We start from the raw sequence: 72,089 nt of genomic DNA, 5'->3' as shown, positions 1-72,089 counted from the left end.
CGTCCGTGTGGGAGCATCTTCATGGACTTCGTTGTGAGTCTAACCAGAGTTGCCGGCTACAGCTCTATCTTTGTTGTAGTGGACAGGTTTTCTAAGTATGCCGCCACGTTCATCTCAACTACGAAGGAGAGCCCAGTGGAGAAAATAACGGAGATGTTTGTGAAGAACATTGTGAAGTACTGGGGCGTGCCGAAGAGTATTGTGAGTGATCACGATGCTCGCTTCACGGGTAAGTTTTGGCGTAAAGTGTTTCGGTTGCATGGCTTAGATTTGTTGTTTTCCACAAGCTTCCACAGGCAGAATGATGGCCAGACCGAATGTATCAATACCTTATTGGAACAGTACCTGCATCACTTTGTCAGCGCCAACCAGAAAAACTGGGTAAAGATGCTCGATGTGTCCCAATTCTGTTACAACCTGCAAAAGAGCAAGCCTTCAAGCCACAACCCCTTCGAAGTAGCCACAGGACAGCAACTATTGATGCCTCACACTGTTGCTGCCCAAGAGAAGGGAAGACCCAGCTTCGCCTACCAGTTTGTTATGGACTAGCAGGAACAAATAGAGATAGCTAAGGCTTTCTTGCACAAGGCCACCAAGAAGATGAAGAAATGGGCTGACAAGAATCGGAGACGTGTCGAGTTTCGAGTGGGAGACCAAGTTCTTATCAAACTTTATCTAGACTACTCGGGTATCTTCTGTGGGTGACACCGAGCGCTGATCCGAAAAATATGAAGGGCCATTTACTATGGTAAAGAGGATTGGGATGCTGGCATGCAACTTAGACCTGCCGTCAGACTTCAAGGTGCATTCAGTGTTTCACGTCTGCAACCTCAAGCCCTTCTACATCGATGCTGAAGACCCGGAGAGAAGCCAGCCGTGGTGAGAACCAATCTTGCAACGAGCTCCTTCGACCCGGTGGGCCACTGACCAACAGTTAGACCAAATCCTTCGACACAAAGTCAACTACCTTGGTGAACTGAAGCGATACTTGGTCAAGTGGGTAGACGAAGACCAGCCAATATGGGAGTATGTCTTCCGTTTGAAGCGAAGTCATCTAGAAAAAGTCAGGATCTACCATGAAGCTGCTAGCACCGAGGACGGTGCTTGATTTCAAGGGGGGAGCCTGTTCCCTTGTGTCATGTTTGTACAGTCATCCTTTGCTTTTGTTGTATTTGCTTTGTTTATGTTGAGTCTTGGTGTAAGCTCGAATGTTCACTTGTATCGGAGCACCCTCCCAAAACGGCCTCAAGTGTAAGATTGAGATTCCTTGTTTTGGATGGTCGGCATGAGAATTCTTTAAGCGGCTTTGGTCATCCTTTGTAAGTAAACTGTAAAAGCTTACTTGTTTTCCCTCGTGATGTACTCAATTGATTAAGTAAATATATTGAAAGTTTTCTTTTCACACTCTTTGTGCATTTTGTGTTTTGTGTTTTCAACAAGGCGTTCAAGTGATCTGCGTCCACTTGTGCGAGACAAAGGCTTGCAGTTTACTGGCGAGAGTTTGCCGCGCTGCACAGTCCAAAGGAGTCGGCCCGTGACAGCACTAAACCACTAAAAATAAAGAATCACTCGGCCACTAGCACAAGGTTGAGTTCCCAGCACCAATATTGTAGTAATATATCAAAAATATATGCTGGATAATGTAGAAAACAAGAGACACCAATATACGTGAAAAACCCCCAATAATAGGGTAAAAAACCACGGGCAAGAGATATATATATATATTTCAAAGAGGCAATACGACAACATCAATATGTGTTGTTCTTCTTGCAAAGAATAGCATAAATTATTCTAAAGAATGAATGCATAAGAAAACTACAAGAAAAGAAATCACCATAATTTTTTTTTTCCTTGTTTTCTTCACTTTCTATCTCTACACTTGCACCCACATGGCTGCACAAACCCACAACCATGTTCTTCTTCATCTTTCTTTCTCCCTTCCTTCACCGTTGGCACACATTCACCATGCCCTTCTTGCTGGTCTTGGAAAGCATTCAATAAGTGTTCGTTTCTCACTTTCCCTTTTTCAAAAACGGTGGAGGATAGGGCACCGTCGGGTCGGGTCGGGTTGGGTTGGGTCGGGTCCTCCCTTGAGGCTGGACCTGACCTAACAAACTCCTCATCCAGCCTCAAGAGAGTGACCATACCTACAAAATAAACAAACTTAACACTACCTTAAAGGCAGTCATCCCAACTAGGTCTTTACACTTGTCATGTTTCTCTTTAGGTAAAGACTTCGTCATCATATTTGCAGGATTCTTCTTCGTATGTATCTTCTCTAACTGCATTAGTTTTTGTTCAAGCACATTGCGAATCCAATGATATCTAACATCAATGTGTTTGGTCCTTGAATGAAAAGCTGAATTTTTCACCAAGTGTTGGATTATGAATGTAATCCAACATCGCATGGCAAAATTATGGATGAATTAGCTGGAGCATTGTCTTGTTTTCCTTCTCATTTAAAGTTATTTTTATTCATGTCTTTCAATTTAATTGATCAAGGGTGGTAGAGGAGATTAGAAACAAGTTTTCAATCTTCCTACATAAAAGAACCCAGCCATGAATCATCATGATTCATGAGTCATGCGGTCCCTTGATAAAATTTCATTTCAACGAGTAAGATGCGTATATATATTTTATTATATATATACACGTGTAATGTCTTGTTAAAAGTCATTTTCCTCTTTTAAAATCAGGTTGGAATACATTTCCAAACTGATTTTTAAGAAAAGTGATCATTTTATTGATTTTCATAATGCAAAGCTATGAAATAACTTTTCTTTCATTTTAAACTTTGTTTAATTTCAGCAACTCGTACGTAAAGTGCATGCAAGTTACTGAAATTAGGTCATATTTTACAATAATTGGTTTAAGAATGTCGAAGTTTACACATTTGAGATGCCAATTGGCAAGACTTTGAGGAACAATAAAAAAATCTAAACCCATCCAATCGGCATCTTAAAATACTTTTTATGGATTGTAGTTCTCATTCATAATTTTTCATATTTGCATGAGACTAATCCATCTCCTCAAATGATAAAAATTTTCATTTTCATTTCTCAAAAAAGAAGACCAACTATCCTAAAATTATCTAAAGAAGTTGACAATTTCATTGGTATGAAATCTGAAATTTGAATAGGTTTGAAAGGCTTATCATTTCTATCTAAGAAACAATCTCTCTATTGGAATCAATGTCCACAATTTTCAGCTATTTAAATCAACCCAAAATCTGATTTTTTTTTTTAATTTAAGACATAAGTGAACATCATCCACGTCTCCCATCTATTTCAAAAATTGATTTTGGCATCATTTGTATATTTTTCATCATTTTAATAATTTTATGTTAAGTCTCAAGCTTATGAACTGCATCTCTAATTCATATGCTTAACAATATAATAAGCACATTTAGAGAAAGTCCTACATTTTAATCAAAATCAATCTTTATGTGTAGATTGTATGACATGTAATTACAATGAATGGACTTTAAGAGATTATGAGAGAGTGAAGAATGAGTCTTTTATATGAATGAATTTTGAGAGATTATGAGAGAGAGAAGGATGAATGTCTCATATAGTTTCTCTTTCTATTCCATACATTCACTTTTACTTAAAATCAATAGCACCACTTGCAAATTCTCAAGAAGTTAAGTGATTCAAATTTGAGTTGCAAAAAGTGACCAAGTAATCTTGCAATAAAAATTTGTAAACTTCACTTAATTTCCAAAGAAAACATAAGCAATGCAATCATAATCTTGGTCAAATATGTTTAGAAAGCAACACGTTTTTCTAACAATTTGGAACCTATGTTTCATCAAAAGAATGAACTCTACCTAACCAAATTACACGATTTGATAAAAGAAGAATTCAAAATCAATTTTGTTTGCTAAGAAAACTTAACTATTTTTCAAAAAGTTGATCATAAGACAATCACAATTTCAACTCATGAATCATCTTGAGTTTACAATTAAAGTACTCAATTTTAATCTTCAAAATCCCCAAGAATTGTGGATTTCAAATCAAATGGCACCAAAACAAAGGTTTTTAAATCAACTTGAAAACCTTCTAATCTTCAAATTCATTTTCAAAATAAGTTCAAATCACTTATTCAAAATGAATTTTGGTTCTTGAATCCAAAACCTCAATGCACAAGCATATAAGATTTGCATCAATAGCTCGATCCAAATGATTTTTAGTCCTTGGTCCAATTACCCCTATTAAAGGCAACAGAAACGGTTGGATCTCGTACCGATTGGCGGATCTCTTTCTCTTAAAAAAATATTTTCTCAAAACCTCAATTTTGGAAGAATTTTATTGATTCGCATTTCAATGCCCTTTGAAAAAGGGGTAGGGTACGAACAGATGGCATGCCCGGTGGGACCCGTCATTGTTTGTCTAAAGACCTCTTTGGTTCATATACAAGTTATTTTCACAATGCCGAATATCAATTGCATAAAATTTTTCATAAACATGCATACTCGCATAATGTAGTGTACATTGAGGAGATTTCATGAACCCCTTTTATTTCAATTTATCCTATCCCTCCTCAATTTAGGGATTGTATGCGGCCCATGTATGCTCTCAAGTTTTCAAATCTATCTCTTAGGAATGTATGCAATGCATCTATTTCACATCTTCTCAAGAGTTTTGAAAAACAAATCCTTACCTACATCATATCCTGGTCATCATGTTGTCGGGCTATTTTTAGGACATTAGTTCAAGATATAGCCTTACAACTGGACCAACCAATTGGACTAAGAAGTCCCCCCATTAGTACCAAAATGAACAATAGTCCAGGTATATCAATGGGTAGACAAGGAGAATTGGAGAACCCAAATCTAGAAAACCCTTTGAGGAGTTTATGCCAGTACCATAGATTTGGTATATAGGCATACCTTAAATTTTGGATAAATCAAGAACAATTTACCTATTTATTTTCCATAGGTTCCAAGACCAATTTTTCAAAACAATGCATATAGGTAAGAGTCCTAAGAAATGCATTATCAATTTTTCATTAATTGCTTGTTTAGATGCATGAGATGTGATGTTTTACCTTGTCTCCAAACCATGTCCAAACCCAATGTTAAAGCTCTTCTCGAGTCTCTATTGGGTCAATTTATGTCAATATCTAATACTTTCTCTTATCCAGATGAACTCAAAAAGCATTTTCCCATATGACCACATCCTATTCAGGTCGTGTCAAGGTCGATCGGACTTCGCATCATCCCAAGTGGAGTCTACCTACCTCTGTGGCATCTTTCATGGCACCCAACTTTTTGGTGTATGTTCCCGAACCACTTAGAGGATTGCAGTCTCGAAGAAGCAGTTAGTCTTGCTATACAACCTATCAACGGTAGTCTAATCCATGCAATTGCTGAAAGATGGAACCCAATGACCAATACGTTCTGGTTCCCATGGGGTAAAATGACAATCACGCTAGATGAGTTTTCAAGCATTATGGGTTTGCCAGAACCAAAAGGTGACCCAAGAGGACCAACTAAAGACCAGTTCCTTGTAAACCAAGGTTAAGTCAAAACTCCAGAAGTGATTCGTAAACTCACAGGAAAACGAAGTTGGTCCTTTCTAGAGAAAGATTGACATCAATATCTTCAACTACAAAAACTTGGTGAAACATATTCCCAATATGTCAACCCTGCTTCACTATGTAGAAGTGCCACAGACAAGTACAAAAACTCCATGGTGACTTATACCGCAGGTCTTATCTTCTTCAACAATGAAGAACACGTAATGGATTTTCACACAGCTCGCCTCTTCAGAAAATGGGGGCATGTCAAAGTCTGTCACATATCCATAGCAATGGCAGCCATAGCATTCCTTTACAAAGGGTTGACCAAATTCTCAATTGGGGACGCAGACTCGATAGAAGGATGTGTCTTCGCACTACAAGCATGGTTCTACAAACATGTGGGCCACAATCATGTCATTTTCAGAACACCAACGGCCAGTTATCTAGTGTGGAGTACTACCGTAGGAAGATGGAGGAAGTGCATGACTCAGCCATCATTTGGGACTTCTTTGATCGAGAAGTCATTAAGTCAAGATACACCTACAACTCAGTCAGATGAAGTCTTCTATTGGGACCATTTTTCATATCTGAATACCATCCAGAGCGTTGCCTCAGACAATTCTCACTGCGTCAAAGAAAAACATGTCCAATTGAGTCAGAAGGAGCCATCGTAGAGTGTGAATTGGATACCGAAGAATGGTCCGGGATATACACCTATACCCAACAATGTTGGGAATCATTTGCTCACTTGTATCTTGTCCTTAGTCCGGGAATGGATCCTAAATATGTAAAATGGTGGAATGAAGTCCGCCCATCTATCCTTTTGTCCTAGGACCGATGAAGTAAGAGGAAGTCTTGAATTGAACATGTAACCACCCATATTTGGTATCAGAGCTTGTAAGAAAGTTTGTACTAAGTATTTCTAGATAGTGTCTTATGGAGTCTGTTCCAAAAACAACTCTTGAATTAAGTAGTTCAGCTTCGGACGAAGTGGACAAAGTACTTGTAAGTATTCCTTCTATTATGTTTATGAAATAAAAGCTTTTTTCCTATCAGACTAGTGTTTATATTTTGATTGTGTAGCATGAGTAATTGTAGTCTTATCTTTAATGCTTTCTTAGTTCTTATTTCCAAAACTATGTTATAAGAACCTTGGTAAAAGAGGATTCTCGAAGTGTAACCCAAGAGGCAGAGACCCCAGATGAGTACCCACAAAGGCAGAGCCAATTGGGGAAAGTGAGATGGTCATATAATGAAGGAAACACTGAAAGAAGAGTCTCGAGCTGAGAAATTCTTATAAGGTAGTAGAGGATATTTAAATTATGAAAAGTGTTAGTCATAGGACAAAAGAGCACATACTATATGATGAAAATCTCAGCACAAATATGAAGAGAAACGTCTTTTACAATCATGAACAAAAGAAGAATTTGAAAAAATTAATAAAGAATTACAATTAGTTTTAGAAAATCATAAACGGATAAGCAACATGTTAACAGATATCTTGAGAAAATTAGATAATAAGAAACCTGAATTACAGAAAGTAGAAATAGAACAAGGACTAAACTATATATCAGATAATGTAGTAAAAAGAGATATTAAGTATCAAACGGCTATATATAACCCAGAATTAATAATAGGAAGAGTCATAACAGAATTCTTCATATAGAATGAACAAAAACGAATACGAAGAAACATCTAAGAAAGTATTTATTTTTGGACAAAAATGCAAGATAATACAAACTAACTTAGACAGAAAATTTTTAGAAATGAATAGAGATGATTTATACTTAATATTAGATGAAGAAGAAATGAAAACCGAAACGGTTTTAGAAAGAATAACAAGATTAAATAAGGAAAACAAGTCTAATAAAGAAAAGATATGGCAAAATGATGGTTGCCCTGCCGACACATCACAATCGGTGTATGGTTGCCCAGCATATCTTGAAGATAAAATAGACAAAGTACTAGAATTATTAGAACAACTTATAAATAAAATAGATATAGGTTTTGAAACAGTCACTAACGAATTGACAGAAATTAAAATACAAAATAACCAAACGATAGAAAAACTAGACTATTTGATAGAACAAAAAACAGAAGAGGAAGAAATAAATATGGTTAATACAAATGAAAATATGTCAGACCAAGAAATTGAAACAGAAAATTATGAACCCAGTACAATATATACGGACTTAATAAACCAACAAGAAGAAATGGAAATAAATATGAATACAACCCTTAAAGAAGGAAAAAAAATAAAAGAAGAATATCATACGGATCCTAGAACCTATAAAGGTAATCCTACCAGAAATAGACATCATGATGATTATAGTAAATCAAAAAGATGGGATAAGATATGGCAATCTAGACTAAAAACAAAATTTACCGAAAAAATAATTAAACAAGGCATATTAAATCTTAATAATACTAAAGAAATATTACAAATACTACAAATATGGAAAGCTGAAATAAGTAAACAAATTACAGAAAATAAAATTGATATTAAAACCGTTGCAACATATATAGAAATCTCATTTGTAGGAAATGTATATTTATGGTTTGAACAATTAGCTAGTTCATCAAAAGAATCACTAAGAGAAGAAACAAATAATAAAGGTACTACTACTACTAATCCACTAGATATATTAGAAAAATATATATGATCTATTAAAGCAGAATTTGCACATTCAAACATAGATAAAATATATGAAGAACAAGGTAAAGTAGAAGCAAAACAACACTTACTAAACTTAACAATATGTGATATGTGTCTTGTAGAACAATACATAGAGCTATTTAGCAAATACTACTATCAAGCAAGATTAACAAATGAAGAAAAAATTAGATATCTGGGTCTATTCTTCACAAAACTACCATCAGTAATATATGAACAATTAAATAAATATTTCCAACAAAACAGACCAAAAGAAGATACGTTAGGAGCTAGAATAGAATTTATAAGAACATGGTATAAAGTCACATGTGAACATTATATGAAAACAAAGAAACTAAAACTAATAATACAATCACCATATAAATGTTGTTCCGAACACATAACACCTCAATTAAGATGTAAGACATACTATGAAAAAAGTAAATGGAAAAAGTACAGAAAAATGAAACACTATTATAACAAATATAAAAGATATAGAAAGAAATATCCAAGAAAGAAAATTTATGTTAGAAACAAAAATAAGTATCCTAAAAATCCAAAATTATGTAAATGCTATAATTGCGGAAAAATAGGACACATAGCGAAGGAATGTAGACAACCTATAAAAACAAAACTAATAAACATTATAGAAGATGATTATATTGATATAGATAACATAAGCAAAACAGATATCTCAGACCAAGAAACTATATATGAAACAGATACAAGGAGAGAAATAGAAACACCACAGAAAGTTAAGTATCAAGAAGAATTAACAGAAAATTACACTATACAAAGGATGATATTTGATGACAAGATATTCAAACAAATTGAAAAACAAGAAATAGATATTGACACAAAGAAAATATTCGAATTCCCACTCATACGAAAAATACCAGTAATAAAAAACATGTTGAAGAAAAATAAAGAAGAATATTATATTATAAACCAAAGAGAGCATGTTATAGACATAGACCAAGCAACAGGAACAACTAGAGTGCCATTAATTAGTAGACAAGGTATACAAGAGAAACTAAAACAATTAAAGCTAAAAACACCAATGAAATATGTATATTTTGGAGGAATAGAAATACTAGGAAAAGCATGTTTTAAAGAAGGTATAGATACACCATTAAAATTATACTTATCAGATGATAGAATAATTTATCCAGTTGAGAAAGCAATAATAGCCAAAATTAAAGGAAACTTAATATACCAAAAACTAATATTCACAATAAACCCAATTACACAATAAGTTTAACTGACCAAAATATAGACCGGAGTCTAGTCTTATACTAAAAATTGTAAGGGATAAAATTAGAAAAAGGATGTAAAGTAATGACAATTAAAGGGAAAAATATGTACATAGTAACAAATAAACATAAGTTATCAGCTAAACGAAGGACAAACGACACAATCAAAACAGATAATCCATTTAAACAACTAATAACCATTATACGGGATAATGAACAATATTATCTAGAAAATGAGAAAAATGAACTACAAATAATTAAACAAAGACTTAGTGTCAGCAATAATGCAGAATCAAGTCAAAAACTAAACCAGTTCTATATCAAATGAAATATAGATGAAAAATTAAGAAAGATACTAATAGATACAGGATCAGAAGAAAACTATATAACACCAGATATAATAAATAATGTCATCGTTTTACCTAGCAAACACAAATATAAAGATATACAAGGAAATATATTAACAAGTCAAGGAAAAGTTAGTAAAGAAATAATTATTTCTAATTACACCTTTCAAATTGACTTTGAAATACAGAAACAAAGGAATGATGAGAATACCGAAATCATACTAGGAAATAATTGGCTTAATAAATACAAAAATTAAAAAATAGAAAAAGATATAATTGAATTCCAAAGCAGGGGAAAACGAATTATAATACAAAGAGATCTAGATGATTAATAGAATAGATCACAAAGAATCCCAGAAAGAATGCATAGTACAATATAAGATATGGACAAAAGAAAAACTAGCACATCTGTTTAAATTATACATACTTATTCATAGATTTATAAACAACATAAGAGAACGTATAGAAGAACGCCAAGCCATGTATGCTTCTACACCAACAGATGACTATCAAACTACAGATTCAGATATGGACTATGATGACAAAATATTATGGAGAAATATTGAAAATAGAATGTATGGATAAATGATAACAAAACTAGAACCAGGAATATCATATATAGTACCAATAAGAGTGATCGAACAAGATAAGATAATTTTAACGAAAAATAAATGGATAAGATGGTTAAAGAAAATTATCATAGTAAGACAATTCATAGATAGACTCAGACAAAAAGTACATGATAGATGGATAAGAGATATTAGAAATTTAGAATCAAACAAAAGAATGTCAGAGATATCATATGATGAAATAGAATGTTTCCAAAAACTAGTGTAAAAGACTTTTAAGAAAATGTGTAAAAACAATATAAGTACCAAGTAGCAAAGAGATTCCTAACCTATTATTTAGTCAATAAATTCATAGGAAAACTAGAAAGAACATTATTAGACAAGAAACTTGGAAATTTCAAGAGTGCATATAGATTAGCCCTCATAGAATACCATATATTAGAACAAAGTGGATACAATATCAGCCAAAGTCATAGTTTTTACATTTTTGAACAACCCTCATTTGACTCTAAAGATGAACATTAACAAAGTTTATTTACATACCAATTAAGATTCTATCAAAAGGATATAATAATAGATATTACACACCTTTAAAAGATATTCCAGATGACCTTAAGGAATTTGATACAAGAATTATTACAGGAAAACTATATACAGAAATCAAACTCATAGCAGTCCAACATTCAAAGTAAACAAACACAGTGAACAAAAAAAGAGGAAAAACCAGAATGGTAATAGACTATAAAAACTTAAATGCTAAGACAAAAACCTATAATTATCATATTCCAAATAAAATCCTAAAATTAAAATATCAGCATATCAGTATTTTAGTAAATTTGATTGCAAAAGTGAGTTTTATCACTTGAAATTAGAAAACGAAAGTTAAAAATTGACAGCATTTATTGTACCTAACAGATTCTATGAATGGAATGTACTACCATTTGGAAATAAAAATGCACCAAGAAGATTTCAAAATTTTATGGATCAACAGTTTCAAGGACTAAGGAATTGTGTAATCTACATTGATGATATATGACTATTTAGCCATACAAAAGAAGATCATTATAATCTACTGAATGAATTTATAAATTATGCAACCAGAGCATGGTAGCATTAAGCAGAAATAAAGTAGTCATATGTAAAAAGCAGATTGAATTTTTAGGAATAGAAATAGATAAAACAAGAATTAAAATGCAAACACATATTATACACAAAATAGCCCAAACATTAGAATTAGACACAAAAAGGAAATTACAGTCATTCTTAGGACTAGTAAATCAAGTTAAAGACTACGTACCTCATTTAGCTAAACATTGCAGGCCTTTACAAGAAAAACTAAAAAAGGACAAAGAATATTACTGGAGTGAAGATGACAAACAACAAGCAGAAATAATAAAATCAATATGTAAAAATTTACCAAAACTAGAACTCCCTAGTGAAAACAAACCATTTGAATGGATTATAGAATCAGCAGAACACAATTACGGATCAGTGCTGGAATATAAATATTTAGAAAATAAAACAAAACACTTATGTAGATATATTTGAGGAAGTTTTAAAAATAATGAAATCAAATGGGAAATAAATAGAAAAGAATTATTAGCTTTATATTATTCAATACAACACTTTGAGATCTATGTAGTTTATACAAAATTCAAAGTTAGAACTGATAATACACAAGTCAAGTATTAGTTAAATGCTAAACTATAAAATTCTATCGTAAAAAAGGAAATTAGAAGACTGGTAAATGACATCAACCTATTCGATTTTACTGTTGAAATAATTAAAACTAATGAGAATAATTATGCAGATTATTTGTCTAGACAGATGAAGCTGTGATCAGAGAAGCAGACAAGTATTGATCTAAATAAACACAGCACACACAAAGAGTAATCTATGTTGAGTTGAGGTCATCATGCCAAGTCTCTCAACAATGATGAAATAATATTTGCTAGCAAATCACTGTGCACACACAGTTGAGTTGCGGACGAATGTGCCAAGTTTCTCAACAAAATTGTCTATATTGCAGGTTCTCAGACTTGAAGCATTAGAATTAAGAGCAGAAATAGAAAAACTAAAGACCACAATAGAAGACTTATTAGCCTGAAAAATACAGGTAGACAAACAAATAGGAAAAACCCAGGTAGTCCAGAAACAAACAGAAACTCTTTCAATAAAACCCAAGACCCAAAGGTTCAAATATACCAATCTAAACCAGAAATTTCAACAAACCCAATTGCAAATTAAGCCAACCATATTCATACCTCCTCAAACCCAAACCTATGCACAAAGTCTTCAAGAAAAAAAGAAAGCCAGTCAATGATAGTAAATAACTATATCTGAAACCTGAAGAAAACATCTGACTACCTAAATAGTAATCCTAGAGAAAAAACTACCCAAGGGAAAGGTTATACCACCATACCCTATCCAGGGATAAATAAGTTGATTGCATATCCAAATACTGACCCACAGTTGGTCAAAATGGTACACAGTTATGGACTATTGCATACAGTTTATACCCAAATGGGAAAAGAACTGGAACAAATACCTGAGCTATGTAAGGCTGTAAAACGTTAACTTGAGATAACAAAAGTGCCATTGATCTATATAGGCATATACGCTGCTCAAGAAGATATATTCGACAACCAAATATTACCAACTATTTGTACTATAAAAATCAGAATCACAAAGGAAGTTGTGGAACTAGAACATCAGCAACAACCAGAGATTTTAATCCCGAAAATAGCGGAATTCCTTTCAAGGAAAAGACCAAGGGATATCCAGCTCATCTTTGAAGAATTATTACATCAATACAATGAAGCAAATATTTGGATGTACGAATCAAAGAACTATCAGATCATCTATTCATAGTCACAAGAGACTAAAGAAGGCAGTAAAGAAGAAACATTGAAGTGGTTAGAAACACTAATCACACCAGACCAAGTACCCTAGACCAGAGCATTCAAAGGACCATTTATGAGTAACAAGAATCTGAAGGACTACTGCAAGATGATGCAGAAATATCCAAAACACCAATGTACCGAATGTTCAAAAGCAAAAGAGCCATATGAAGTCATCCTATAGTAAAAATAAATAATTTACTAAAGGTCCAAGTCTGAAACAAGCTTCAAAAGTCATCCATTGTTCAAAAAATTCTGCCTGAATGAGGAAGGATTGGACCTGCTCTTGGGCCATGGCTACCAACCATTCACTGGCCTTGAAAAATATGAAAATGGAAACTTGAAACCCATTACCTTGACAGGACAATGAGGAAATCAAGCCTTGGGATGTCAAAGTTATGAGAAAGTGGATGCCGAGGAAGAATTCAAGCCAGTACCTTTTCTCAAGAGCAACACCATATGCGGATGTTCACCATCAATCTAAATCAACAAATCTGCTATCATTTTGTCATCTAGTCATTGTTTTGTCATTTTGTCGTCATTGTACTCTAATAGACTAAGTGTCTTATTTTAATACCTTCAAATATGCAATGACATATGCAATTTACTTCCATATAAGATGTCTCAAATCTCATCTAACATTTTTATAATCTTTAGGATGGCACCTGAGGATCAAACATCAAAAGCCTTAAAAGAGGTAAATCCAGAACTCACCGAGGCAGAATGTCCACAGTTCATCCAAATAAGAAAGCAAGATCAACCATCACCTTTGATTAATGATCCGATTGAGGAATTTAACATTGGCACGCAAGAGAATCCAAACATTTTGCAAATCAGAACAAGTCTCTCAGCAGAAGAAAGAAAAGAGTTGATAGACTTCCTCAAAGAGCATCAAGAAGCCTTTGCATGGACTTATGAGGACATGCCAAGACTCGATACAAAATTAGTGGAGCAGCGACTAATATTGAAACCAGAATGCAAGCCAATCAAACAAAAATTGAGGAAACTAGACCCTCGTCTTGAAGGGCAAGTTAAGGAAGGCCTAGAAGTCCTACTAAAGTCAAGGTTCATCCGAACAATTGACTATCCTAAATGGTTAGCAAACATCGTGGTAGTTCCAAAGAAAAATGGCAAAATTCGACTCTGCATCGATTTCAGAGATTTGAATAAAGTCACACCAAAGGACTACTTTCCACTTCCAAACATTGAGTTGTTGGTAGATAATACCATAGGTCACGCTATGTTTTCCTTCATGGATGGATATTCTGGCTATAACCAAATTCAGCTGGTAGCTCAAGATCAAGCCAAAACATCATTTACAACCCCTTGGGGCACCTTCTACAATATTGTAATGTCGTTTGGTCTGAATAACACTGGGGTAACATATCAAAGGGCTATGGCACGTATCTTTCATGATCAAATGCATCAAATCATGGATGCGTATGTAGATGATCTACTAATTAAGTCAAAAACAAGGGAAAATCACATCAGCATTCTCTCTCAAGTTTTTGATAGACTCTTACTATATGTGCTTAGATTGAATCCACAAAAATGTGTATTTGGTGTAGAATCTAGTAAGCTTTTGGGATTTATGGTTAGCAAAAAGAGAATCGAGATAGATCCCTCCAAAGCAAATGTGATCATTGAAATGTCTCTGTCAACAAATCTTAAGGAGCTACGCAACTTGCAAGGCAGAATTCAGTCAATCAGAAGGTTTATATCTAATTTTGTCATGAGATATGAACCTTTCAACCATTTACTATGGAAAGGAGTCAAGTTTGAATGGGGACATGAATGTCAAGCCTCATTCGAAAAGATCAAGAAATATCTTCTTTGTCTACCAGTTTTAAAACCCCCAATTCTAGGGAAACCTCTACTTCTTTACATCACTGTTAACAATTCAGCATGTGGTGGATTTTTTGCTCAATATGAAGAAGGGTGTCTAATAGAACATGTCATCTATTACATCAGCAAAACATTTGTGCAGTATGAAAAGAATTACTTCCACATGGAAAAAACTTGTTTAGTTTTGGTATGGATGTGTCAAAAATTGAGGCACTATCTATTGTCTTGCGAGGTTAAAATTTTATCCAAACTCAATCCACTTAAATATATCCTTGAGCAGCCATTTCTAAATGGAAGGATAGCAAAGTGATAGGTTTGTTGATGCAATATGATTTGAAATATGTGTCACAGAAATCAATCAAGGGTCAAGCCATCGCAGATCAATTGACAGATTTTCCTCTATCTGAAGAAATTAGAACAAACGATGATTTTTCAGATGAGCAAATCCTAACGACTGAACCGAAGCCAATTTGGGAGATGCAATTTGATATATCTAAAAGCACAACTGGGGCAGGCATTGGGATACTTTTCATTACACCAGAAAAGGAAATGATTCCTTACTCCCTCAAATTGAATTTCTCCTACACGCATAATATGGCAGAATACGATGTCTTAATCCAAGGAATCAAAATGCTTCTCAAATTTAAAGTGCAAAGAGTTTGAATTTCTGGAGATTCTCTTTTAATTGTCAGTCAAGTCAATGGAGATTGGCAAGTCAAAGATAAGAAATTGATCTCATATCAAGAGTTAGCAACTTCCATCTTAAAACAATTCGAGGAATATCAACTCTTACATCTCAATAGAAAATTTAACCCGATTGCAGACGGTTTAGCCAGTTTAGGCTCTACCATCACCTTCAAACCTAAAGAATCTATCAGGTCTTTTGAAGTCGAAAGACTCGAACAACCATCTTTTGTCATACCAGAATAGGTGTTACAAACAGAAAGCAAAGAAACACCATGGTATCAGAACATAATTTTCTCCGAACAAGAACACTTCCGCCTGAAATGTCTCGAAAAGAGCAAAGAGCTCTGTGGCACATGTCTTCAAAATATTTCATTTTAGCCAACATCCTATGCAGAAGAGGATTCAGCACAGAATATGCTAGATGTCTCGGTACAAATGAAGCATTAGAAGTCATTCATGAAGCCCATGAAGGAATTTGCGGGGGACATGTAGGGTATCAGACCCTCGTCAAGCAGATAGTCAGAGCATGGTACTATTGGCCCACAATGCAAAGAGACTGTCACCAATTTGTCAAAAAGTACATCAAATGTCAATTGCATGCACCATCAATTCATGCTCCAGCAACATACCTTCATTTGGTCAGCTCACCCTGGCTGTTCTCTATGTTGACCTTCGACGTAGTCAGTCCAATCAATCCACCTGCCTCAAATGGACACAAGTATTTTCTTGCAGTTGCAGATTATTTCACCAAATGGAACGAAGAAATTACTTTAAAAATTGTTGAAGGACGACATGTAGTGTCCTTCATTCACAAAAACCTTTTGTGTAGATTCGGCATCCCACACGATATCGTTTCTGATAGTGGTACTCATTTTAAAAATGAAAAAGTGCGCAATCTCTGTCACAAACACAAAATACAACATCACTTTTCTACCCCACATTACCCTCAAAGGTAATGAATAGGCAGAAGCAACCAACAATATTTTGATTCGTGTCTTATAAAGGACTGTTGAAACAGGTCGAGATTGGCACGAGAAAATGCACAATGCACTTTGGGCATATCGAACAACAATTCGAACACCCACCAATGCTACACCAACAAAATTAGTATACGGAACAGAAATTGTCCTTCCATTACATGTCCAAAAACCAGCAATGAAATTTGTTGCACATATTGAACTTCCAATTAGCAAGTTTAAAAAAAAAAGCGACTTGCTCAATTAGACCTCTTAAACGAGAAAAGACTACAATCAGCATAGCATGCTAAAGTCTATCGCAAGAGAGTCGCCCGACATTATGCCAAATCGGTCATTGAAAGAAAATTTCAGGTAAATGATCTTGTACTAAGATCTATATTTCCACTCTGGAGTAGACCCAAATGAAAATGGGTACCGAACTGAGAAGAACCATATGTCGTCAAAGAGGTTCTACCTCACAATTCTTATCGGCTAATTGATGCTGATGGGGTCGTGATCCAATTAATGATTTACATCTCAAGAAATTCTATACTTGAATTTGTAATTCAAAAATTTCAAAACAATTGTGCTTTGATAAGCACATTCTTAGCAATTTTCAAATCAACTAAGGGGCATAGTATCCCTTAGAGAAAGTTTCAATAATGCATCAAAATTTCCAAAATTTTCAAATGCAGCCCATGTCTTGAGGACAACAGCAAGGGAATTGGCTTGAAATATGCGAGAAATTCCAATGAAATTGAGGGATTAATGTATATAAATTAATGTTGGTCCCAACAATTGGCACTTATAAAGGTCTAGCATGAGACGCCATAAAAAAAAGCCATTGTGACCCAAAAGACCTTGGCAAGATGGTAGAAAAGGATATCAAACCAAATGAGTTGAGCGATGAGCTTGGGGTGAGTGTAGTTGTTCCTCTGGTTCAAAGCTCTGCAGGCACGGGTGGGCATATGACCTATGCTTACACCGTGAAGCAAAAAAACAATCCATGAACATTTTGGTTATATTAAGTCTCCTAAAGCCTTATGAATTCGAGTAAGTAAGTCTGAGGAGTGTTTTACACTTGGTACCCTAAGGCCAACTAGTCTGGGAATTACCGACCCAAAGCTCGCTACAAGGGTTCAGAAGAAAGTTCGATAGAGTTGATATTGCACAAAGTAAACTACACAAAACCACCAAAGGGGTGGAACTCTGTAGTAGCTTTTGGGGTGATGAGGAATTTCCCCCAAGAGTGAAGGGTAGTTCAAAAAGAAAATCAAAATTCAAACGATAAAGCCAAAAGGTGAAAGGCTAATAAAAAAAAAGAGAGAAAAAAAGCACTTGCCAAGGGCTAGGTTCTCCAAGCATTGAATGAAAAAACTTTCACAATTGTAAAGTTTTTCAACCAACATTAATTCCTCTACAAAGTCTCCTATGAGATAGAGGAAAATCTTCTTATTTCAGGTTTATGCCTAGTATTTCTTCTCGAGTGAAGATGGTTTAGTATTGTTTGAAAAATGGATTTTCCAAACAATTTACAAAAATTTGGTGTGTGAATCTTTGCTATTAAGCAAATTCTACAACTTGCTTAACAGCAAAGAGGGGCATCCGTTAATACTCCAAAATTTTCCACATCAGAACTGAAGCGATATCAAAATTTTACAAAAGAAACTGTGAAAAATTGCAATTCCAAAGCCAATTTCGAATCTAAAGAATAATTTAGATTCAAATCATGAATTTAACCCATGACATGAATCTCAATGCAGGATTACTAGTCCAAACTATGTTCAAATTAGGATTTGACATCCAAATCCAATTACAAATGTCATTTGACATCCAAATCCAATTACAAATATCATTTGAAATCCATATCAAATTGAAAAATTCAAATTTTGATTCAAATCCAAGAATTTGATCTAATACGGTCTAGAATGTTAGGTGGGACCCATGTGTGGGCCCTACCTAGCCCGGGTGGTCAAGAGCCACCCTAGGGGTCATGCACCCCCTTTTTTAAAAAATATATATGTATATATATTTTTCTCTCAATTAAATGAAAAAAATCATTTTCAAGAGACAATGAATAAGGGTTCATAGGAAAAGAGACATTAATCTCTCTCTCTTCCCCCTTAGTTAAAGAAAAATCAAATTCCAAAGAAGTAATAAATGTTAGAATTAAACTCACCTAACCTACTCAATGCAAGTAGGTTTGACCCGGGTGCACCCAAATATGGTGTCAATTTCAGTTAGGTTCGGTCAACATGGACTCAGCTCAGTCAAAAGGGTAGGTCTGTCCCGCGACCCAATCAGTGGACGAAAATAGACTTTACCTGAATCAAACCTACTTTGACTAAGCTCAGTCAAAGTATAATTTAGCTCAATTAAGAGCTTTCTTAGCTCAAATTTATCAAATTACCTCAAACAAAGTCAAACTGCTCGCAAATGAGCTTTGACTTTGGTCAATTTATCAAAATTGACCAATCTGGATAATTTTGCCTTTCTATAATCAAATTGAGATTACAGAGCATACCTAGCCCAGCCCACTAGCTCGTGTAAATGGGCTAAGAATGGTTAATTAGAGTTCCCAATGTGAGTTAAGAAGGTGGTTGAACTCATCTCCTTCTCTATATAAACCTCCTCTTGGCCACCAAGGGGGGGAGGACAAAATTTTGAAGATTTCATCAAGTTGTTGTAGCCAAGGAGGAGAAAGAAGATTTGTCCAAGCCTTCTCCCCCCACCCCCCCCCCCCCTCTCTCTCATTTTCTTCTTCATTTCCCATATTCTCTCTATCGAGTTCGCTAAGTTAGGGTGCTTAAGTGAATCCTTACTTAGGATTTTCATGGAGAGAAGCTTTCTCTTCCCCCATTGCAAATTCCAGCAAGCTATTCTTCTTCTAGCTTTGCTAAGCTCGAATCCAAGCTTGGATCCTTGCTTAGGATTGCTCGATTTAGAAAACAAGGGAAAAAGAAGATCAAGCATCAAGATCGACTGCAAGGTTGGTGATTTTTAACTCATTTCTTATATACTTTAGCTTCTTGTTGGTTCATTTTAATTTCAGCAATTCGTGGGAGGGATTTATTTTCATTTATTTTATAGCTAGGAATGATGTCCAGCGAGGGGAAACCTACGATTGAATGTACATGTTAATGCATGCATGAGTCGGTTTTTTTAAAAAGACTAACCTATGTATCAAATTTTGAAAAGGACCCCAAGGCCACGTCCCTTTCAAAACAACAAGCTTAAAATCATTTCGAACTTCCTACCATGAGAGAATCCCAAGGTGAGAGAATGATTTGGCTGCAATATATATGATGAAAACACCTATTAGAGATGAATACATTCTTATGAATGTGATCCACCCTCGCATGGCAAAATTATGGATGAATTAGCTTGAGCATTGTCTTGTTTTCCTTCTCATTTAAAGTCATTTCAATTCATGTCTTTCAATTTAATTGATCAAGGATGGTAGAGGGGATTATAAACAAGTTTTCAATCTTCCTACATAAAAAAACCCAGCCATGAACTATCATGATTCATGAGTCATGCGGTCTCTTGATAAAATTTTATTTCAATGAATAAGATGTGTATATATATATATATATATATTATTATATATATACACATGCAATCTCTTGTTAAAAGTCATTTTCCTCTTTTAAAATCAGGTTGGAATACATTTCCAAACTCGTTTTTAAGAAAAGTGATCATTTTATTGATTTTCATAGTGCAAAGCTATGAAATCACTTTTCTTTCATTTTAAACTTTGTTTAATTTCAGCAACTCATACATAAGTGTATGCAAGTTGCTGAAATTAGGTCATATTTTACAATAATTGGTTTGAGAATGTCAAAATTTACACATTTGAAATGCCAATTGGCAAGACTTTGAGGAACAATAAAAAAAAATCTAAACCTATCCAATCGGCATCTTAAAATACTTTTTATGGATTGTAGTTCTCATTCATAAGTTTTCAGATTTGCATGGGACTAATCTATCTCCTCAAATGATAAAAATTTTCATTTTCATTTCTCCAAAAAGGAGACCAACTATCCTAAAATTGTCTAAAGAAGTTGACGATTTCATTGGTATGAAATCTGAAATTTGAATAGGTTTGAAAGACTTATCATTTCTATCTAAGAAACAAGCTCTCTATTGAAATCAATGTCCACAATTTTCAGTTATTTAAATCAGCTCAAAATCTGATTTTTTTTTTTTTAAGACATAAGTGAACATCATCCACGTCTCTCATCTATTTCAAAAATTGATTTTGGCATAATTTATATATTTTTCATCATTTTGATAATTTTATGTTAAGTCTCAAGCTTATGAACTCCATCTCTAATTCATGTGCTTAATAATATAATAAGCACATTTAGAGAAAGTCCTATATTTTAATTAAAATCAATATTTATGTGTAGATTGCATGATATGTAATTACAATGAATGGACTTTGAGAGATTGTGAGAGAGTGAAGAATGAATGTTTCATATAAATGAATTTTGAGAGATTATGAGAGAGAGAATGATGAATGTCTCATATAGTTTCCCTTTTTATTTCATGCATTCACTTTCACTTAAAATCAATAGCTCCACATGCACATTCTCAGGAAATTAAGTGATTCAAATTTGAGTTGAAAAAAGTAACTAAGTAATATCACAATAAGAATTTGTAAACTTCACTTAACTTCCAAAGAAAACATAAGCAATGCATTCATAATCTTAGTAAAAATGTGTTTAGAAAACAACATGTTTTTCTAACAATTTAGAACCTATGTTCCATCAAAACAATGAACTCTATCTAACCAAATCACAGATTTGGCAAAAGAAGAATTCAAAATCAATTTTGTTTGTTAAAAAAACTTAGCTATTTTCTCAAAAGATGATCATAAGACAATTACAATTTCAACTCATGAATCATCTTGAGTTCACAATTAAAGAACTCAATTTTAATCTTCAAAATCCCCAAGAATTGTAGATTTCAAATCAAATGACACCAAAACAAAGGTTTTTAAATCAACTTGAAAACCTTCTAATCTTCAAATTCATTTTCAAAATAAGTTCAAATCACTTATTTAAAATGAATTTTGATTCTTGAATTCAAAACCTCAATGCACAAGCATATAGGATTTGCATCAATAACTCGATCCAAATGATCTTTAGTCCTTGGTCCAACTACCCTTGTTAAAGCCGAAAGGAACGGTTGGACCTCGTACCGACAGACGGATCCTTTTCTCTTAAAAAAATAATTTTCTCAAAAATTTAATTTTGAAAGAATTTCGTTGATTCGCATTTCGATGCCCTTTAAAAAAAGGATGAGGTACGAACAACAACAAATAAAAAAAATAAAAATAAAAAACTGTTTGGCATTAAAAAAATAAAAAAGTGAAAAAAAGTGGGAAAAAACACATTAAAAACGTTAGTTTTAAATGGCAGTTTAATTTATCGCATTTTTTCATATTTTTTTGAAAAAAAATGGCGTTTTTTGTGACTATGGTTAGTAGCATAAGTGGGGAACTCTATAATGTGGTAAAAGGTGAGTTACACATCAACCTAAAGAAGTCCAACTGCAGATACAAAATGCAGATTTATCGATCTTGGATAGCGTCAAGGCTCTCCAAAGCCTTAGGTTCTCTAACATGGGTGACCAGTTGATGTGGAAATCTAGAAAGGTGAACAACCTAAGGCTGGTGAAATCTACATTGCCACAAGGAAATCTGGTAATAGTGAATCTTGGAGGAATAATATATGGCCTCCCTAAAGCGTTATATTTAGCCTGTAGTAACAGATTGCTCACGCTTGACAGGTGCCAGAGAATGGAATCCAAATGGCCAATACTGCATAAGACGATAAGCCTATTTTCCTTGGGTGTAAAATTGTTTGGGATATTTGGAAGAAGATATCCATCATTTTTGGGAGGGTAAGGATTCCATGGATGGAAGCTGATAAGGAATTCCAAGAATGGAGCAACAGGGTTGCTTTCAAGCAAAAGTGGTTTGACTAAGTGTTGGATATTAGACTTAAAAAGGCTAATATCCAAACCCTAAGCAGAGTTTCAGATCGGGTCCAAAGAACAGACGAAACCCGATCCACAGTACAAGCTGTTAAATAATGCATGCTATCAATCTGGGAAGGCGGTCGTCTCTAATGACGTGTAATATCAACCCTCACGGACCCCGCAGATCCTGCGGTCGAGAGTCGGTCTCCCCACTCATAATTGACGGTGGAGATCTCAGCAGAGGTCTTGCGGGACCTTGGGCTCCGATTCTTCTCCCAAATGTTTCCGAGAGCAACGGAAACGGAGGGGAAGGCACGAAAGAGCCAAAGGAAATTTTGAGAGAGAGAGAGAGAGAGAGAGAGAGAGAATCCATAGCGCATGGATCAGATATAGCAGCAACCAGACAGTCGGAAAATTCTCAGGTTATGGCCGTAAATTTCAAGTTCAGGAGCTCCGTCGACTTCGGGTCCGTCGACATCGACGGCCCCTCCATCTCCGTTTCCGACCTGCGGGCGAAGATAGTGGAGAAGAAGAATCTCAAGGTTTGCAGGGATTTCGATCTCGTCATATCCGATGCGCAGACCGGAGAAGGTGATCTCTCTCTACCTTCGTTCATTGCAAACTTTGTTCAAATTAGGATTTCTCTTCTTTCTCGAGTGTTTCAGTTGTGAAAATGAAACCAAAAAAAAAAAAAAGGAAAATAATTGTCTAAACTTTCATTTCATTGTTGTTTTTTCACGTGGATGATTGAGGATTTGGCGGTTTTTTTCAGTGTTAGAAGACGAGAATTACCGCATTCCAGCGGGTGCGAACGTGATCATAAAGAGGGTGCCGGCAGCAAGAGCAAATAAAAATGATGATTTGTAAGTCTTCTTCATGATTTGCTGCCTTTTTTTTTCCAAATTTCTTGATGTTCAGAGTGTGACAAAGAAAATCCAGGGGCCGGCGTTATCCTTTCCCTTCTTTGTTATTTTCTTTCAGTTCTATTAGAAATCCATATGAGAGGAGAAAGGAACATGTTATTGCCTTTACCTTTCCATCTATGAAATGTGCATTAATCTCTGTATTTCACTTTTTTCACTTCAGTTTGGAGGGTTACATTTTCTCATCATTATGGCCTTACGTTTGTTCATGCCTTTGTATGGTTCAGCTGATCAATTTCTTATTAACCTCCATTGGATCATCTTTGAACAGATGATGTCATGATTCTCAATGAATGACTTTTCTGAACACTTGTAATAAGATATGCGGAACATGACATGTTTGAAAACTCATTTAGATATGGCTGTAGGTTATAGATTATGAATGGCGAATATTTTGAAATTTCCAAAGGACCTGTACAAATGGAGTCTCCATGTACATACGTTTAAGCTGTCCCTTGTGACGATGAGCTTGTGGGTTATGAGGTTTCCTTGAGCTAGCTTGCATTACAAAATACAAATGCCTGCAGGCTGCTCAGCGACACTGCCAACAGACGACCAGCTTTAAGATGTGAGACTCTTGCTTCCACACGACGATCTTCACCTTCTTCTGTGAGTTATCTCACCGTTTACATCATGTGCTTTTCGATGGTTTTATTTATATTGGTAATTGGATTATATTTTTAGGTTACATTGAACCTAAAATATGTTGTACCTCTCTATTGGGCTTCTTCTCTGTTCTAGTTCAGATGATTTTCTCTGCTGAGGGTTCAAGTTCATGTTGTTTATTAGATAAAAACTCACTTTGCTTATGGAAGATCTCACCTTTTTGAAAAGAAATTTTGGGAAGCATCTAGATTATAAGAATGTGCGTTCCCTTTTTCTTATCCAATGATTAGAAAAGCCAAAACAAGTCAACGTGTTATTAAATTAAGATCCAGAGTTGTGATGCTTTCCTGCAGTCAAACCGGATTTTAGAGCAAAATAAGTGACCATTCGATATCTTGCCATAGTACACTGCTTTTGGCATTCATTTGCTAGTGGTTTCACATACTTTATAGATCTTCACTTGTATACCATTTATATGAGTTTTAATTATCTTCTGGCTTATTGGATTTGAAGTGGTGTTTCAAGGGTTTTCCTGGATCTTGGACTGTCGAGAAGGATTGAAGAAAAAGCTCTTGAAGAGTGGTCTATTAATTAGCTAATAGAATGAAGTTAAAGTATTCATGTGGAACAAACATAAATGCTAAATATGAAAACACTGGTATCTGAGCATTCTTGGTGTCCCTCAAGGCCAGCACTCACAGTGACTTGAGATTGGAAACTGGTCCCAAGCAGGGGTAGCAGAATTACCCATGGGGCTTGGAAGCACGTTGGAAGGCAAAAAGTAAGGTGCTTTTGAAGTGACTTGACAGCACTATTTAAAGAAAGAAACCAGCTTCTTTTGTGACCAGAACTGTTGTTCCCATTCAGGCAAGTGAAGCAAGCTTCTTGTTTCAGTGAAATCTAGATTCCTAATGTAATCAAAACCGTATTTTATAAAGCCTTGCCCATGCTTAAAACTTAATTTTGCAAAAAGTTTGGAGTTTGAAACTTGAGTGTTTGATCTTTGTTTATAAGTTATATTTTTTCCTGGCTAGTTGTTTCTTAATTTGGTACTTTCTTTGGATCTCGTTTGCTTCATGATCTGCTTTTGGTTCACTTCCAGTTCGTTTCTTGGTTCCTGCTTCTGAAAATTTTGTAGGGGTCTCTGTACTCGCTCCCCATTCCATACTAACCCTGGTCCCAAGAACAGAGGCAAATGTGAATAAGTGATTGGTGTTTTAACTACCTGGAAACAATTCTGCTCTAGATAACTTATTCCTTATTGTCTTGTTATGATGTTATCTGTTTTTGTGAAACAGGGAAGATTGATAGAGCTGGTTGATGACTAATTTTTTGTCTTCTTTTGATAATTGCAGAATGTTGATATGGATAACTTTGATGACTTTGGCACCGATTTGTATACAGCACCTGAGACTTCCTGCTTGGGCACAGACTTCGATGAAGACAAGCTAAAATGCATAGATAATGAAGAGACAGACAATGCAGCTCATAGGTTGATGATTTTAATTGTTAATATATTCATGAATTAGCTTCTCATTTTGCATTCCTCTAGCACATGCTAATTTAGTGCTTCTATTAAAAATATATGCACATGAATGAGCATTTTATGCTTAAGTTGGTCATAAAGAACTGTTTTTTCTTCTAGTGTTATGTTAATTTCTTTTTTTCCCAAACTAATTAATTAGTCACTCTCTAGTCTCTGCTTTTAAATGAAATCATTCTGGGTTTATCTTGCAAGCAGAATGTGTTCAGTAATTCATGTAAATTTGGAAGTTCATTTCCTTCTTGTCTGCATTTCCCATTCTGTTATTGTGTATATCCCGCATGAACTTACCACAGTCTTGTTCTTGCTTGGTTTTCTCTTCTCCAATTTGGCTGCCTAGTAAGTGAAAAATACGTTGTGCATCCAGCGTTCTAGCTATATATTGGTGTTGTCTGTAATGTTAAATTAATCGGTGGTGATCAGATGCCTGTCTGACATGATAATACTGTGACTTGTTAGTGAGCTAAGAACAAGTTGGCTATGTTTGGTTTAAGTGGTTTTTTTATTAATAACTATTGCTACTATTATTATTGTTATCACATTTATGCAGCAATTTGACATGATTTTGTACTGTTCAAGAATGACCCTGGCTGGAATTATACTTTATTTCATGGTATTGAAATCCATGGATCCAAATCAACCCTCTTTGAATCAATATAGGTCAAATTCAGTAAGGGGGATGTCCTTTTTATTTTTAATTATTTTTAATATTCTGATTTTTTTATTTTTTATTTTATTTTTTACCTTTTTAACATAAACAATACAATTTTTAACTTTCTCCGATTTCCAAATGATTCCTATTTGTTTCAGCCAATCCTTTGAATCTTTTTGCTGGCTGATTAGATTTAGGCATAAATTTTAGCATCACTTGTTTTTTTTATTGACAACAATTTTTGTTCCTTGTTGATTGTTTCTTAATTCTTGTCTTTCTTTTGTGCTATTTTATTGAACTCTTTTCTTGTGTCCTGCTTCAGAATTGTTCCAGAGCCTTTCTTAAGATGCCAGGACCTTAAAGCAGGTGAGCTCATTGATATTCCTTCTGAACAAGTGTGATTTTTTCTTGTTTAAATATCTCAAGAGCATTTGTTATATTTTTATTGTTGCTATTCCTTTTTCTCTTTTTATCATCAGAGAAAGATCATGTTCTGAAAGATTGTGCTGTGGAAAAGGAAAGTGTAGTGCAAGCAAATTTAGGTCTTGTGCCAAAAGATGTGAAGCTTGATAAGTATGCTATCAGCTGTATATTTATGTTGCTTCTTGTTTATCTAGTCACCACTAGAAATTCATTGGCAGCTAAAATCTATGTTTTTATCAAATTTTGGGAATCAGATGCATCAGAGCAGCAGATCAATGTTATTCCTTATTACCAAATGTAGATTTGCCATCAGAGTTGAAATGCTCTCTGTGCAAATCTATTTTCATGCAAGCTGTAATGATTCCATGCTGTCAGCATAGCTTCTGTGAGAAGTGTAAGTCCATCTACCAAAATATTTCTGATTGATTTTCTTTTTCTGGCTTAGATATCTCATTTATCCACTTTAAGATGGCTCTGTGTCTCATGGGTTCTTCTCCCCTTGAAGACCTCTGACTTTGTTACTTTATTTCAACAAAAGGGTGCAGCTGCTTGAATTTTCATCATGGCTCCCCTGGAAATGCATGCTCATTTGTGCATCTTCACAGAAAGCCAGATTCCTGTGGCATGCAGATGCACCTTTTCTGTTCATTTTGAGTGTTAATGATTTAAAAAACCCTAACAGAAGGATTCCAAAAATATTTGGCAAGAAAAGAATATGATAGTTTGTTTTTAAAAGATATGATAAGAACTTTTAAAATATCATTTAAAATGATAACACAACTTTCAAAATATCTATGAGTGGAGAACTCTATAATTGCTCATGAATATGAAAGATTTTGAAAAGCGCAAAAAAGTTCAAAAGGTTTTCTATACTTAATTCAAAATGCAGAAACTTTGAGAAAGAAATTTCAAAATCAAAAATTGATTTTAACATGTTTGGTTAAAACCTTAAAAAAATCAAGTTTGATCAACCTTTAAACACGTGTTGACAAATATCTATGAATTTAAAACGTCATAAATACGTAAGAGTGTTAATGATTTAGAAAAACTTAAAATCATTAAAAAGAATCCCAACTTTAGGTTAAAAATCATGAAAATTTGAGATAAACAATTTAAAAACCATGTAAAAAGGATTAAGGATGCTTCCACAAATATTTGGCAAAAGAAGAAGTCAAGCACAAGGCTATACAAGTACCTTTTTCTTAAGTATGATTATTCACTTTTGCTTTTTGGGCCTACAGGCATTCTTCTGGAATTGGTTGAGAAGGCAAGATGTCCCCAATGTCTTTCTTCTCGCTGTAAAATAGATGATTTGCTTCCAAATTTATCTTTGAGGCAAGCTATTGAACATTTTCTCGAGTCACAAATATTAATTGGTGGCCTAGACAATGGTCCTCATAAGTGTCCACCTGGTAAATTTTCTCTTCTTTGTTTTTCTAATTTCCTTGCTTTCTTTTTGCTTTTCCATGATTTTAGATATAAAAGATTACTTTTTGGGGTTCAGATGGAGAATCTGGAATCCATGTGAAAGAGTCTTCTTGTGCTGTTTCCATCCATAAAGTGGACAAGCAGTTGGAGGATTCTCCTTCAGCAACAGGAAGAGGATCAAATCAAGTGTGCACGGAATCTGTTTGTGAATCACTGGTCAGAGCGAAAGGTATCTCCGCAGCACAAGGTTCACATATCATTCATATAGAAGGTGGCAAATGTGTTTCAACAGACTATCAAATGTATAATGGCAAGGAATCCAAAAACTTAAACCATGGTGGTGACTTTCTGCCTAGAAAGTTACGCCAATCTGTCATACAGAAGGAGGAAGGTAGGCTAGTTTGATTATCCCTTTCAACAAAAAATGTCATATTCTTGTTGACGTATTCTTTGTTTTGATGTATGTGTGCAATTGGGAGAGTAGCTAAGGAAAAGATTAAGCATCATTGTTCTCTCTCTCCCCCTCCCTTTATCTATGTGTTTCTCTCTCCAAAAATTCTCCTTTCCTTTTTTAAAGGTAGAAACTTTTCCATTTTCAGTTTACTTTTGATGACTTTTTTTTTTCCCTATCTGGCAGATGGAAGTGTTAACCTTGCTTGCTCCAGTAGAAACAGGAAGGTACACCTTTCGCTGACACTTAGACTTTCTAGTTTGAAACTATTGTGGGAGAATATTTTATGCTTTCTAATTTTCTAAAACTGCCCTTTACCCAAATCGGTTGGATGGTTCGCTGCATCCTGTGCATGTGCCCAAGCAATATCTTGTAACAATTAAAGTTGGGTTGGGATGAGGTTAGACTTGAAGCTGGTCTGATTGTATCCATGGATCACATAAACTCATGTCTGTGCTGACAGTCTGACACGCTTGCAGCACCTTCCATTATATATTTAGTTACATAGCTAACTTCTTTTCTATATATTTGCTGTTTGGACTTATAAAGCTTACATATATTTTATTATTTTTGAGCTTTTGAGCATCCTAAAGTTCCCTTGATCCAATAGTCTACTCTTGTGACCCATTTGCCACACTCCCATCGATAGGTGATTTGAACTTTCTATGTTCAATCAAATGTGCAATGAATGTTCTACCTTCTGTCTTCCAACTATGTCACATGGGTACAGGTGCAGACTAAAATTCAAAATCACGAGTACGCGGGTACGGCTGGCCATAATATTTTAAAATACATTCATTAAGATTTTAAACAAACTAAAAATGTATCATTCACCATTTCAATCATGATTCATCATTTCAAGTCAAGTTTGATCTCAAAATTGGATACAAGTAGGTAGGGGCATCGGCGTTGGGATGGAGGACGATGGTTGGGCGTAGTCGGCTGAATGAAACAGAGCAAAGGGAACTAGCGGAAAGGAGAAGGAGTGTAAGGAGTAGGTATGGGCAAAAGCAGGGAAGAAGTTTGGCAGGTTGCCTGGCGCCCGAAGTGTGTGCGGTGCTGCCGCCGAGTGGGAGCATATCAGGTTGAGGATGCTGGAAAGGGGAGCGCAGCAGGGAAACAGGAAGGCAAAAGCAAGTGAAGGCGACGGCAGGACGCAGCGAAACGCATGGGAAAAAAAAAACCTAGAAAGTCGACGGAAACGGAGTCGGTCAGCACTGGCCTCGTCAAAAAACAGACGGATACGTCCTTGGACTCGGTCAAAGAACCGGACGCAGGAGACCAGCGTGTCCGTGCCCTAACCTGTGTTGGACCGAGTCGGCACGTTACTGAGCCACACCCATGTTTCATAGTCAATTTGCTTGAAAGAGGTTCAGATTCAGCCCTATTAGGTATGGGTACGGGTGCCGGTATGGATACAGACCATTTTTAAAAAACTTGGGTGCGAGGGTACTGCCGTACACTCACATGCACATATACATATATATGTCAAAAAATTTCAAACAGAATAACATATTCGCACACACACATATATATATATATATATATATATATCAAGAGCACCTAGCAAGAGCTGCAAAGACAAACACAAAAACAAAACTCCCAAATAGTCAGGATTTTTACAGAAAATCAGTCACTAAACTTCCCCAAACAGTCACAATTTTCTTCGCAAACGAACGCATCCCACGTGCTAAATAATTGTAGCAACTGAACATAATATTGGGATAAAAAGAACATATGCACAGAACCAATATAGAAAGAGAAAAGCCACAGAATGCAAGATAGAAAAAAAAAAAAAGGAACAGCGTCGGTCGTGAACCAAAGAACCGGTCGCCGGTCGCTCGCCAGCGGAAAGCGACGTCTGTCGGCACCAGACAAATGGAAAGAAGAGCGCATTGACATAAAATAGAAAAAATTGTGAAAACGGAAACAAATACCGTTGTTGTTCGCCGCCTGCCATTGTCGGTCGTCGTTTGCCGTCGCTGGTCGCCGTCTGCCGTCGCCAGTCACCGCCGTTCATCCACCCAAGTCGTCGGTCGCCCCAGACGCTGTTCACCCAAGTCGTGAGTGAAATGCGTCCAAGGAAGTCGTCGCAGGGGTTTAGGGTTTTTGAGCATTTTAACGTTAGATGATGTTTAAAAGGTTAAAAACTTAAAATCGTTAAAATGAAAACTGGACAACTTTAGACTCGATCAAAGTTGACCAAGTCAGAAAATGGATGAAATTGATCCCGGGTACGTTGACCGTACCCGGTGCCGCATTGACCGCACCCGGTGCCGCGTTGACCGCACCACTGCCGTACCTATGGCCGTACTCGTACCCGTACCTGTATCGTACCCGTGTGACAGAGATTCGGTCTTATTCCTAGCAGCCTGAGTCATGCTGCGTGCCAGGTGCCCCTCAAACACCCAGCGCTGGACCACCCTTGTCAACAACCAGCATTTTCTTCAGTTTTTAGGAAGTGATGCTGCATATAGTTCTCAGCTGTTATTTGACCTTTATGAGAGATTAATTTGTTTTGTTATTGAATGGAATCTTAAACTTTGTTTTGTATTATGAAATCAGGGCGACCGACGATGTTACACATGTGGATCTCCAGACCATTTGGTAAAAGATTGTCCTATGGCCTCTGGTCCTATCCCTTTGACTCAGTCAGGTGAGAGAGAGAGTCCTGTTCTTGTTGAACATCTCTATTTTGCTGCATGTGCTTCGTAAAAGGATTTACTTTTCTGACACACATGTACAATGCTTTTCTTGGTTTCAGGAGACCCTGTATTTCCTGGTGGCATGCCTGCTTATGCTCAACCATATTACTGGCGTGGGACATCATTGCCTCATGTTAGGCCCTTTACTAGCATTTATGGTACTCCTGGGGCAATGCTATTTGATGCCAACATGGTTCCAGTTTCTCCATTCGGTGTTCCACCTTATGTGCCACACATGTATGCTGGTCCACCACTGCCATGGTAAATAATGTGTTTTTGTATGTGTTGTCTGTCTCTGTGTGTATATTCCCCAGTACGTCAGTGGATTGTTCACTCCCTTTTTGTTTATCTGTTGAAGGACAGAAATTTGAAGCAAGCCACAACTTTGTTAAGAGTAAACTAATTTTGGATTTGGTTGGCCTCTCATATGAGAGTGCATTAAGCTTGCTTATGGTTGCTAGAAAATGCCTGGAATGAGCAGAACCTCATTCCCTAGCAAGCAGAAAGTAGAAGCGGTCAGGAAGGGTTGTTTCATTGGCAGTTCATGCCTTCTGATTTTGAATTAGTTGAAAATTTGAAATGACTGCTTTATAATCTTAGTTATATACTGCTTGTTGCTTTTGGTTCCCACTAGCTAATGCTTTCACCCTGCGGATTGTTTTGTGGTAGTTGATTATCCACTGAGAAGTTATTGATGTGTATATGTTTATTATGTATAGGATAGATTTACTTGGATCATTCCCCTTCCAGCAATATCGTTAATTATTTTCTGTTCTTTGATGTGTTCTACTAGATGCTTAATTCCTGTTTGCCTTCTGTCTATGTGACCACTAGTTTGGTGTTTGCTTTCCTGAACACTTAACTGTTGTTAATAGCAACTAACTTTGTCCTCCAATAATTCCAGTTTTCATGTTAGGATGGTCTTGTACTGGGCTTATCTCCACTTATGCCGAATTTTATTTTGGTCCCTGCTTAGAGCTATGGTTCTCATAAGCAGCTCAATTCCAAGATTTGGTCTTCCAGTAAGCAAATGTATGTAATGCAATGGTGGATCAGTAGGTTTTTTTCGTGCTTGCGTTGCTATCATCATAAGATCGAAAATAGGTTCAGTGATCCTATGACTAAGTTCTGCCTAAGATCCACCTATATTGAAATAGTTTACCCTTGTCTGTTCCACATCATAGTTGCAACCATATTCTTTATGGGTTGCCTTTCTGCTTAACTAGGCTCTTTGTAAATGAAATTATTTGATGCTCAGAATTTTCTTATGCAGTGGTTTCATGACGATGGGCAGCTTACCATCACCTCTCATGGCTGGAGCTGAGCGTCCCCTGACTCGAAAAGAATTTATGGAACTGCAAGGAGTTGAAAAGAGACATAAGATTAAGAATGAACAGCTTGACAGGTGCACATCTGGTTATTGATGAGCCTTATTTCAGATTTTGATGCCATATGTGGCTTCAGGATACTATATTTTCAAGCACTCTGATTGGCCATTGACTTTGTTTCTCTTTTGGATGGTACACTTAAAAATGTGTATTTCTGTAGTCCCATTTTACAAAAGTACAGAACTTGAAAGCTGGTGAAAAATTCTAAAATGGTGTTAAATTATTGGTTAGATGAAAATTGAATCATAGAACTTAAACAATGTGCAAATATTCCTCACAGAAATTGATTTTATATAGAAAAATTTTCAATCTATTTTTTGTGAAATGCATATCCAAAAGCGATGCTGCCTATGCTCAATGAATTTTACTGCACCATTATCGCTTATTCAGCTTTACATTTCTTTTATACATTTTGGCTCTCCCTTTTTTTTTTCTTTTTTTCCTTACACTTTGAAAGTTTTAAGTATCTCAAGGATTTCCTATGATTTGTCAAACGAACCGTTACTATCTTCTGGTAAATTCTGACTAGGTCAAATCTCCACTTGCTGCATTGCCACCAACCTAGATGGTGATTAGGAAAAGTCCATTTCATTAACTGGAATTTGTTGAAACCACTGGATCATTAATAAATTGGATTGCGCATAAATCCTAATTCATGGATTTTGGCAGCGAAACTCTGCTTTGAATACAGATGATTTTTCATTGTTCTCTAGAAGTTGTTCCCTTCCTTCTCTGGATGATGAATATCGTCATAAATGTCTACATTCATGGGCTTTTATGTCCTTGTCAAAAGAAAATTGGCATTTGAATACTGTCTCATGTGGTTGCAAACATATTCTGAATGTATATGTTGCCTTATAGAATATAAATTGGGTGTGGCTTTCTGGAAAGATTGACAACGATTCGTTGTTCAGGGAGTCATTTGATAATGACCATATGGTGAACGAATCACACCTTAAACGTCAAAGGAGATCTGCAGACTTCAGAAATGTGGATAGGGATTCTGCAAGGAGCTATTCTGGAGGGAGTGAACATAGGCGTAGTAAAAAAAGACAAAAATCTGATAGACATTCTGGCAGCATTGCTTGTGAGACATCAGATTTTCTATCTGACGATGAGGTTATGCACTCACAGCCAAGAAGGAACCATCAACACACAGCTTCTCTGAGGGAGAATCTTTCTGACAAGTCATATTCAGAAATACAAGATAAATCAGAAAGTTCTGGATTTCATAGTAAAGGAAATGGAAGGCTAAGGCATAAGTACAGAAATTCCAAGAAGCACAGTGGAAGAAGTGAACATTCTGAGAGAAATTCACGTAGCCCTCCTGTAAATAGTGGGAAGAGTCAGCACAGAAGCCGAAACGAACCCAAGCAAGAACTTGAAAGGCATTCTCGGAAACATCATAATCATTCAAAAGCAGACAGACACCACAATTTGTCAGTTGATAGAGGCACTCGCCAGCATTGTAGGCATTTGGCATCCACTTCTTCAAGTGAGCGAGGGACGATTCAGCAGTGCAGACAGGATAATCCTGACGAAAGAGATGTTCACAGTAGAAGACATTCCAAGAACAAGTTAAAGACTGTGGATGATGAAACAGAATATGACAGATGGGAGATGGCGAATGGTTCAGATATTGATGATGAAGGTGGCTACCACCACAAAGAGCACAAGAAGGCCCGTAGAAGTGTGGGTAGCATTTAAGGGCAGTTACGACAGTAATTTTTCATCCACTTTACAGGGTTGTAGCAGTTGTACATATTTCCTTGCGGGAGAAGCTGTAAATTCAAAATGTCAGCCAGAAAACTTGGAGGTAGACCATGTCCAATGCCATCAGACATACTCTTTTAGGACACTTGTGGTATATCTTTTCCTTGATTTCATTTACTTATTTGTGTGCTGAAGTTTAATTTGGTTATTTCTTTGTGAAATTGTATTATTCAGCAATAGGTTATATTTATCAGCGGTGGAGCATATCCGGACTCCTACGATCTGAATTGATCTAATATGAGTTGTTATGTTGTTGGTACAGATCATATACAGGTCCAATGGAAGGCAGGTAAATAAGTTTTTGTAACCTATGGTATTTTCTGCCTTCACCGCAACCGCTCGTTGTATGTTCTTAGTGTGGAATAGGCTGATCCACTTATCTGGGGATTGAAGAAAAGTTTAACGCTGAATTTGGACAATTTGGGCAGCATCATCTGCAAAAAAAAACTCTTATCAGAGATAGGAAGGTATGCTCTCTTTTTCATTTGTATAAACGCATTTGCTGTCTTTGTTCTTTCCTTCCGCATGAGATTGCGGGCATGTGATCGTGAAGGCCCAGCTCCTTTTGCTGGTGACTCAGCCTCATGGACATCACCAAGTTGATGAGACGTCATGAAATCTGAGCGCATGCCTCCTGCTGCAGGTCTTGAGAGATTGGTCCGGACGGTATTCCCTGGCGGGTAAGGGCGACCATAGAGTTTCACGAACATAAAACTCTGATAAAGGTGGTTGTTCTTCCGTTATTTTTAAACAAAAAAGGGTGTCTATGCCATAAGAACCATAGGTTCATTTACTCAAAACATGGCCAGGGGTGCCATTTTTGGAACCGAAGACATCGACAATAACACCCTTTAAAGGAATTTGCTGGCACCGTCCTGCCTGGGACACGTTCAGCCCGAGGTTTAGCGGATTTTAGTATATTTTGTTTCAACTGGGTTTCGAAATGAACTATTTTTGCATTTTTCCAAATGTTAGCTTGTTCTCTATCTGGGTTTTCAGGAGACGCTTTTTCCCGGATTGCAAATGGGTCAGATCTGGATCAAGTATGTTTTTCATTTTATGTTGTACCTGATCCGATTCTGGCATGGCCTCTAAAGTATTTTGCTGTTTCAACTGTTTGCGCCGTGCCGGATCAGAACCGTTTGGAATCCTATCGGAGGGTTTGATGCCTAGGCGGCGAGAAAAATTTTCCAACCAAATTGTAGGCGTTTAAGAGGCTTGCTCTAGCTCAGCATCCTTAAACTGGAAATTCTTGAATCCTACAAATAACTTGATTTTCAATTGTCCGATTATGTTGACACAGTACTTCACCCAGAATTTTGAACTGTGGACCTTTTGTTAACTTACAAAGTGATAGTTCAACCTCCTATGATGGACCAAGGGCTGGTCTGTTTCTTGTCTCTTTGGTGTTTTTGTTGCAGACTTTTGCTGCAGCAAAGTCAGCACAATGGAAGTGCAATAGTTGTGCACACACGAGTTGTAGTTATTGTCATTTCCTTTATCAGAAACAAGAGTTGAAAACGAACAAAGGTCTCCTTAAAAAGATGAATTGGAAAAGCTAATCTTTTCGGTCACATTTATCGGCATCTTCAAGTCTTGTTTTGAATTTATTCGAGACTAGGAACACTCGAGATAAAAGGCAAAAGCCAATTGCAATGTTGCAATGACGCATTCGTGAGTTTAACATTAAATTTAAACGAGAAAAACGAGTCCTTTCCTATGTTTCATGTAATAATGGTTTTGTAATCATACTCCGAATCAAGTCATTTTGAATAGAGAATTAATTACTCAAAGTAGACCTGTAAATGGAGAATTTAGAAAAACAGAACAAAATAAAATGGTCAAATCAAAACTAGTTGGGAAAATGCCAAATGTTTTGAGAGTTTATCAATCTAATAACGTATGGTCAGTTTTGTTATAATAGCAAAACCAAAATATGTAAAGAAAATAAATTAGTTATGATATAAATAGCATCTGAAACCAATATAAGTGTTGTCCTTCCATCGTTTTGATTAGATGTTATCGCTCATTGGATTGATTTCAACAACTCTGCCACGATCGTTCAAAACCGTCAGACACTTCGATAACTGGATGCTCTTCTGTTTGAGTGGTGGGGCAGTACGATCATAGTGCAAGTTCGCGTTGTGGGTGACTGTCAGCAGTGCCATATGGTCGTTTCAGAAAGGTCTTTGTTTTGCCTGTTTCTGCCGGGCAGGGAGGCAAGTTAAAGAAACCAAGGGTTCAACAGTTACGGTATTACTTTGTCGGTGTAAGTTGAGGTTCCTGCTTCTTCCCAGCTTGCTTCCTAAATGGAGAGAGAAAAGGTAAAATTTTGTCAGTGTAGACGGATAGGTTGATGCTAAACCCGTACCTGGAATAAAAGGGATCTCTGTTTCCAGTTGAACATGTCTGAAAAATTAATCGTACCGGCGATTTGTCTTGTTGGCCAGATTGGATCAAATCTGGGTCAGATCTTATTTAAATTGTAAAACAGTTAAAGACTGAAAGAAAAACCATGACTCTGGTCTCAGGGAAGAGGCTTTTTAGGGAGGAGACAGAGAAAGTGATCTGGGAAAATAGAGCTTCAGCCAGGAGGGAGACAGAGAGAGAGAGAGACGTCTCTCCTTCATGGTATGTTGGGGATAAGGACTTTTTATTACAAATCTTATTTTAATCTGCACTACGAAAAAGATGCATAAGCTTTTAAAGCTTCCAAAGTGCCCCACAAAATGTAACAGGTTTGGTTTTGCTGCATATATATAATTGAAATCAGCCTTTTGTTCAAGATGTTTATATGGTTAAAAATTTAAGCCTTTAATTAAAAGTTTTTTTATTTACAGTGCTGTTTAAGGTGTAGAGATGGTTCATAGCGTTTTATCAATTTTGAGGGGATACCTGAAGAGGTTAAAACTCCCTGTTTTTTTTTTTTTTTCTGTCTTCGGGATTTAAGACCTGGGTGAGGGGTGGGATACTTGTCAATTATAATGTCATGTATTTATCTTTTTGCAGTTTTTGCAGTCTAAATGAGTATTATTTACTGAAATTGAACTAATGATTGGACTTTTATTGGCTTGCCAGTCCATACGTTTTTACTAATTGATTGTGATGATTTTAGCAATAATTTTAAATTCATGGCTATTTGATATATACATATACATACACAAATTGTTATCATCTATGTTCTAAAGATGTATCATGTTTGCATCCTTCACAGAACTAAAGTTTATGCACCCACTGCATCCATCAAGAATACAATAGAACAATACAAACAAAAAAGATAAAACAAAAGAAGAAATACATGATTTACATGAAAAACCATTCTTAAAAATGAAGGAAAACTATGAAAAAAAACCTCTATATAAAATAAGGCGTAGTAGGTTTTCTAAGTTTTCAAACTTAAGGAGTCAACACTTCCATTGCATGTAAGAATCTTCATTTATTCTTTTGATGGTACAAAAAATTTCTCTCATACTCCCATAAGCATGTAGAACAATTCCCAAAGACAAATCTGTCCCTTCAAAAGAACAAATGCATACAAGGGCTTAAAATGTTAGTAAAAACATATGGAGACGTTTAAAACTTCCTATTGAAATATTACATTTTACTTTACACAAGAAAGGCAAGAATGAATCATCCCAAACATGGATGGATTTAAATTCAGATCTCCCCTTGAAATGCTCCTAAAGAGAACCTTTATTTTACATACTGTCTGGCACCAACTCTTCCTGGTTTCAACAAATCTCGTAGTGTGTCTGTCAACATTTTAGCATATCGTTTTCTGTTTGTCTCTCTTCGACTTTCACTTGTTGATATCTCGACTCTCAAGTTAAAGTGCTTGTGCTTCAAATGATAAGTTGGATTCTTGGCTAAATATATACTATTTTATCACAATTAACCTCCCTCTTCTTTTGAATTTAGTCCAAATCTTTGATAATGTTATTTTATCCATGGCATTTCTTTAAATGCTTTGACTATGGTCATATGCTCGACTTCAGTAGGAGAGAGTACAACACGTTGTTGCAACTTAGATTGCTATAAACCTGCTTTCCATGTAAAAGTGAACATAACTTGATTTAGATTTTCTTGTATCTCTGCTCAAATCTACATATGTAGATCTCTTAATCTCTGGTATATTTGAGGAAAATTGCAGCCTAATGCTTTTTACCTGTAGCAAGGAATTTACTAATAGCATCAATTGTTAGTTCGACTGCATGCCATTCTATACATAAAACTTTCTCATTAAAAATAGAAAAAAATATAAATAAATCCAAAAAATAGAAAAAAAATATAAATAAATGCTCAATATCTAAGCCAATAACCAATTCATGCTCAAGTTTTAGTAGTTAACAAAGTGACCCTCAACTTTTGATGAATTTTCTCAAACAATCGTTCCTTTAAAAATATTAAATAATAAAATAGAATGCAAGCTTGTCCTTTCAAAGCAATTTTATTTTAAAAATAACAAAAAATTAAAAGAGAAAAAGGAAACCACCATCCTTTTCGCCATCCAGCAAGAGTCGGCTGTGACTATTGAGCCTCATCAGACTCTAGGGCATTGAGACATTGAATTGCGCCCTTCTGTGAAATAGGAATGATGAATTAAAGGATCTGCCGCTTGCCTGATTGGAGACTCAAAGGTTGCAGCCCGCTCATCTGATCGCCACCACAGACACCTTGTTAACAAACACAACCTAAAAACTTCCCCTATATGAATATTTTTAAAGGAAAAAATGGAAACGATGAAATTGGGCTTCAACTGAAGATACTGACCTCTGCAAAAATTATGTATAGAAGTTCTGAACTGGCTTTGAAATTGTTCTGGTTTGTCCGATGACAATTACATGGCAATATTGTCTTTGATTATCTAGCCGACATCAGCTAATTCGTTGCCTTTGCAGAACTGATTGGGCAAAAGTCCGACACCAGCCAGCGACTGTCACAGTCTTGCCCAACAGCAAGGAGCAACCGTCATTACAACCATCAATTTTCCTTTCTTTTTCTCTCTCTTCTCTCTCCCCCATGCAGGAAAGGGTTAGAACTTTCCTTTTTTATTTAGGGGCCGTTTGATGGCCTGGAAATGTGGAATTGAAAATAAATATCTGGAAATATATTTCCTGGAAAAAGTGAATGGGAAAAATCTTTCCGATTCCAATTTTGGTGTGTGTGATGACTGAGAAATATATTTTCAAAAATATATTTATATGTTTGATGATAAAGAAATATATTTCCAGGAAAGGCAATCTGGATTGAAGCTTATCTGCTAAACTTGCCTGATTGACCAACGTGACTGCTGTTGTTCCACTGCAGAGACAGTCCATATGATGGTGCAGATTCAACTCTTTATCCATCACTTTGAAGGCCTTGAGAAATGAGTTTTAAGCAACAAAAAGTTTCCTGGCTGCTTTTCCTTCTCATCCAGCTCCATGGATGACCTTGGTTCCTCATCCGTGCATGTTGTTGAGCCTTCCTCAGGTGTTATGCTACCTGCTGCGCTGATGTCAGGCAGACCATCATAATTGTCACTATTGAAGTCCCAATGTGCACTCAGCTTGAGTGGAAGGATGTCCCTCACTCTTCTGGCAACAAGATCACCAAACGGACCATGACCATCATAAACCCCACAGAAAATAGTATCTGTTCTTGAACCAAATTTCTGAAAAGGAAAAAAAAAATAGACAATCAGACAATTAGAATGAGATTCTAATATTGGTGATTGTAGAAGAAATCAAACAGGAACAGTCTACAATTTAAAGTGAAAAAGTTAGACAGATAAATTGTACTACCAAGAGAGAGAACGCAGCACAGGACTGCACCTAAACAAATTGCATGACCATGCAGAACGCAACACAGAGCCAAGCCGAGGATTAATCAGCAATGTAACTCCAGTCAGATGAATAAAAAAAATCAATAATCTTATCTTCCAAACCTTTCAGTCACAGTAATTCATAAATATCAGGTAAGGATATCAAGAAGCAATCAATTTTATGCTCCTTGAAACAATTAAGACCATCATCAGGGAAGAACCCAAAGTTGAAGATGAGACAAATAGTAAGCTAGCTACTTAAGAGATAGCCACAAATAAACCCAAAATATGGTTTCATAATTCAGACGTTAACCACAGCTCAAGCAACAAAATGTCATGGAAGAAAGAAAAAGACAATGGAGTTTCCTGCACATGACAATTCAAAAAGAAAGAGGAAAACAAACCTTCGACAATGGGTAGGGTTTCAGGAAAACATAAACCCTTGCAAAAAAAATAAAAACCCTCAGCAATGGCCCAGGCCTTTAAGAAAAAATGAACACCCTCGGCCATTGCCTAGGGTTTGAGAACATAAAATCTTAGCAATGGCCAAAAGGGTTTGACAAAAAAAATATGTCGAGGATTTCAAAAAAGATTAACCATCTGCATTGCCGAGAGTTTGAGAAAAAAACCCAAACTTTAGTCGGCGACTGATTACCTTGCCGGCTGTTTTTTTGTTTTTCAAATGAAACCGCCGGCCTTGGCCGATAGTTTGAGAGAGAAAGGGCGTAGGGGTTTGAAGCTCTGTTTTTTCCAGCCAGAAAAGAGGGCATCCAAACCCTCATATTCGGCTGGAAAAGAAGGCGGCTTTGAAGCCCTTCTTTTCCCCTATCATAGCAGCGATAACAGAGAACTGGAAATGTTTATGCATTACCTTGAAAGCTGCCTAAGAAATCACTAGCTGTCGTTTGCCATTCACCGTCGCCAACAAAAGGTGAAGCATCTTACAACAGTCATCTCTCTGTCCTAAGCGATCGATGCCCAAGAAGCCTTAGGAGCAGCTGCCCTCTCATGCACCCGCAAACCCTCACCAACTCCTGCCCCATCTGCAGAAGCACCATCTGATAGATCCGTCGACCAGCCCAAACACGGGCGTCTTGGAGAGCTGCGACGCCTGCTTGATTCCATTGTCGTCCCCTTCATCGTGACACCGCACCTCACGAAGGGTGTTTCCTCCCTACACTGCTCAAGAGCCAACGGGCTCATGGAACTGCCATTGCCCATCCTGCCGGATCACATCTGCGAATGCTACTGCTGTCAACAGCCCCAACAGGTACCTGGCATAACTCAGATCAAAACTCCCCATTTCCTCCATTTGCAAAGGGATGCCCTGAGTCATCGTACCTACTACACTCCTGCGAGCGCCTCCAGCCTGCCATCCACCATCATCATCGGCTAGAGCACTCTTCACAGGCAGGTATGGCTTCTTCACACGATGTGGAGCTCCCGAGCGATACCTAGGCCAGCAGTTCTGGTAGGCTTCCATCACCATCTCCAAAATGTCTTCCCCCACCAATGACCGTCGTTGCAGTCGCCAGCGATCTTTCGCAGTCCCCGTCCAGAGGGTCACGAGCAGAAGAAACCCTCGACCGCTTTCAGCGATGCCCCTCCCGAGGTCAATCCTATATTTAGACAACTCGACTTTCCAATACTCAGTAAGTATAGTTTTAATAAGTCATTGACTCTTCTCTTTTAATCTTCTTTCCAACATTGGACTCCTTCCTGACTTTTACAATTCTTTTTGGTATCAGGATCTCATAATCTATAGTTAAGTTATTCATCTCCGTAATCGGAAAAACATGTATAACAATATTTTGTCATCCAACTTTGTTATCAATTCTTCAAATACATATGAATGAATGAAGACTTTATATCTAAATAATTTCAAATGCTTAGAGTTTACATCTTGATTTCTCCAAATTTGTTGAGGAACTTTTCCATATAATGGAATCTATTTTCTTGTGGAGTCCTTGGAGGAGTCTTCTCATGTTGAATTTCATGTTTGACAATTAACTTTGAAATGCATTTAAAGTGTATTCACCATCATTTTTTATTTTCCAGCATCTTTCATAAAAACGTTGAGAAGATACCTTTGATTTTTTATGGCATAACCTCAACATTCTTGATGCATTATCAATGAAAGTAATAGAAAGTTAGCAGGATGACATACATCAAAGTGTACTTTGTAAGAGTCTCTAGCATAGTTTCAAGTGTTTCCCACAAAGAAACTCTATATTTTTTTTCATCAGTCAAACAATCATCACATTAATTGAATGTGTATATTTCATACTTTTTTTTTGTGCGAGCGGGCTGAGGCGGACCCCTTTCATTACTAAAGCAATGAAAGAATACAATAAAGAATAAAAATTACCTTGCAAAGCAAGGTGAAACCAAAGAGGACAAACCAGAGCTAAACATCCAGGTCCACCTGGGAACCCAATAAAGCAATACCCACAGTTCATAGGAATTTATATGAAACAATCAGATGATTAAGTCAGCCCCTAATAGAAGAAAACCTGTTACCATATGGGTTAATACGTAGTAATCCTTCCTGTAACAACCTCTTCCATCTCACGTTATTAGATTTAACTGCAACAGTATGAATATGAGATGAGATAAAATGCAGACTATGTTCAAGAAGATGAAGCTCCCCCATGATATAATCATCCTGGGCCGCCTCCCCAAATTTGTAAATAACACAATTATTATGCCACACAACAAGACTGCAGAGCTTTGTCCCTCTGATGATTGACGAGACAATTTCAATAGTCCAGCCTGCACTCCACTTAAACAACCAAGTTTGAGAAAAACCTTTAGCTTTGAGCCACTATTTTAACACATACAGCTTCTGAGTAGGCCATTCAACATTCAGGAAAACTCCAGAACATGTTTGCCACACTTCACGTTTAATTTGTGAGTCAGTTTTAGCACAGCCTCTGAAAAAAAACATGGTTGCAAATCATTCAAATTTTCAAAATGATTATGTTGAAATAGACCATCCCACACCATTTACATTCCTTACAGCAGAGTTTTCTCATTTTCCATAAAAAAAAAAATGCTCCCAAAATCATCTTTGGGTAGATGCAACATTCCAAACCAGGATAAAGCATAAAGCCATATACTCCTTGACGTAGGATAAACAAATAGCAAGTGGTCCTAATCTTCTTTTGCTGATTTGCACATCCTACATTGAGATGCAAGAGAAATGCTTAAACTTTGTACTCGTTTTTCAGTTAAAAATCTCCCAAAACTCCCAATATAAGAGAACCAACTAGATTTGGGAACACATCTGGGAATCCAAATGTTTTTACGCCAGCTGCTCAACCCTTTAACTCGCTCTAGATGAGATCCCACACCCAGTCCTATTCCATGTCAAAATATCTGACCCAATGGATAGCTAATCCCTCAAAGCATCCAATACTATCGAACTGTCAACCTGAAAAATATTGTCATTGACGAATTTGATCAGAGGTTGCTTGACTAAAAGGCCCCTATCATTATCCATCTGACTATAGCTGCCAAATTGAGTTGATAATATACCATCTCTCCAAGGGTCAATCCAAAATTTAGCAAGAGGGGCATCTTTGACTGACCAGTAGATCTTGAAACTAATTTGTTTCTAGGCTCTTATTATGCTCTTCCAAGTAGAGTACATTCTTTTTAATCCTATAATTTTCACATACTACAATTGACCAAATATTTTTGTCTACAAAAACAAGTCCATTGGTTAGCACCATATGCTAAAAAGCAAAGGCATGCCTTGTTCAGCTTAGAAATTTTCTGTAAACCGACTCCTCCTTCATCCTTAGGAAGGAATAGATTTTTCGAAGAGAAAACATGAGGCCATTGAGTGTTCTCACTGGCTTCCCACAGAAATTCCATGACTAAATTCTTCGTTTCTTTGAAACTGATGCAGGACATTATATTGTCATTAACCAATGTATAGGCATGATGTAATGAACAGCCTTTATTAAACATAATCTTCCTACAAAGGATAATAAATGAAATTTTCAGCCACACAATTTTCTTTGTAGTTTCAGTAAAATATCGTCTCACACCGAGGAGGACATATTTTCGTTAACAAGGGGTAATCCCAGGTATTTTGTAGGAGACATGTCTTTAGCCCATCCCATTTTTTGTTCTATATTGCTGCACCACCTCTTACTACTATCGAAGGGGAAATAAAGAGGATTTTCAACATTAATTTGCATACGCGTTCCTGTTTTCAAGTTGGCCGACACCTCCCAAATCCCAATCAGACTCTTCTTAGTGTTGTTGAAGAATAATAGCAGGTCGTCAACATACATCATTGTCAACCTATGTAACACGGGTACTGCTCTGAAGGAGCAAAACTGGTACAGGTGCGGGTGCGACTTCGGGTGCAGCTTGAGTACGCCGTTGATCGTATCGGATACAATCAAGGTACCCAAGGTCGAATCTGACCATTTTCGGACTCAGTCAAAGTTGATCAAATCCAAAATTATTCGCTTTAGGTTTTTACTGTGGTTTACATTTTAAAGTGGCTTACTTTTTTCACGTTAAAAATATCATAATCATTAAGTTTTTCCTTGACGATTCTGCTTCTTCACTTCGTCTTCACCGATAGAGACAGACAAAGGAAGGTGATTCTCCACTCTGGTGAACGGCGAGCAGCGAACGGCAAACGGTGAGCGGCGAACAAAGATTCACCTTGATGGTTCTGCTTCTTTCTCTTCGGCAATTCTCTACTCCAACAAATGACAAATCTCTAGTGATTTATTCACTCCGACGAACGGCGATTCTTTGTTTCTTCCTCTTCTTCCGCCGCTCTGCCTCCTCCTCGTTCTTTGTCCTTTAACTTATGCTTCTGCTGACCTGGTTTACATAAAGGACTGTGAGCTCTTTCCTTTGGTCTTGCTTGGTTTTTAAGGTTTTTCAATGCAGTGATTGGTTTCATCTGAAGGATCTTTCGTTTGTTTTGTGAAGATCGAGCTCCTTTATTCATTTTTTGTTCTTTCATTTTCTCATATGTGCTTATCTACTTGTCTGAAGAGTTTGAAAGTATCGTAGTTATCTTCTGTTTTCTCTCGTTCGTTTTGTGATGGTTCTGCTTATTTCGTTTTCCTCTTTTTACTTTGTTTCTTTTCAAGAGGAGGAAACGTACAGCTTTGGCGGATTATAAATCTGAAGGGTTTATTTCTTTCAAGGGTTCGTTTCTTTGTTTAAATTATTTCCAATAATGAAATTTCTACAGCATTCTATATGCGAATACGATTTCCATCTGTTTTTTGTGTTTTTCTTCATGTGTGCTTACACTATTTTATGGTAGATCATCTGATTGTTTTTTACATGCTTGAATTGTTGATATATATTTCCAGTTATCAGTTATAGGTTTTTTTACGAAGAACAAGATTTACATGCTCTTAATATGGACTTTACAGAACCTGTTGTTCCTTGTAATTTTGATGAAGTGACTGAGGAGAATAAAAAAAGCTGATATATTTTGTATGTTAATTACTTCCATACTTTGTTTAGTAGTATGATAGTATCTATACATTTTTTTATCATGATTATATATATATATATATATATATATATATATATATATATATATATATATATATATATATATATATATATATATATATATATATATATATATGTATGTGTGTGTGTGTGTGTGTGTGTACATGGTCATACTCTCACACCCAAATTTTTTGAAAATAGTTTGTACCCGTACCAGCACCCATATTCGTACCCATGTGACATAATTGTCAATGGGCCCTTTAGACATCTTCTCAAAGAAGGGCTCTTATTTTATGACTAAGAACATCATGCTTCATCCTTCTATAAAAAATTTCCTAACAAGAAAGAGACAAGATGATAAAGGATCACTTGATGTAAACCTCTTTCACTATCAAAATAATTTCCTTCTCTTCCACTGATGAGCAGAACATAAGATGCTATAGTGACTAGTTTCATAACTCTTTCAACCCATAAATGATGAAATTCAAGAATTTAAGGTTTGCCTCAAGAAATATCCAATTGACCCTATCATAACCTTTTGATAGATCAATTTTTATGCAAATATTTGAAGCTGCAGTCTCTTCCAAAGAATGAACCATGACCTGAGTAAGAAGATACTATTGTGATTTTTTTCTTACATTTAAGAAGCCGCCCTAAACATTTGAAAGTAATCCTTGAGAAAATGTCCTTCATTGGAAGAACCATGATTTTAAATGTCAATTTGAAAACACTATTCCCAGTAAGTTGGAAGTTAGAAATATGTTTAGAGTGTTCTCTCTTAGGAAACAAAACTATTTTCTCACATTGTTCATCCCTTTTCCTTTCATAAGAAATACCTTATAGTGAATTAGAAACATCTTGAATTGCAATGCTCCATTGCTGCTGGAAAAAACTATAGGGAAGCCATCGTAGCCCAGACAACCATCAGAATTAGCATCCATCACTGTCCATCTAATTTCCTCGTCTATTATAGGTTGCAGCAAACTCAAATTATCCTCTAAAGTTATCTTGGGTCCCTCCCAAAGACCTATAAGTTAATTACCTGAGGAATCATCCTTAGCATAGAACTTTTTGAAGTGATTAAATGCAGCTAAATAAATTCCTTCCGTATCCTAAAAGGATCCTTCATCAGTCTCAATATGATTAATAGTATTTTTCATCCTCTTTCCCTTAAAATGCATAGAAAAAAACTATTATTCTCGTCTCCATCTTTTAACCATTTATTGTGAGATAATTGCTTTCTCATGATTTACTCTTCTTTAAAGGCTTGGGTTAAAGAAATTCTAAGCTCTCTCTCTCTTTATTGAGCCATGAATGATAGTCAACATCTTTAGCTTCAAAAATTTTGGCATAATCTTCCCTTAATCTGGTTATTATTATGATCAACCTTGCTATTACCATATTTGTGTCAGCGGCTAAAACAAACCTTGAACCTATTCAACTTAAATGTCAGTTGAACCATAGAGCATCCCCTTATATTAGACATCCACATATTGGAGATAATGAGATTGCAAGCCTGTTGCTCACTCCAATTATTAAAAAAATCTGAAAATGCCTTTACCATATGGGAGGGAGACTAGATTTTTAAACTGAAATACTAACAAGGAATGGTAAGAGGATGCAGTCATCTCAACCAACAGATTAAGTCTGCCACACATTTGATCGTGTCATATATTATTGACATAACATCTATCTATTTTGCTTCCAACAAAGACTAAACTGTCCCGCGGATTGGACCAAGTGAAACTCTTATTTTCATACTGTGTACTTTATCCACCTACAAAGTGTACTGCATATGTAGTTTTCTGCATTCTTTAGACGAATTATTATAAATATACAGCTACTGTATTTTATAATTTCTTTCCCTTTTGTTCATGAGGGTAGCGATCTCATGGAGAGCCTACTTTGTTAGCTTCATGATTGAAGTGCTTAAGCATCCCTTCTTATATTGGATTTATTTACTGTAGCTTTTCATAGAGTTTTTAACTCTACGTATGGTCGATGCGTCAAGTGTTAACTTCATTGTAATTGCTCTAATTCTAATTCATAGGTTTCTCTTTCATTAAGTTAATAACTTTCATAATGATATGTAAACAAGTTCTTAGTTGGTTTTTTTATGAAGAAAACTAGTGTTGAATTTGGTACAGAAATTTGCATGTGTGCAAGCTCAACGAGCGTTCTATCTATTCATTGGCTGTGAAATGATGTGAAGTTTTAAAATCACTAGAGTGAAAATTGTTTCACTGAAAGGGGTGCATCATAACCTCGGATTTGAGATCCAAGGTGACTTGATATCATTGGCAACTTTAGACCCCGTAGCTTTAAGGTCAGCTCAAATTTGAGGTTTTGCTTATAAATTGAAGATCTCAAATTTTCTCTTTCACGTAGTGGTAAAATTCGGTTCTTGTTCACATTGTAGGACCCACATAAAAGGGATCTCAGATCAGCTTAACGTATGAGATCCGAGGCTATCAAACACTATGAGCATGTTCTATTGTGAGTAAAATGTGTCTTTGAAACAGAGGTGATATTTCCAAATGCATCCGAGCAAGGTGTGAACTTTTTATCTCCAAGATGAATTTTTTTAAAAAAAAAAAGGTTGCTCTAAGAGGTCTGATCTTTTTATCTTGCATTTCCTATGGACAAGCAATAATTTTTCACATTAATTGTCGATGGAAGAAAATTATCTCGGCCTGGTATCCAATCAAGGATTAGGTTTTCTTTGTACCTAAAAGGACACCTCTCGCTCTCCCTTTGAAGCGAAATGCAACCTAAGAGTCCAACCCGTGAAACTTTTCTATAAAAAAGTGTGTTTTGTGAGATCCTCAATTAAAACAAACTAAGGACCTCAGTAACATATATTTGAAATTCATGCTACATGTTAAAACCCATATATTTAAGAACAGCTTGGAGGAAGGGAGGTCTGATCTTAAATCCATGAATCTGAAGTCCACGGTGAAACAAACACAACCTTAGTCTTTTATCAGCTATTGGAGAACCCAATTTGGGAGCTGAAATGATCAAGCAAGTAGGAACTTGACTGCCAAAATGAGATAATATAATGTAAACACGAGTCAGCTCGTGAACAATCTTTCTGTCTCTCATTCATCTTGAATAGATACAACACAATTTTTTCTTTTCTTCGGTTACCTGTTGAGTTCAATTGACAGTACAATGGATAACACGAACCACCCTACGAGGAAATAACCTACTAGCCTGGTTGGTCCAACATCCTCCGGCTCCTGCAAAGCAGCATCGTAACATTATGCTTTGCTTAACACAGTACGTCGCATAACTTTTTCTTCATGTTGGAAAAAAACTAAATTGCTGAAAGAACAAGCAAATAGATAACTAGCGAAAAACATGGAGATGATAAAATGCCAAAATCCAGACACTAACTTCACAAGAGAAATTTAAAGGGCCATTTCAAGGGCGGAGTCAGAATTTTTTTTTCATGGGACACTAATTACATAGTTAACAAATTTTCAATTAACCTTGGAGTAGTGACCCGGACCTTTTGGGACTGCCTCATATAACTGGACTCAGGTTCACCCAGCTCTATATCTCCGCCCCTGGGCCATTCGGCAATGAGAATAGATTGTTATTCATGGAATACTGTGTTACAATATTTTATAAATCTGCTTCCATTTTTTTAGTAGATTTATAGAACAGTAAAAAAGTGTCATAGGTCCCAAACAGCCTTTAAGGTCCTCAAGGAGAAAAAGTGCCAAAAAGGGGCTGCTTTTAAGGCATGGCTATGCCTTAAATGAGTTTATGACTGCTCTATGTGGCTCAACCATAGTGTGCTAAGAGTTAACCCTCTCTTTCTCCATCTCTTCTTTCTTTCCTTCTTCAACACTAGTCTTGGAACCCTGGACATTCTAAGGTACCATTACCACCACAACGCCAGGGGAGAACTGGTTCTTTCTCTCTCTCTCTCTCATGCACACATGCACACACACACACACAAGCTTGACTAATTTGGATATCTAATTGCATGAGTGCATCAATGCAACCACATGCTTGGTTTCCAAGATCCCTTGAAGAAGTGCTGTCAATGAGATGGTCTGGTGTTGGACAGGTGACTCTGGACGCCCTGAAAATTTCTAGCCAGGAAGGCATTTGGAGCTGACCAAAGCGACATGAGCCAACCGAACCCCATTTGACTTAATTCCATGAATAACTTTCGGAAGCGATTGGGTTCTCCAACTCTCAGGTATGAACATTCTTGACTTTCAATCTATTTTTCGGTAAGAAAAATATAACTCTCTTATCCTATTGCATTTTCTTTTGAGAATTTAATGACACACAGGTTTTGGACGTAGTTTTGTTAGGATATCCCACCCAACCTATTTGACACTATTCAAATATAGCTTTTGGAAGCGATTGGCTTCTCCCAACTGACAGATATGAACGACTTTAACTTCACGACCACTTTTTCTTTCAGAACTTGCTTGCTCTGTTACATCTCTTTGAAAATTTAACCGCTGAATTTGACTGTTTAACGTAGGAGCAAGCTCAAGCCAGATTTGTATTTGAGCTGGAGGAACATTGCAAAAGATTTTGAGTTTCATACCATGAAGGGAGATTTTCTTCTTTTGTTTGTATGGACTCTAGATCTCATTTACAACTGGATCTAATTAAATCAAAATGTATACAAGACAATCCATATATATGCAGAAAGGTCCAGCTCCATTAGTCCCTTCTTTTCATATTTAAGTAGTTTGGAGTTCACCTGGAAGACGGTTGAGTTTTTGAAATCTAATTTTTTATGAATTTTCGAAATTTAGTTTGTGTTTAAATGTCACACCAAAACCTAGTTTTCTGTAAATAATTTGGGTGGAGGTCAGGTTTTTCGCCTCCTCTTGTAAAACTAAGTTTTCTCAAAATACTTTTCCCGTCACCCAAATACTTCAAAAACATTATTTTAAGGCAAAACCAGGCCTTGCCACATTGAGCTCTCTTAAGAGGCATTTGGATGAAAATTTGGTTTTATGAAAACCAAGCTTTTAAATCCGTTTCGAAAATATAGTTTTTTTTTTCATTTTGTTTAGGAAAGAACCAAAACCCAATTTTTATGGGGAGGATTAAGAATTTTCACTCCTTTTTACAAAACCTGATTTTGTCAACAATAGGTTTTTCCTCCAAACCCAATTTTAAAGGCACTCAAAAATTCCAAGAACCTGAGTTTGGAGGTAAAACCAGATTTTATCTCTAAAAATCTGGTTTTAGATGTCATCCAAATAGTTTTGTTTCCAAATTTGGTTTTGAAGTGTCATCCAAAGGCCTCCTTAGTTTTGTCTGTTGTATGTATCAAAATGAGTTCAAATGGGCCACGTTGGGAACTCATTTTCTTGATCATCACCATTGGAGACAGCCTCACCGCTTGGGTGGATACAAAAATCTGGCCCATTGAAGAAAACAGAAAAACAAAGGTAACGGTTGAACACAGAGGCTGCAAACGCTTCAGACGTGGATCGCCTGTACCAATTTGGCACCGCCGGGAAATGGCAAAAACTTCAAAGTTCTGAACCATTTGCAACCTCCGTTCAAAGCAATTGAGGCAGGGGCCGCTTCTCCGCAGATCCACCATTGAAAACACAAAACAAGAGGGCCCGTGAGGCTCTGCACGTACCTGAGGGGGAGGAGGCTCAGTAGGAGTCTGTGTTATGTCTACTTCAAATGGCCAAACATAACGGTCAGGTTTCTCGCTTCTTGCTATACTCCAATCATATAATCTTCTCTCTTCTTCAGATGATAGGATTGCATAAGATTCCTAGCAGACAAGAGGGCAATTAAGAATCAAATAGAAATTATAGATAACTGCTTATTGGGTATGTTTGGAGATCTGCCAGTAATGTAGATAGACGCATTTGAAAGAACCCGGCTAATCTTACAAAGTTAGCTTCCCATGATTGCCTTTGTTGTAATACAACCATGACGAATTAAACTCATGAAAAAGGAAAAATCAAGAAATGGGAGACCATCTGACCTTCAATAGTGCGAGTTCCTGCTCGGCCTGCTCCTCGTCGAGTCCACGATACATCAGATCCTCGCATTTCCTCTTGTATGCAACATTGACCTGCTCGGGGGACACCGCGGAACTCACATTATCTCTGTTATAGCAGCAAAGAGGAAATAACACGCAAATAGGAGAAACGATGACGTGCTGCAGGACTCTCAATTTTATGAATCCCTTTTCTCCTTTTTAGAAAAATTTTCCTCCGTAAAACGTCATTAACAAAATGTGGGTTTCAGCAATTGAGTCATAAAATGCTCATCCATGAAACGAGAGATGACTTTACATGATGAATTCAGGATATGATAGACACTTCGTTTAAGAAAAGGAAAAATGGGTAGTTTCCTATCTGTCGCAAGCACAAGGTAAGCTGGATTACGAGAAATGGAAGATCAGGAGAAATGGAAGATTGATTTAACTCTTGATCAATTGGGAAGCATCCTTTGCCGAAGTCAAGCATCGGAACAGATTTTATTCAAAGAATTACCGGAAGAAGGCACTGATGAAACAGGGACGATATTGTCCTAAAGAAGATTTAGTATCAGAGGTGCCCACCTGATCGTAGGATGCCCCTCGGGGGATGTCAAGCCTGCCGTAATGATCGACGGTCGTGATGGCTGCATTCTAATTCATTTGTTTTATCAATTAATTAATCCTGGGTCCTCTTGGTTTCCCCACGATTGCAGGGAGAGAAAGAAACTAAGAGAGAGATGCGCACCTATGCCTCGGAGCGCCTTCTGGACGTTGTCTGCTGTTATGAGAGAGGAGAAACCCTGTGACTTGCCCACCACGGACGACGATGCAGAAGAAGAAGCGTCTTCAGAGGGGCTCTCCACGACCGTCTCCGGTGAGGCCTCCGACGAACTTCGGACTTGAAGCCGTCTGTTTTTCGCTTGAAATTCGCCGAATTTTGGCCGGGAAGCCACGAGGCCAAACGTCGGGAACACGATCCTTGCTGCCATTGTATACTCTCTCTATCGTTTTCCTTTCTTCCTCTTCTCCCGCTTGCCGAAGATCTAATACGAGATGGAGTGGGGTTGGAGAGAGAGAGAGAGATAAGAGGAGAGTCGTAGCCACCCGAACCCCAAAATGATGGTTATTTTTTTCCCTTCCGCTTCCTGATGGGAGAGAAAGGATAAGTCACGTACGAAACTGCTACGAGTTACGGATTTAAAGTTGGAATCTCTAATTTCGTATATTTACAGAAAGCTCATTTTTTCTAAATTGATTTTGGATGTTAGAACAGTAAAAAGAAAAAAGAGAGTCTCTTACACAAACTAGAAAAAAGAAAAGGCTTATTTATAAAATTTGAAATACCCTTTGTATAATAAAAAAAGCAAAAACTTCTATAAAATTTTCAAAGTACTCTCTACAAGATTGTCCTATACATCTATAAGGGTGCCTGATGCCATGCGGCAGAGAGTTTGCCGCATGACCTCATGCAATTGAGGTATTTCTCACTGTCAAGGGAGTGTTTGACTTGCGTAGAGGGTATTCTAAGTAAGCCTGGGTAATGGGCTCCGGTGCCGGGCAGGTACCTTATATCGATTGGATGAGGCTCGAGTCAGTTCCATGGGGCTCGATTCTATCCTATCTATTTTTTTTATTAATTCTATTTAATTATATATATATATTATTAAAAATATATTTTATATTTAAAAATATTTTTATTTTAATCAGACCAAAGAACCCGAGCCCAAGCTCGCATTTAGAACGTCAGGCCAATCCGAACCCGATTCTTATCTTACCAGTGCTGGGTGGGCTCGATGCCCAAGTCTAACTGTAACCAGCAGTAGTTTACCATCAAAGATGTTTTTGTCATTTCAAATATCTAACACACAGTACTCATGGGCTTCCATATATCTTGTTCAGGCAGGCACTGGATGGGTAAAATTCATCGCCACATGTTTTCAAACCAATGATATACCAACTACTGCGACGATGGCATTTATATAACCACTATTGTAAAGGGACTAAGTGCAGTGCGGATATAGGTGCTAGAACATACCGGAAGAGTCAATTATCCAATTATAATACTGATCAAAACAATTGCCTATGTATTTAGCATATAGCTCAACTTTTCACACATGTAATATAAAAATGGTTGCACATGTAATTAGCCAATGGCAGCATCGGTCATGCATATTAAGCACCATCCGGATAAAATTGCATATGGTGTGTGCCTATTTAACATAAAACAATACTTTTAAAAAGACAATAAACATATGCATTCCTCCACTTGTGGAACAAATGTTGTCACAATATTTCATTACATTGTCATCCACACATCATATACATGTAGCAGATGTTCCAAGGTGTTTGGCCCCTAAATATGACAACAACCCCTAGATAGACCTCATTCTCAAGGACATTGGTGGAGACAGAAATTTATGTTAAGGAGTACTAGCATCATAAATTTTAGACTTCAAGTGGCACTCTATTTTGAGGAATTTAAAATATATATATATATATGAAGTATTAATGTGTAAATAAGGCATTTTTAAGGCTAGTATAGGCAATTGCCCATACATATGTCTCCATTACTTAAGGAGTAGCTCCATGATTAATGAGTGCTTCAATCTGCTTAAATTTTAATAAAAAATTTTACCTTGAAATTGTGTGAATGACTAGCTATCCTAAAACTTGTAGGTTTTTTTTTTAACCAATGTAAAGTATTTTGCTTATGTTTTGATGGGGTTGGTCATTAGCTTGGTGGGTAACCAGTAGAAGATTAGCCTCTTATTGTAGTGGCAAGGGTGGCATCCCTTCCTCCTGGTAAGATGTCCTATGGGCTATGACATTGGGGAGAGAGGAATAACCTCAGGGTTTTAAGCTGTTGGGCGACTGACAAAAATCTCTCCACCAACTTCTTTGAGTAAAAAAATAGGAAAAAAGAAGAAATGGTCCTAGGAAGAAGAAGTGGATTTTTTGTGGTCTTCTCTAAGAAGAAAGGAAGGCAGTTAAGGAAAAACCAATTAAAAAAAATATCAAGGGAATTTTTATTAGCATCATGTTTTCATTGAAACCCATGTTTTTTATCCCCTCTATTTAAATTGAGTGAACATAGTGAAATTGCTTATAACTGGAATTATACTTGTGCAGTCACATGAATAGATCAGATACGGTCCCCATCATAGTAGATATAAAATTGAATCTCAATTTTATTTTGTATGTAATCCAATTTGAAAACATATTTGAATTTACTAAATGTGGACCTTGCTGCTACTTTTGTGGCGCCACAAAATATTATGGGGTTACAAGTATTTGCTTTGGTCATTTGTTCTTGTGATAAATTTTGGGTAATTTATTTAAAAAAATTTCTGCACATAAAATTTGTTCAAATGAAAATAATAACTTTTCATGTAAAATATGAGGGTTACAACATTTTAGCATTTAATAAGTTAAAAGTAAGAAATGGGATGTATATAGTAAATCTGATAAGAGAAATATAAAAGAATGAAGATATACCAATACATAGTATATAAACTTACATAGCTTATACACTTTCAGAAGTAAATAGCGATGACTTGCGTTTTAGAAATACCATTATATATGTGGTCTTTCTTGAATCCTTCGCGTATATTGCATAGTCTATATTTTCAGTACGTCACTATTATGTGACTATTGGGTAAAGTAGTTTTAACTTAGGCAATTGACTTGTGAAAATTGTAAAGAAACATATAATAGAATGACTTAATTTAAGTAAAATGTTAATTATTCTCGTTAACGTATCTTAACTTAAATACTTTTTCTTTCTCTAACTCAATTGTTTAAGGTCCTAAGTTAAATACCTAAATAGTTTATAAAGTGGAAATGTCAAGAGATTATATCCTCACCATGATGACATAATATCTATAACCCCTCAATCTTCTTTTGTAATTTGGCAACTATAATTATAGGTTTTTGGTAATTAATTTTATTATTTAGATTATACTTTCAAATTTAATTTTTTTTTGCTAAGTGAGTGGTTATTTCCCCAACTTTAGCCATCAACTTAGATTAAGGAAATTTTTGGGTAAAGTAGATGAAAATTAGCTTTATCTAAAAAGAACGACTTACTAGTAACATATTATTTGCATTACAAAATGTGTAAAGCAACACGACCGCTCTGCTATTAAGCTTTGTTAGGAAAGTGCCATTAAATATTCTTTTTTTGTGTGAATGGATTGTGTGTTATTTTTTTATTAATTCAATTTTCATGCATTTTAAAATTCATTTCTTAATATATTATAATGTGAATAACTGAATTTGGATATCTAAATCAGAATATAGTTATCCAAAGAAGACCTCATGAGTGATGGATTTAAGTATACTATACAATATATTCCAAAACATAATGGTCTCCATGGTTTTGAAGGGGCAGTCCATTGGTTCTGTTATAAATTTATAAGCCAAAAGTAACATATTAAGTTTATGAAATTAATTGAATATAAGTTTTATATAGAAATAACTGTTTATTAGTATCTCAAACCACAAATAGTTGTCATGTGTAAAATTGTGGAATGATGTTAATATAGGCTCTCCAATAGTTGACCTTATTAAAAAATGGTGTTATTAAGGAAGTAAAGTTCTTGCCTAATTCTTGTAGATCAAGAAGTCAGGTCGAGCTTCCTTGGTAAGTTTGTTGAGCCACAGTTGGGGCTTATGATTGATAAAGTTAGTTTAAATGTGGTCACATGCACCCTTAGTTAGACTTAAACTATCAAAGACAAAAACTTAGGGCATGTTTGGTTGCACCCCTTAAAACAAACAGAATTTTGGAGCCAGCACACTATTTGGCCTGAAAACGACTTATTCTACTTGTTTGTATGGCCACGAAATCTAGCTTTTAAAAAACAATGTTTCACTAAAATGTTGTTTTAGCAAAGGAAGTGAAAAACAATGTGTTGGCTCATATACTTTTTTGCATAAAATGATGTATTGTCCTTTGTGTTATGTTTCGAAATTATTTTCCATTTCTTTGTATTTTTATGTGGGTGTAGAATTGAGATTCGTGGAAGAGATCCATTTTAATAACCTTGGTGCTCTAATTATTATTTTTTCCATATTTGTGTTAAACAAAAAAAAAAAACATTGGCAGTCAGCATGTAGTTGTTTTTATTCTGATGCATTTTCTTCATGTTATTTTGTTGACTTAATCATGTTTAATTAGCCATTAAATTACTACTTGACTTGTTTTCTTTGTTTTTAAATGATTAAATTTACGAAGTCATGAGAAAAAATTTTAATTTAATTAGATAGTTTCTTTGTTATTTTTTGTATGAGTACTACTGTTTAGTTTGAGACAAAAGCATAGAGGTAAAGTTAGGATCAAACCTCAATTATACCAAATCTTTTTTTAATATGAAATCTATAATTCATGAGATCGACCCACTTTTAAATTAATCATGAATGTTGACACTTTGGATTTTAGATCTAGATCACCTTGGGTCTCAAATATGAAGTAAATTTATATGGCCTTGAAGTAACCTTATAGTTTAAATTGACAAACAGTTAACTACCCTCCAAAACTCATTTATTCTCATCCAAACAAAAACCAAGTTTTAGAAAGCAAAAACATGGTTTTCAAGGTGTTCCAAACATAGAAACCAAGTTTTCAAAACTCATTAGAAAAATGTTTTTCAAGAAACCAAGTTTCCACAAAAACATTTCTTTAATGTGTCATTCAAATGCAACCTTATATTTGACTATTAGGTCCATCAATGAAGCTTATGTAGAGTCAAAATCTTGCTTGATAACCAATGTCCATGATCCAAATACCATTCATTGATATCACTAAACATCTTTTTGTATACTGACATACTTCTAATCATATCAAACCTAAACTCTAGCATCTTCTAAAAGAGTTTTAGCTTATTTAAAAATAAGGAACTAATATTATATAAACAAGATTAAGGAGAAAAAAATGACATATTTTAAACAATTTCATATAACATAATATTAAGAAAACAAATTAACTACACAAAAATATTAGTTTGTGATCACTATTTCAGGCTCAAATTTTATTTAACATATATCTGTAATTGAATGTCAAAATTCATATTTCAAATATTATTTTTGTTTCCTAGATTATTTTTTTCCATTTAATTAATCAAACAAGTGCACTCCAACAATTAACAAGATTATTAGAACAAATATACAAGAAGATCAACTAATCCAACCAATTAACAAAAAAATATGGTTTGAAAATAATATATCTTAGTGAAGGTTTGTTAAAAACTATAGTATAGGCATGACATTAATATAAAAAATCCAATATATTATAGGAAGGGAACAAAACATTAAAGAAATAAAGTCAAACTTGAGCTAACATTTGAAAAACAAATTTAAGAATAATCATGGACCTATTGTGTCTCAAAATCTTATAACTATGTTTTGCTAGTAAATCAAATACTATAATTTTTTTAATCAATTATCATAAATTGTTTAATTATTTTTCTAATTAATCAAATAAATTATTTTATGTAATCATGCAGTATGTGCAAAAGGTTTTACTAATTGATCTTCAAACAAACTTATTTGAATAAGAATGTTTTTTTATCAAGAACCACAAATAATATGAAATTATTTATAATAAAGAACTAATAATACCATGATATGATTAGTAAGAAAAGGCCGATATTTTGAAAGTGAAATTAACTTAAAATTTAAAAAATTGAGGATATAAATTTAAACCAATATTTTAGAAGCACATTTTACAATAGTTGTGTCTTCATGATCTTTTTAAATGTTGTTCGAAACTTAATTTTTTTTAACATATTTTTGCTTAAATTTTTTAACATAATTTTACTTAGTTAATTTTTAAAATATGAAAAATTAAATAAGGTATCTTGTTTAATCAATTAATAAAAAATATGATCATCTGTCTAATTAATCAAATGGCTTATTTTGTGTAATAATCCAATTTGTATACAAGTTTTGACTTATTTTATCAATAAAACAAGTTTTCTCAAGTAAATGTTTAGAAGGAGAATGGTCTAAAGGAAATTTTTGAAAATAATGTTAAATTTCTAAATAAAAAATTTTACTTCAAAAATAAACATCTCATATCATACATACAAACTTCAATAAAAAGTTAAATATACCCTATAATTATTCTTAATTTAGAAATAAAACCCAGGAATATTGTAGAAAAAACTTAATCAACGATGGTTAACATTGGCCAATTGGTTGGCACTACTAGTTTTGGAGAGCCAATTTTTCAACATATAAGTTAGCTAATTGGGGATAAAAACTTTTAACTAATAGAATAAGTTGTGTTTTGCTTAATTAAATAAACTTGATCAATTAAACAACTTTTTTTTAAAATATGTTGCACACTTTTTAAGGAGATAATATAATACACCTTAATTAAGAATACTCAACAAAATTTGTATTATTTAATATTTTACAAACTAACATTGAACAACGTGCTTGATATATATAACTATGAAAATCATAACAAGTTTATTTATTAAAATAAATATTATCTAATTAATCATAGAGTTAGATGAAACCAGCACCAAAATTAGATTTAGGATCAAAGTTAGTTACTTAAACTAATCCAAATTGGATTTCAGACTAGATACAGTTGTGAATTTAAATGTAGAATTTAGATTAGTTGAATTCAATTGAAAATCTAAGAACCACATTTAAAAAAAAATTAGACCTGTTCGTTTATTTTCAAATCTAACTATGTAAATATTTGATAAATCATAGATTGTAAAAGATACATCTAATTCAAATATAATCCATTGAATGTTTTAGATAACTATCAACATTTTTAAATGTTTAATATCTGAATACCTCATCGGCAATGCATAAATCTCGATGTTCCTTTCCCATAGAAGATGGACAAAATGGCAGATGAATTCTTAAGCAACACTATAATTTTTGCATTCTAATTAGAGAATTTAATATTTAGAAAAATCTAAAAAGTATGAACCTTCATGTTAACACCCCAAATTTTTCCACATTAAAATTGAAGCAATATGAAAACTTCACAAAAGAATTGTGAAAATTTGCAATTTCAAAGCCAATTTCTAATCTAAAGAACAATTAGATTCAAATCGTGAATTTAACCCGGGACACGAATCCCCTTGCAGGATTACGAGTCCAAATCTAATTGCAAAATTTAAATTTTGACTTAGATCCAAGAATTGAGTCAAGGATGCTACACGGGACCCACGTGTGGGCCCCACCTAGCCCGTGTGGCCAAGAGCCCCCCAGGGGCCACGCCCCCCTCCATTTAAAAAAATAATAAATAAATAAATATTTTCTCTCAAATTAATTGAAGAAAAGTCATTTTCAAGAAGAAATAAAGGAAAAACCTAGGAAAAGAGAGACATTTATGTCTCTCTCTCTTCTTTAACCAGGTCCTCCTTAAAGAAAAAAATCATTTTCAAGGAAGCAATTACTAGACTGGTCAAACTCATCTAACCTACTTAATCCAAGTAGGTTTGACCCAGATGCACCCAAAAGTGGTGCCAATTCCAGCTAGGTTCGGTCAGCACTGACTCAACAGAGTCAAAAAGTAGGTCCGTCTCACGATCCAATCAATGGACGAAAATAGACTTTGACCGAGCCAAACCCACTTTGACTAAACTCAGTCAAAGTACAAATCAACTCAATTAAGAGCTTTCTTGACCCAAATTTATCAAATTACCTCAAACAAAGTCAAACTACTCGCAAATGAGCTTTGACTTTGGTCAATTAGTCGAAATTGATCAATTTGGATAATTTTGCCCTTCTGCGGTCAAATTAAGATTAAAAAACCTAAATTGGTTTATAAAAGGTAAATAAACATTTGAATTTGTCAAATGCATGAATCAAATACCAAATTTAAATTGAATTTCTCAAGTGAAAGTTTGATTCAGTTGAAATTCAATTTCAATCAAGTTTTGGACGAAAATACCCTTTTCGAATCAAATTTGATAAAATTTTCAAATTTTATTAAAATTTAAATTGAATTATCATAATTCAATGGCATTTGGAGCTTAGTAACTAGGTTTTAACCTTATAAGCTCGATTTCAAACAAAAAATAAATAAATAGTACAAAATAAGGGCAAAACCCTGTGCAAGGGCATTTTCATCCAAAATTTTGGTCAAGTTGGTCACCTAGGTCTGAACCCATGTTGACCAAACCTAGCCCAGCCCACCTAACTCGTGGAAATGGGCTGAGAAATGGTCAATTAGAGCCTTTAAAGTCTATTTAACTCATTTTACAAGTCCTCAAGGTCATAAGCAAGTTCTCAATGTGAGTTAAGAAGGTGGTTGAACCCACCTCCTCCTCTATATAAACCTCCCCTTGGCCACCAAGGAGAGGGATGAATTTTTGGAGCATTCTATCAAATTGCTGCAGCCAAGGAGCTATGAGGGAGAAGCCAAGGAAGAGAGGAGAGATTCATCCAAGCCCTCTTCCCCTTTTCTCCCATTCTCTTTTTCACTTTCTTCTATTCTCTCCATTGGTTTTGCTAAGTTAGGGTGCTTAAGTGAACCCTTACTTAGGATTTTCGTGGTGAGAAGCCTTCTTTACCACTCCAAATTCCAGCAAGCAAGCTATTTCTTATTATATCTTTGCTAAGCTTGAATCCACGGTTGGGTTCTTATTTAGGATTGCTCGATTTAGAAAACAAGTGAAGACGAAGGACAAACATCAAGACCGACCGCAAGGTAGGTGATTTTAACTCACTTCTCTTCTACTTTAGCTTATTGTTGATTTATTTTAATTCCAGCAATTCGTGGGAGGGTTTATTTTCATTTGCTTACGGCTGTGAATGATGTCCAGCGAAGGGGAACCTACGCTTCAATGTACATGTTAATGCATAATGCATGCATATTTCGGTTTTTCTTAAATATGAACCCACGTATCAAATTTTGAAATGGGCCTCAGGCCACGTCCCTTTCAAATGAACTAACTTAATACCATTTTGAACTCCCTACAATGAGAGAATCTCACGGTGAGAGAGTGATTTTGCTGCATCATGTATGATGAAAATGCCTATAAGTGATGGATACGTTCTTATGAATGTGATCCACCCTTGCATGGCGAAATGATGGACGAATAAGCTTGAGCATTGTTTTATTTTCTTTCTTATTCACAGTCATTTTGATTCATGTCATTCAATTTAATTAATCAAGGGTAGTAGGGGAGATGTGAAACAAGTTTTCAATCTTCCTACATGAAAGAACTCAACCATGAATCCTCATGATTCATGAATCATGCGGTCCCTTGATAAAATTTTATTTTGAAAAGTAAGGTACGTATGTGTATACATTGTTATATATGTACATATATGTATCCGATTTCTTGTCAAAAATTACATTCCTCTCTTAAAATCAGGTTGGAACATGTTTCCAAACCAGTTTTTAAGGAAATGAGCCATTTTTATTGATTTTCCTAGTGCAAGGCTATGAATCATTTTCATTTCATTTTTACTTAATTTCAGCAAATCCATATGTAAGATGTATGTATGTTGTTGAAATCAGACCATGTTTCATAAGAATTGGTTTAATAATGTCAAAGTTTACATATTTGAAACACCAACTATCATAGAATCATCCAAAAGAGTTGACGATCTCATTACTATCAAATATGGAATTTGAATCTATTTGAAAGACTTCTTATTTCTATCTAAGAAACAAGCCCTTCATTGGAATCAATGTCTACAATTTTCAGTTATCTAAATCAACACAATGTCTGATTTTTAGCTATTTTGAGACAAAAGTGGATGACGTCTCCCATCCATTTCAAAGATTGAACTTGGCATCATTTATATATTTTCATCATTTTGATAATTTTATGTCAAGCCTCAAGCTTATGGATTACATCTCTAATTCATGTGCTTAATCATATAATAAGCACATATAGAGAAAGTCCTACATTTTAATCAATCTTCATGCATAAATTGTATGACGTGCAATATGGACTTTGAGAGATTATGAGAAAGTGAAGAATGTATGTTTCATATGAATGAATCTTGAGAGATTATAAGAGAGTGAACAATGTGTGTTTCATATGAATGAATCTTGAGGGATTATGAGAGAGAGAAGAATGAATGTTCCATATAGTTTCCCTTCCCGTTTCATGCATTCACCTTCACTCAAAATCAATAGCACCACATGCACATTCTCAAGACGTTAAGTGATTCAAATTTGAGTTGCAAAAAGTGACCAAGTCATATTGCAATGAGAATTTGTAAACCCCACTTAACTTCAAAAGAAAACACAAGCAATGCATTCATAATCTTTTGGCCAAAGTGCGTTTGAAAAACAACATGCTTTCTAACGATTTGGAACTCATGTTCTTTCAAAAGAATGAATTCTACAAATCACATGATTTGACAAAAGAAGAATTCAAAATCAATTTTGATCATAAGATGATCATCATCACCTAGAGTTCACAACAAAGAACTCAATTCCAAATCTTCAAAATCCTCAAGAATTATGTACTTCAAATCGAAAACAAAGGTTTTAAACCAATTTGAAGACCCCCCAATATTCAAATTCATTTATTCAAAAATGAATTTCGGTTCTTGAATCCAAAACCTCAATGCACAAGCACATAGGATTTGCATCAATAACTCGTATATGATCCTTAGTCCTTGGTCTAATTACTCCTGTTAAAGGCGGCAGGAACGGTTGGACCTCGTACCGACGGGCGGATCCCTTTCTCTTGAAAATTTTCTCAAAATCCCAATTTTAAAAGAATTTTGCTGACTCGCATTTTGACCTCCTTAAAAAAGGAGAGGGGTGCGAACACTTCATCTGTTGTGACTCTTGATAGATAGACTGCTTGAAACTTCAAATATTAAGGGAAATATCTCAAATTGTGTTGCCAAAAAATGTGGACATATAAGTTTGTATTTATGCATAACCACTTAATCAAAACCAAAAAATAGAATGTTTGTTACATAGAAACAACGAAATAAAATGTCATTTGATGAATTATAGAAGCAAAATGTGAGTGAGGCCCAATCAAATGGGGATCCCCAAATGAGCCAAACAGATTCAAGGGCAAAGTAGAAGCTAAAATTGATCAATGAAGAAGAAGAAGCACGAGAGAGGAACTTATAGTTAGGAGTAGGCATATGGCTAACAAATTTGAGGCCTCAATGACAACAAACCAAGGCAGATGTCGACAAAACTGGACATTAGAACAAATAGAAAAAATGAATAAGAACAATGCATATAGGCAAGAGTCCTAGGGATTGCATTATCAATTTTTCATTAATTGCTTGGATGCATATGATGTTTTACTTTGCCTCTAAACCCATGTCCAAACCCAATGTCAAAGCCTTTCTTGAGTCTATATTGGGTCAATCCATGTCAAAGTCTAATACTTTCTCTTGTCTAGATGGACTCAGAAAGCATTTTCCCATATGACCACATCCTATTCGGGTCATGTCAAGGCCGATCCGGGCTTCACATCATCCCAAGTGGAGTCTACCTACCTCAGTGGTATCTTTCATGGTACCCAACTTTTCGGTGTATGTTCCCGGACCACTTAAAGGATTGCAGTCTTGAAGAAGCAGTCAGTCTTGCCATACAACCTATCAATGACAATTTAATCCATGCAATTGCTGAGATATGGAACCCAAGAACCAACACATTCTGGTTTCCATGGGGTGAGATGACAATCACTTTAGATGAATTTTCAAACATTATGGGTTTGCCAGAGCGAAAAGGTGACCCAAGAGGTCCAATTGAAGATCAGTTCCTTGTAAACCAAGGTCAAGTCAAAACTCTAGAAGTGATTCGAAAACTCACAGGAAAACGGAGCTGGCCTTTTCTAGAGAAAGATGGACATCAATATCTTCAACTACAAGAGCTTGGTGAAACATATTCCCAATTTGTCAACCCTGCGTCACTATCTAGAAGTGTTGCAGGCAAGTACAAAAACTCAATGGTGACTTGTACTGTGGGTCTTATTTTCTTCAGCAATGAAGAACATATAATGGATTTCCGCACAGCTCGCCTCTTCAGAAAATGGGGGCATGTCAAAGTCCGTCACATTTCCATAGCAATGGCAGCCTTGGCATTCCTTTACAGAGGGTTGACCAAATTTTCAATTGGAGATGCAGACTTGATAGAAGGATGTGTCTTTGCACTGCAAGCATGGTTCTAGCATGGTTCTACAAACATGTGGGGCCACAATCATGCCATTTTCAAAACACTGATAGCCAGTTATCCAGTATGGCGTAGTACCGTAGGAAGATGGAGGAAGTGGATGACTCCACCATAATTTGGGACTTCTTTGATCGGGAAGTCATCAAGTCAAGATAGACCTACAACCCAGTCAGAGGAAGTCTTCTATTGGGGCCATTCTTCATAGTCGAATATCATCCAGAGCGTTGCCTCAGGCAATTCTCACTGCGTCAAAGGAAGACATATCCAATTGAGTTGGAAGGAGGCATCGTGGAGTGTGAACTAGACACTGAAGAGTGGTCCGGGATATACACCTATGCCCTGCAATGTTAGGAATCATTTGCTCACTTGTATCTTGTCATTGGTCCAGGAATGAGTCTCGAATATGTAAAATGGTGGGATGAAGTCCGCCCATCTATCCTTCTGTCCTAGATTGTCATGTCTAGTTCAATGTTGTCAAGTCAAAATTTGTCAAGTTATGTTGAACTTTGTCAAGTTTTGTCATTCTCATCTTTCTTTCAATATGCAATCAAAATTTGTTATCTCTCATCAATTCACATCCTAACATTTTCAATTTTTCTTCTTGCAAGGTGAACATATGCTTTATGGTTGAAACCAGAAGCCAAAGTAGGAGAAGGATTGAAATGGAGCTTGATCAACCTTTTATAGGAGACAGGGGAGAAGAATCCTCCTCATAAACACCTCTCAAGCTGGAAATAAATGACCCGGAATTTGAAGAATACAGAAGATTCTGAAAATACATGATTATGTTCAATGAAGAACAAGCCCAGTCAGAAAAAGCCAAAAAAAAAAGGAAGAAAACAAGAAAATACTCATCAAGCAGTTCATACTCTTCTAAAGACGCTACAACAGAATATAGTAGTGAGGAAGAACAAAAAACTCTCAAGAAAAAAAAGAATGGAGAATCCTGGAAAACAAAAATTCAGGAAGTTGAAAAGAAGTTAAATGCAGTACAACTTAAAGGTAAGAACAAAAAGGAATTTCACTTGCGAAGATTTCTACGAAAGCTTTAAAAATGACAATCACATAAAAAACTTGCCCAAGAAATTTATCAAATTTGATGGTCATGGAGACCCAAAGACACATTTGGCTATGTTCTTTGCTGAATGCTACAAATTCCGCCACAATCACAGGGCCCTCTTTCGATGTTTCCCCAGAAGCCTAGAAGGAATTGCATCACAATGGTATCGGGAACACATCAACCTAATGGAATTGAAAATTTTTGACATGTTAATCAATCTTTTCATTGAAAGGTTCATCCAAAATATTGAAACTGCACCAACGATCACCACACTATGCTATCTGAAATAGAGGACAGGTGAAAAGGTGAGAGATTTTATTCAAAGGTGGAGGTCTTCTTGCAACAAGATGAGAGACTCAATCTCTCAATCCCATCCACTGGGATTGATCGTAAACAATTTGACACAACCATTAAGGAGCCTTATTTCCAATGCTTCAATCAAGTCTTTCATCGATCTCACTAAGAGGGCAGAATGCATTGAAGCAGGAATTGAGAATGGAGCTTTTGATGCTGTCATCCCGGTGAAAGTAAGGGAAGATACAAAGAAGAATAGCAGAAGTCAGAATGCTCCAGCCAACATCATGGCCAACGCTGCAGCCTTCAAGAAAGAAAAGTCAGAATATCCCAAGAATAAAGGGGTAATGGACAAAGCTAGTGGCAGTAGTAGTGGCACAAAAAACAAACATCCTGGATGGGGGTACGATAGAAAATTCACCCCATTACAACAGAGTTATGAAGAGGTCATGCATATGCTAATCGGAAGAGGTACTCTGTTTCTCCCAAAAGTCTCCAACCCCCCACCAATGATGGGGAAAAACAAAGAGTAATTCTACAAATTTCATCATGCTCCAGGACATGATACAGAAGACTGCCTTGTACTTAAAAATATTGTACTTAAAAATATTGTGCAAGATGCACTAGATAAAGAAATCATCAAAGAAGTCATCGAACAACCAGACATTCTCAAAAACCCTTTTCCTAAACATGGGAAAGGAATAGTTTCTATAGTCAGATTTTCAACAGGTCATCAAATTATGGTGACAAACAAAAGGGATACAACGTCCCTGGATTTCTTTGGATTACTTTTCAAATATGATAAAGGATCCATCAATGCACAAACCGGACTGGTTAAACAAGACCATCTGACGGAGATTGATCAGAAGTCACAAGTGTGCGACCCTGAACCGTTGGAATCCATTTCCAAGGAATTAGACCCCTTACCCGAAGTCGGGAAGGGAGGATTTAGCCCTAACCAAAGAAATGGATAGGCATTTGAATTATGTGAAAATGGTCTGATCATGTTCTCTGATAAAGATCTACCAATTGGAGGTGCATCGCATAATGATGCCTTGCACATAGTGGTAGATACAAGGGGAACCAGAGTTTCTCATGTTTTAATTGATGGTGGAGCAAGCCTGAACATCTGTCCACAACAAACAGCTCGTGAGTTAGGCATAAGACAGGCTGACTATACACCGTCGTTGATTTTCATCCATGGATATGATGGAACAGGACAACCATGCCTAGGATGTATATGTCTAGATCTGAATATCTCAGAGACGTATCATCGGGTTTTATTTCATGTGGTAGATATAGAACCCTCATTCAACCTATTGCTTGGCAGACCGTGGATCCATGCTACCAATGTAGTTCCTTTCACTCTACAGCAGTGCATTAAATGGACCCACAACAAGAATACTATAACCATCTATGCAGAGGATAGGCAGAGTCGGCTTATGCACCCAATGATTCCAGTACCAGCATATACAATTGAGGTACCCAATATTCGAGTCTGCAAAGAGGAAGAAATATCTCAAAGTCTTAGCAGATTGGCCATTCAGAAATCGAAGAAATAGGTGTGGGTGAAAAAGGGTACCAAACCTGAAACAAGTTACAAAAGTCATCCGCTATTCAAGAAATTCTGCCAGAATGAGAAATGATTGGATTTACTCATACGCCATGGCTACCAGCCATTTACTGGCCTTGGCAAACATGAAAATGGAATCTTGGAACCAGTTACCTTGACAGGACAATGAGACACTCAAGCCTTAGGATGCCAAAGCTATGAAAAAGTGGATGCCGAGGAAGAATTCAAGCCAATACCTTTTGTCAAGAGCAATACCATAGGCGGATGTTCACCATCAATCTGAATCAATAAATTCGCTATCATTTTGTCATCCAGTCATCATTTTGTTATCATTGTACTCTAAATAGACCAAGTGTTTTCATTTTGTAATACCTTCAAAGATGCAATGGCATATGCAATTTATTTTCATGTACAATGTCTCAAATCTCATCTAACTTCTTTATAATTTTTATGATGACATCTGAGAATTAAACATCAAGAGCTTTTAAGGAGATAAATCCAGAACTCACTGAGGCAGAATGTCTAGAGTTCATCCAAATGAGAAAGCAAGATCAACCGTCACCTTTGATTAATGATCCGATTGAGGAAATTAATATTGGCACGGAAGAGAGTCCAAAGATTTTGCAAATTGGAATAAGTCTCTCAGCAGAAGAAATGAAAGAGTTGATAGACTTCCTCAAAGAACATCAAGAAGCCTTTGCATTGACTTACGAGGACATGCCAGGACTTGATACAAAATTAGTCGAGCATCGACTACCATTGAAACCAGAATGCAAGCTAATCAAACAAAAGTTGAGGAAACTAGACCCTCGTCTTGAGGGGCAAGTTAAGGAAGGCCTAGAAGACCTACTAAAGACAGGGTTCGTTCGAACAATCGACTATCCTGAATGGTTAGCAAACATTGTGGTAGTCCCAAAGAAAAATGGCAAAATTCGGCTCTGCATCGATTTCAGAGATTTGAATAAGGCTACACCAAAGGATGACTACCCACTTCCAAACATTGACTTGTTGGTAGACAGTACCGCAGGTCACGTTATGTTCTCCTTTATGGATGGATATTCTGGCTATAACCAAATTAAGCTGGCTGCTCAAAATCAAGTCAAAACATCATTTACAACCCCATGGGGTACCTTCTGCTATACAGTAATGCCATTTGGTTTGAAGAATGCTGGAGCAACATATCAAAGGGCCATGGCAGCTATTTTTCATGACTAAATGCATCAAATCATGGATGCATATGTAGATGATCTACTAATTAAGTCAAAAACAAGGGAGAATCACATCAACATTCTTTCTCAAGTTTTTGATAGACTCTTACAATACAAACTTAGTTTGAATCCACAAAAATGTGTATTTGGTGTGGAATCCGGTAAGGCTTTGGGTCCAAAGCAAAGGCGATCATCGAAATGTCACCACCAACAAATCTTGAGGAGCTACGCAGCTTGCAAGGCAGAATTCAGTCAATCAGAAGGTTTATATCTAATCTTGCCATGACATGCGAACCCTTCAACCATTTAGTGCGAAAAAGAGTCAAATTTGAATGGGGACATGAATGTCAAACCTCATTCGAAAAGATCAAGAAATATCTTCTTTGCCCACCAATTTTAAAACCTCCAATTTTGGGGAAACCTCTACTCCTTTACATCACAGTTAATGATTCAACCTGTGGTAGATTTTTGGCTCAATATGAAGAAGGATGTCGAATAGAACATGCCATTTATTACATCAGTAAGACATTTGTGCAGTATGAAAAGAACTACTCGCACATGGAAAAAACTTGCTTGGCCTTGATATGGATGTGTCAAAAATTAAGACATTACCAATTGGCATGCGAAGTTAAAATTTTATCCAAACTTAATCCACTCAAATATATCCTTGAATAGCCATTTCTGAATGGAAGGATAGCAATGTAGCAGGTTTTGCTGATGCAATATGATTTAGAATATGTGTCACAAAAAATCAATCAAGGGCAAGCCATTGCAGACCAATTGGCAGATTTTCCTCTATATGAAGAAATTAGAACAAATGATGATTTTCCAGATGAGCAAATCCTAACGACTGAACCAGAGCCGATTTGGGAGATGTACTTTGATGGATCTAAGAGCATAGCTGGGGCAGACATTGGGATACTTTTCATTACACCAGAAAGGGAAATGATTTCTTACTATCTCAAATTGAATTTTTCCTGCACGCATAATATGACAGAGTACGAGGCCCTAATCCAAGGACTCAAAATGTTGCTCAAATTTAAAGTGCAGAGAGTTCGCATTTTTGGAGATTCTCTCTTAGCTGTCAGTCAGGTCAATGGAGATTGGCAAGTCAAAGATCAGAAATTGATCCCATATCAAGAGTTAGCAGCTTCCCTCTTAAGGCAGTTCGAGGAATATCAACTCTTACATGTCAAAAGAGAATTTAACCCAATAGCAGACGGTTTAGCCAGTTTAGGCTCTACCATTGCCTTCAAACCTGGAGAATCTATCAGATCTTTTGAAGTTGGAAGACTCGAACAACTATCTTTTGTCATACCAGAACAGGTGTTGCAAGCAGAAAATAGAGAAACACCATGGTATCAGAACATCAAGGATTTTCTCCAAACTGGAACACTTCCACCAGAAATGTCTCGAAAAGAGCAAAGAGTTTTGAGACACATGTCTTCAAGATATTTCATTTTAACTGACATCCTATACAGAAGAGGATTCAGCACAGAATATGCTAGATGTCTCGATGCAAATGAGGCACTAGAAGTCATTCAAGAAGCCCATGAAGGAATTTGTGGGGGACATGTAGGGTATCAGACCCTCGTCAAGCAGATAGTCAAAGCAGGGTACTATTGGCCCACAATGCAAAGAGACTGTCACCAATTTGTCAAGAAATGCATCAAATGTCAGTTGCATGCACCATCAATTCATGCTCAAGCAGCGTACCTTCATTCGATCAGCTCACCATGGCCATTCTCCATGTGCGCCTTCGACGTGGTCGGACCAATCAATCTGCCTGCCTCAAATGGACACAGGTATTTTCTTGCAGCTACAGATTATTTCACCAAATGGGTCAAAGCAATCACCTTAAAAATAGTCGAAGGACGACACGTAGTGTCCTTCATCCACAAAAATCTTTTGTGTAGATTTGGCATCCCGCACGATATCGTTTCTGACAACGGTACTCATTTTAAAAATGAGAAAGTGCGCAATCTTTGTCACAAATACAAAATACAACATCACTTCTCTGCCCCATATTACCCTCAAGGTAATGGTCAGACATAAGCAACCAACAAGATCTTGGTTCGTGTCTTAGAAAGGACTGTTGAAACAGGCCGAGATTGGCACGAGAAAATGCACAATGCACTTTGGGCGTATCGAACCACAATTCAGACACCCACCAATGCTACACCAGCAGAATTAGTATATGGAACAGAAATTGTCCTTCCATTACATGTCCAAAAACCAGCAGTGAAATTTGCTGCTCTCATTGAACTCCCAATTAGCAAGTATCAAAAAAAGAGACTTGCTCAATTAAAGCTCTTAGACGAGAAAAGACTACAAGCGGCAGAGCATGCCGAAGTCTATCGAAAGAGAGTCGCCCGACATTATGCCAAATCAGTCATTGAAAGAAAATTTCAGGTAAATGATCTTGTTTTAAGATCCATAGTTCCACTCAGGAGTAGACCTAAGAGAAAATGGGCACTGAACTGGGAAGGACCTTATGTCGTCAAGGAGGTTCTACCTCACAATTCTTATCGGCTGATTGACGCCGATGGAGTCGAAATCCTTGATCCGATTAATGCTTTGCATCTCAAGAAATTCTATACTTGAATTTGCAAATCAATGATTTCGAAACAATTGTGCTTTAAACACATTTTTGCCAATTTTCAAACCAACTAAGGGGCATAGTATCCCTTAGTTTCAAAAAAAAAAAGTGTCAAAATTTTCAAACTCAGCCCATGTCTTGAGGACAACGGCAAAGGCATTGGCTTGAAATATGCAAGAAATTTCAATGAAATTGAGGGATTAATGTAGAAAAATTAATGTTGGTCTCAACAATTGGCACTTGTAAGGGTTTAGCATGAGATGTCACAAGAAAAAGTCCTTGTGAGCTAAAAGACCTTGGCAAGATGCAA

General features: G+C 36.0%; 2 protein-coding genes and 1 long non-coding RNA gene across 12 annotated transcripts; 1 reads left to right on the top strand and 2 right to left on the bottom strand.

Moving 5' to 3' along the window:
- Positions 1–22,876: 22,876 nt before the first annotated feature.
- On the top strand, positions 22,877–39,863 carry LOC116263213 (E3 ubiquitin ligase PARAQUAT TOLERANCE 3-like). Of its 10 annotated transcripts, XR_004174598.2 has the most exons (17): positions 22,877–23,312; positions 23,494–23,584; positions 24,172–24,253; positions 25,606–25,742; positions 26,768–26,811; positions 26,925–27,018; positions 27,123–27,262; positions 28,110–28,280; positions 28,373–28,687; positions 28,934–28,974; positions 31,313–31,403; positions 31,512–31,713; positions 32,726–32,857; positions 33,755–34,704; positions 34,876–35,080; positions 35,257–35,338; positions 36,630–38,769. XR_004174598.2 is itself a non-coding variant. In XM_031642860.2 (14 exons), exons 1-14 carry the CDS (start codon positions 23,147–23,149, stop codon positions 34,545–34,547), a joined length of 2,499 nt encoding a protein of 832 aa, XP_031498720.1. In that variant the 5' UTR covers positions 22,877–23,146; the 3' UTR covers positions 34,548–34,707. The 10 variants fall into 10 exon arrangements, 1 of the variants encoding a protein (XP_031498720.1); XR_004174596.2 differs by adding an exon at positions 39,512–39,863 and having other exon boundaries at positions 34,876–37,244; XR_004174601.2 differs by lacking the exons at positions 35,257–35,338; positions 36,630–38,769 and adding an exon at positions 39,512–39,857.
- Positions 38,921–39,518, bottom strand: LOC126410425 (uncharacterized). The gene is made up of 2 exons (XR_007574384.1): positions 39,384–39,518; positions 38,921–39,266 (listed from the first exon to the last, which is right to left on the bottom strand). It is a non-coding gene; the product is annotated as an uncharacterized LOC126410425 (long non-coding RNA).
- Positions 39,864–48,954: 9,091 nt separating the features above from the next.
- Positions 48,955–53,033, bottom strand: LOC116261712 (NAD(P)H-quinone oxidoreductase subunit U, chloroplastic). The gene is made up of 5 exons (XM_031640524.2): positions 52,656–53,033; positions 52,493–52,554; positions 51,911–52,000; positions 51,554–51,694; positions 48,955–49,160 (listed from the first exon to the last, which is right to left on the bottom strand). Exons 1-5 carry the CDS (start codon positions 52,897–52,899, stop codon positions 49,065–49,067), a joined length of 633 nt encoding a protein of 210 aa, XP_031496384.1. The 5' UTR covers positions 52,900–53,033; the 3' UTR covers positions 48,955–49,064.
- Between the last annotated feature and the right edge of the window lie 19,056 nt (positions 53,034–72,089).

This window comes from Nymphaea colorata, chromosome 10 (assembly GCF_008831285.2).
Source record: "Nymphaea colorata isolate Beijing-Zhang1983 chromosome 10, ASM883128v2, whole genome shotgun sequence".
NCBI lineage: Eukaryota > Viridiplantae > Streptophyta > Magnoliopsida > Nymphaeales > Nymphaeaceae > Nymphaea > Nymphaea colorata.
The sequence above is the reverse complement of the archived record's forward strand: the minus strand, read 5'-3'. Positions and strand labels throughout refer to the sequence as shown.

Bases quoted from the DNA above. Each gene is read 5' to 3' on its own strand.
- LOC116263213 (XM_031642860.2), top strand. From the start codon at position 23,147: ATGGCCGTAAATTTCAAGTTCAGGAGCTCCGTCGACTTCGGGTCCGTC. The intron at 24,254-25,605 runs GTGAGTTATCTC...TGATAATTGCAG, and splicing joins GACGATCTTCACCTTCTTCT to AATGTTGATATGGATAACTT. The intron at 25,743-26,767 runs GTTGATGATTTT...GTCCTGCTTCAG, and splicing joins ACAGACAATGCAGCTCATAG to AATTGTTCCAGAGCCTTTCT.
- LOC116261712 (XM_031640524.2), bottom strand. From the start codon at position 52,899: ATGGCAGCAAGGATCGTGTTCCCGACGTTTGGCCTCGTGGCTTCCCGG. The intron at 52,001-52,492 runs GTGGGCACCTCT...TCCCCCGAGCAG, and splicing joins GAGGGGCATCCTACGATCAG to GTCAATGTTGCATACAAGAG. The intron at 51,695-51,910 runs GTCAGATGGTCT...CTTGTCTGCTAG, and splicing joins AGGAACTCGCACTATTGAAG to GAATCTTATGCAATCCTATC.